Here is a 72,089-nt window from a genome sequence, read left to right as displayed (position 1 = left end):
GACAGTGGACCCTAGGCGTACTATGCTATACCAAAAAAGGAAAGACCGCGTTTTGCGAACCGTGCGGAAATTCTGATAGCTGCATGGCTACGTGCAACTCTTAGTTCAATTTAGCCCTCCTAAACAGTATTTTGGTGCGCAATGACGACTGATTACAGAAACTCGTATGTGATGGCAGCTGGAGGGTTCCTGGAATAAGGGACTCTCACATCTAGACTGTCAGTCAGCTTGCATGCTCAGACAGACTCTGTAGGGGACGTTCACTGCATTTATAAATTCAGCAGAATCGGGTGCATAAGTCATTATTCAAAAAATATTTGTATTTACGAAAAATACACCCTGCTTATATTGTTACGTGAGTAACGAGACAAAGTATTGCGAATATATTCGAAAAATATATTTGCAAGAGCGGTTGCAGCACTGGCCAGTCTGGCTCCGAGCTCGAGCAGCCAGCGAGCCTCATCTTCCTCGTCGGGCGCACACGCGCATTCGCACTATGGTTTGTGGCAGCCTACAGGTAGCATAACCCCCGTCGGCAAAGGCGCCGTCTCGGCGCATCTAGATGTCAAGATCATTGGGCGAGTGGTACTGCTTCAGGCGTGCGACGTGTACGATGTCGGTGGCCCTAGGGGTGGATGAAGACGGCGAGGCAGCAGGAGTGATTTCATAAGTGACGGGAGTCACCTCACGAAGCACTCTGTAGGGCCCTGTGTACCGAGAGAGCAGCTTGTCAGACAGGCCAACGTGCCTGGTCGGAGACCACAGCAGAACCAACGAACCGGGCGAAAAGTGCACATCGCGGTGTCGTTGGTCGTACCGACGCCGTTGGTTTGCTTGGGAGGTCAGAAGGCGAGCACGAGCGGTTTCGCGTGCGTGGGCGGCCCGGCTGATGGCGTCCAGAGCATATTGTGAAGTTGGAGCTGCTGGTAACGGAATCGTCGTATCGAGGGGTAATGTGGGTTCGCGGCCGAACAGCAAGAAAAAAGGGGAGTAATCAGCCGTGTCGTGGCGCGAAGAATTGTAGGCAAATGTCACGTATGGTAAAGCGATGTCCCAGTCAGAGTGATCTGAGGAAACGTACTTTGCAAGCATGTCAGTTAGGGTTCGGTTCAGGCGTTCTGTGAGGCCATTTGTTTGCGGATGGTACGACGTAGTGAGCTTGTGGCGTGTTGCACAAGAGCGTAGGATGTCCGCTATGACTTTCGATAGAAATGTGCGGCCTCGGTCCGTGAGCAGCTGGCGTGGAGCACCATGTTGCAAGATCACGTCGTGTAGAAGAAAATCGGCGACGTCAGTGGCGCAACTTGTTGGAAGGGCGCGTGTGATTGCGTAGCGTGTGGCGTAGTCTGTGGCCACAGCTATCCACCTGTTGCCAGCAGAAGACAGAGGAAAAGGGCCGAGTAAGTCCAAGCCGACGCGAAAGAAAGGTTCCGTAGAAATATCGAGTGGTTGAAGGCGCCCAGCCGGAAGCGTCGATGGTGTTTTGCGGCGCTGACATTCCTCACACGCCGCGACGTATCTTCTGACGGACCGTGCCAGACCTGGCCAATAGAAGCGACGGCGAATCCGGTCGTATGTGCGGGACACACCCAGGTGACCGGCAGTAGGAACGTCATGAAGTTCGTGGAGTACAGCCAAGCGGAGGTGTTTGGGTATGGCAAGCAGCAGAGATGGGCCGTCTGGATGGAAGTTATGCCGGTATAATGTGCCATTCTGGAGTACGAACGAGCGATAGGATCGGTTCGATGGGGAGGAGTCGAGGCGCTCAATGATAGCTCGTAGGGCTGCATCACGGCGTTGCTCGTCGGCTATGTGGTTCAGTTGAGAAACGGAGCACACGCAGGCGTCGTTGTCAGGTATGGTGGCCGATGGGTCAACTGGATAGCGAGAAAGGCAATCGGCGTCCTGGTGCAGGCGTCCAGACTTGTATATCACAGAAAAGGTGTATTCTTGCAGTCGCAGAGCCCAGCGACCAAGTCGACCTGTAGGATCTCTTAAGGATGAAAGCCAGCAGAGCGCGTGGTGGTCGGTGACGACGGAAAAGTGAGTGCCATATAAATATGGACGGAATTTTGAGACCGCCCAGACAAGAGCAAGGCATTCTCGCTCCGTGATCGAATAGTTACGCTCTGCAGGTGTAAGGAGGCGGCTAGCATACGCGATAACGCGGTCGTGTCCCTGTTGGCATTGGGCGAGAACGGCTCCGATACCGTGACCACTGGCATCAGTTCGGACCTCAGTTCGGGCAGATGGGTCAAAGTGGGCGAGGATAGGGGGCGTCGTCAAAAGTGTTATGAGGTGAGAGAAGGCGGCAGCTTGAGTGGACCCCCACGAAAATGGAACGCCTTTCTTCAAAAGATCGGTAAGTGGTTGGGCGATTGCCGCAAAATCTTTCACGAACCGCCTAAAGTAGGAGCAAAGTCCCACAAAGCTCCGGACATCTTTGGCGGATTGGGGTACTGGGAAACTCGTGACGGCACGAATTTTCTCAGGGTCCGGTCTCACACCAGAAGCATCGACAAGGTGGCCCAGCACGGTAATCTGTCGGCGGCCGAAGTGACACTTCGAGGAGTTCAACTGGAGGCCAGCTTTGCGGAAGACGTCGAGAATGGCCGACAGACGCTCAAGGTGGGTCTCAAACGTAGGTGCAAATACGAGGACGTCGTCTAGGTAACACAGGCATGTTGACCATTTGAACCCGTGTAGCAGAGAGTCCATCATACGTTCGAACGTGGCGGGGGCATTGCATAGACCGAAGGGCATAACCTTGAATTGGTATAGGCCATCTGGAGTGATGAAGGCGGTCTTTTCTTGGTCTTTCTCGTCTACGGCAATCTGCCAATAACCAGAACGAAGGTCGATGGATGAAAAGTAGCGTGCGCCGTGGAGACAATCGAGGGCGTCATCAATACGTGGTAAAGGATACACGTCCTTTTTGGTGATTCGATTTAGATGCCGGTAATCGATGCAAAAACGCCATGTGTTGTCCTTCTTTTTAACCAGGACGACGGGTGACGCCCATGGGCTTGATGAGGGCTCAATAATGCCTTTAGTTAACATCTTATTCACTTCAGCTTGAATAATCTGGCGCTCCGACGCGGACACGCGATACGGTCGACGGTGAATGGGAGCAGCATCACCGGTGTTGATGCGGTGCTTTACAAGAGAAGTTTGGCCGAGTGGGCGGTCGTCAAGGTCGAAGATGTCACGGTAGGAAGCTAGAAGGCGTGCGAGAGCGGCTGATTGCGCTGGGGGAAGGTCAGGGTCGATCATGGGACGTATTGACATGTCGAGGCATGTGGCATCGAGTGGGCGACAAGGAAAATTGGGGCATGCGTCGGCTGCGAAAGTGGTGACGTGATCATCGGCTAAGGACCGCAACGTGGCAATTAGGATGCCTTCAGGGAGGACTTGCTTTGTGAAGCCGAAATTTATGACGGGTAGACGGGTCCGGTTGGAGGCTACAGTTACGATGCAGTGAGGGACGGTGACGTCACGTGCCAGTAGGACATCAGGAATCGGCGTGACGATGTAATTCCCATCCAATACGGGTGAGGTCGTGGCAAATTCGGTGAATGTGAGGGCTTTAGGCGGTAAGCGGAGGAAGTCTGTGGCAGAAAGGCCGTGTTGAGGTTCAGGGTGAATATCCGGCTGAAGAGGAAGGTCTAAGCAAAGAGTACCAGCGGAACAGTCGATGAGAGCAGAATGGGTCGACAGGAAGTCCATCCCTAAGATGAGGTCATGAGGACAGTTCTGGAGCACCGTGAATAGAACAGGGATGTAACGGTCGGCGATGCGTATGCGAGCCGTACACATGCCAATGACAGGAACAGTGCCGCCATCGGCCACACGTACAGCTTCGGTAGCAGGGGGCGTGAGTACTTTTCTTAAGCGGCGACAAAGATGAACGCTGATTATGGACACATGAGCGCCAGTATCGACTAGTACCGACAGAGAAATACCGTCCACGTGTACATCGACAAGATTTTTGTTCGTATGAAGCGTCAATGGAGGGTTTGGTTCAGACAGGGATGATGCAGCACTACCTCCAGGGGCTGCACTGTCTAGTTTTCCGTCGGGTACGATGAAAAGTTAGGCGGCGAGTGATGGCGGCGTGGCTGGGGCGACGGGGAACGACGGCGTTGAGGGGACGGAGAACGAGCAGGAAGGCGGCTGTTAGACGTGTCGAAAGCAGGGGCGGTACGGCTGGACGAATACCGGCGAAGATCTTCATATGGGCTATAAGGTGCGAAAAACTGGCTCCTATGTGGCGGCGTCCAGGAGGCACGGCAGTAGCGGGAGACATGTCCAACGCGATGGCACCGGAAGCAGATCGGTTTGTCGTCAGGAGTTCGCCATTCCGCCGGGTTGCGAGATCGTGGAGCAACAAATGGGTCACGTCGAGGTGCATTAGTGGGAATTGGTCTGGAGGAGGGGCAAGAGATGGGGCAAGCATCAGGGAACCCGCGGTTGGCGAATTCTTGTCGTACGACCGCCTGAATAACGGAGATCGCGGGGGTTGTCGGTATCGTATGTTCGAAAGAAGTGGGCTGAAGCGGCGCTGGACTTGCTGCTTCAAGTTCCCGTCGAACGATACGCGTTACACTCTGCTCAAAGGGCGGTGTGACGGTAGAATCGGAGCAGGTGGACGTAGCCGCCGTGTTTGGCAACCGAGAAAAAGGAGGGCGCACCCGACGGCTTTTTGCTGTTTCGAAACGGCGGCATTCTTGAATTACACGGTCGATGGTCGAGACGTTAGTGTACACCAGCAAATTGAAGGCGTCGTCCGCGATCCCCTTCAAAACGTGTCCAACCTTTTCAGCCTCAGACATCGCCTCGTCCACTTTTCGGCAAAGAGCGAGAACTTCTTGGATGTATGACACATACGATTCAGTTGGCGACTGGACACGGGTAGCCAGCTCCTGTCGTGCAGCTGCGTGGCGACCGGTCGGGTCCCCAAAGATGTCACGTAGCTTCTCCTTGAACGTGTCCCAGCTGGTGAGTTCGGACTCATTTGTCTCGTACCAGACACGCGGGGTTCCGTCCAAGTAGAAGAGAACATTAGCGAGCATCATGGTAGGGTCCCAACGGTGAGTTTGACTGACCCGTTCATAAAGGCGAAGCCATTTGTCGACGTCGAGGCCAGGTTGCGCAGAAAATGTCCCGGGATCACGTGGTGTTTGGACGGCGACAAAGGTTGTCGGAGAAGCCGCAGATGATGAAGCGGACGCGTTGTCACTGGAAGCCATGGCGGAAAGCTGGAGGATGCGGCCACTGCGGAGCTGCGTGGTGAGGACGGGGATCGTTCCACCTCCACCAAATATGTTACGTGAGTAACGAGACAAAGTATTGCGAATATATTCGAAAAATATATTTGCAAGAGCGGTTGCAGCACTGGCCAGTCTGGCTCCGAGCTCGAGCAGCCAGCGAGCCTCATCTTCCTCGTCGGGCGCACACGCGCATTCGCACTATGGTTTGTGGCAGCCTACAGGTAGCAATATTATCAACGTTGGAGCCCTGAAACTATGTTTTGTTTACCTAATATTGGCACCCGAATCATCATTTTCTACTGCTTGTAAATCAAGCCTCTGGTGATGATCTGTCGCATAATGGCCACCTTCAAACTCAAGTAACGGTGGCGTTCTAGTATAAATTAGGAAGGGCTGTCTGAAAACCACTCAGCGAGGTTACGCTGTGAGTGTGAGGCAGGTTTTGCATACATTCGTTTACGATACGCCTGCGTGAACACAGGAACACAACATTGCATGAAAACAGAAAAAAACAAAGTAGACTGAAAGAATGCAGACTAATATGTAGGTTCATTTTTTGGAAACTTTGCATGCACCTGGCGTATTTGTGTTATAAAGCGAAGAGATTTCCAATTTCGTACACACAAGCATACGCACGCAAGTGCGCGTGAACAAAAACACAGGCTGGCAGGTACGCAAGAACACATACACACGCACACTCACACACACCCACACATGCACACACGCACGCACCATGACACGACACATACATCGCAATTTTAGTGTTTTGACAATTTTTTTCAGTATAGAGCTTTTCCAGGCCGTAGTAGGCTGTCATCGTCGCTTGACGGAAAACAGACGAAGCACCATGTACTATAACCAGCTATAGCATACTGGACGTGCGCTAGTGCCAACGAGAAGCCTTCTTCCGCCTCTTCTTCAAGCGCCTTCATGATGATATTAACGCAGGAAAAAACCACGTTTAGCATAGGTAAATACATCATACTGAGCACGCGTGAAGAAGAGTAGTCTTCTTAGTCTTGTTCTTCGAACACCTCGATGGTGATATCAAGTGCGGACATTACTACTGTGGCTAGTGAAGCAGGAAAACACAAACCGCGTATAAACAATGAAAGCCGCAGCAAGCGAAAAATGAGTAGAGAGCAAGATTGATTGATATGTTAAGTTTATTGCCGCAAAACCAAGACATGATTATAAAAATTTGACAACCTGGGGTTTTTTAACGTGCACTCAAATCTGAACACCTGGGCCTACAGTATTTTCGCCTCCACCGAAAATGCAGCCACCGCAGGAGAGACCAAGGAAAGAAAAATATAAACTAAGAAAAATAGACATAACGAGCAATGAAGAGATAAACGCAGAAAAAACTAAAAAAAACAAGAAGGGGATGTGGTAAGAAACACAATTAAAAAATGCAAAAAAAAATGCCCCGACTTTGCATGTTACTCTGCAAATGTCGTAGAAAGACAATTTTCTTGCGTCTAGAGATAGTGAACAAAACATTTATTTGGTGTTCTGCGCTAGAAAGTCGGTGAAAATTATTCTGGAGGTGCTGTGTTAGAGTGCCTCGAGCGTGTAGCGGAGGCGAACAAGTGCATCGAGGCACGTTAGACACAAGCGCCATCTGGCAGTTATCTTCGAAAACGAAGGCGTGCGTGCCCGCAGAGAAAGATGCGCGCCTGTCTCCGAGGTGATAAGGTGTAGAGCGCAAGACGACGGGCAGGTGCCACCACCGTGTCGTGGTAGCAAAGCGTTGGGAACACTTACCTTTTTGACCATCGCGTTGCGCTGTCAGCGCAGCGCGTTGAATGCTACAGGCATCATTCACTCCGTGGATATGCTGCCATTTTTTTTGTGCGCAACTATTTATCTTAGAGTTACTTGTGTGTACCTCTTATAGTGTAAAGGCACACTTAAAAAACGTCGACGTGTTGTTATGGCGCCTCAGATATGCACAATAGTTGATTTTTAATTGACAATCGCACAACTATGAACGCTGAACTTTGAGCGATATGGGTTGGCGCTGCGGATGGGGTCAGTCGTTTCGTGCTGTCTCAGGTATCGGTAAAAGCGGACAAACAGACAAAAGAACAGAGAGACAGAGTAAGATATTTCCATCGAAAGTCCCTAAAAAAGACTATCATCTTTGTGGTGTTATCGCATACGTCCTTTTTGCTTGGAGATGGGCAGTGTTCCCCACTATAGCACTCTCGAGATTCTATCCGTGGTAACAGCACACAGTGTGCGTCCAAAACTAATTTATTTGGAACTTATACGGAACATAACAGAGATGATCAAAACCTGTAGATAGTGTTCACATAATAAAAAAATATACAGAAACTGTCGAAGCGGGCTGTAGTTTGCTATGGACAGCTGCGTTTTCTTCGCTGTAAAAAATTCACCCGTCGAGAGAATAAAATTATTCGGAGCTCTTTTATTTGGTTTTGTTCTCGATTACACTGTACTAAAATCTCTTTATTACAATTATTACAGGCCACAATTATGTCTTCATAAAGCATGTGTATAATGTGACTGCTAAGCGTTTAGCATATCTGGATTTCGAACTTCTCAGCCATACTCTTCTGATTTGCACTTGCGCAATCGGAAACTCACATATTGCAGCTAAATCACAAGTTCATTGTGCACGATAATCCTGCAACACACGAGAAAGAAGTGGGGTGGCGGGTGGCGAATGCATGGTAAAGCAGCGTAGAAAAGTGTTTAAAACTCATATTTCTCGTAAATGAACCATTCTAGAGTATGTGCCGTATTCATGTCACGTGAATCACTGTTCTGGCGTCACGAAGAGTGACAAAAGAAGAAGAATCGTCAAGAGTAAATAACAAGCTCTGCAGCGCCTCTCCAGAAGCTGTTTTAAGGCCCTTACAAAGACAGCACATGTAAAAGCACGGAAACAAGACATCAGTCACGACACAACATCTGCCGCTCTCAGAAATCCTAAAGCTACAGAAAAAAAGGTGTAGTGATGTAGTTTATGTCCATATTCCCCCGCTCGGGTAAACATCAGACAAACGATGGCGTGCGGCAAATTTTTGTGAGGTGGTGGCGGCGGCATGGTCTTTCTCGAAATTTCGGCGGCGGCGCGAACGGCGTGAGGAAAAATGGGTTGCGTCGGTGGCGCACAGCTGTAGTGCGAATTGGTGCTGGTTGAACTGCGAACGCTTCAGCTTTCCATTTTGTTTAGACATCTTTGTAATTTGCGCCACAGACTGTGAGTTGTTATTGTTCACGCCTGCACTGACCGCATCGGCAGTATCAGATGCCCTCATGGGTAACCATGCATGTAACCTAAGGATCAATTCGTGACGACCTTCCTGAACAACCCAGTGCGAAAAAACAGACAATGAAGGCGTAATACTTCCTAATAAGAAAGCATGCTCTAGAAAAACCACTCAGGTTCCGTCGCGCTTCATACCTGTTACTTCAGTCTAAGTGCTTCCGACAGCCATAAACCCTGCTCCGCAAGCACAGACGATGACGTTTTTGCGTGTACCATAGTGGGTGCAGCGTTCCCTCCTTAGGAGAGCCTGCCATCGCCCTTTAATTTCAATTATCCTGCGCTCCACGGTGCAAGCGTGCGCCCGCATACCCTGTCACATTTGCTTTCCCGCATCTCCGCACAGGTTGTTTACACGACACGAGAGACACGACACGAGGCGTAACTGCCGAGCCTGTTGACAGTGTTCTGCCTGCCACACCCACGCGCAGCACCACAACTTCTCCTCGCGTAGAGCGCCTCAATCATTAGCGATGCGGCCATTTGAGACAGGGCAGCCTAATAATCCTGACAGGGAAGCTAGAGCTGGGAGCCTCGCTTGCATGAGACAAGATCAAGAATACAATTATATATGTTGCTACCTTTGACTATGGGCTCTCGGCCAAGTAAGACCACATTTTTAAAAGTCAATTTTAGTGTTATTATTTTACCTAGAAAACTGCCACTTTATGTCCTGTAAAATTCCACAAAAATAATACCCGTGCATTACCTTGCCTGTGTTCAATCAAGTAGCATTGTCTACGGTTTGTCACATCATTGTTTGGAGTCCTGATAAAATATACGTATGCCTTTTCAGTGTCGTAATACTAGCTTTGGCGTAAAGGCATCGCTTTTAAATGTGAAAGCATTTTTTGCGCAAGCAAAGAGACCCATAGTTTATAATCTATCTATCTATCTATCTATCTATCTATCTATCTATCTATCTATCTATCTATCTATCTATCTATCTATCTATCTATCTATCTATCTATCTATCTATCTATCTATCTATCTATCTATCTATCTATCTATCTATCTATCTATCTATCTATCTATCTATCTATCTATGTATCTATCTATCTATCTATTTATCTATAAACCTGCGCCGTCTTAATGCTCCTGCGGTCGCCAACTTACTAATGTGATACGTACATACACATATTTGCGTGGTGAAACACGAGTGCATGACTACAAGCATAACATGTAAATGCTTTCGTGTATGTCATAAACTTTCTTCTCTCGAGATATGTAACCCATACACGCCTTCCATACTATATGGTATGCAGATTAGCACCACGCGTGATTGACAGTTTAATGAACCCAGGAATCAGGTGAAATATTGGAAATGTTATAATTAGGGGGCACGTGAAACTTGCAATCTAAAGAACCTTCCTCAACCAAAAGGCGATAAGTTAAAGAAGAGCTCTTGAGCACGGACGAAGTACTTAAAAAAATGACGGCAGATCCACGAGGTGAATGATTATGAGATTGGGCGAAGCTTCTGGAAGTAATACCGTAAAATTTTCTTCCGTTAATTCACCTGATAAAAAACACCTGGCGTCTTTCGTTAGGCAGCTGGCGTCTTCTTTTTGTTTTGCTTTATAAACATCTGCGATCTTTTCGTTTTGCTTTTAGAAAACATCTGGGGTCTTTCGTTTGTTTATTTCATCCATCAACGGCGTCTTGAACAATATTTTTTTATTGTTTATTCATGCACAGGAGAAATCTCACCAGGCACTATCTTGGAGGTGAACAATGGCTGATACTGGGAATAAGAGACAGCAGAAGTCGGCTTTTAACACTTCTACTTCTACTAACGTATTCTACTACAACATGCCAATGGCTGCTAATGGGGAATGAGAGACAGAAGCATTTGGCTTTTAGTAAACGCGCACGCCGAGAACTTTTTATTGTTGAACAAAGTACAGGAGAAATCTCCCACCAGCGCCACCTTGCAGGTCAAAGTGTAGCACTTGTTACAGACCACGACTACAACTACGATGGATGAACGGGTGCCGCTTTAAGGAGCTTCGCTCCTAAAAACTACGGACCATCTCTAAGAAGGGGACCCTGATGGGATTAGAAGCAGCAGTGGTGCGCTCGGCGTTGACCCGGATGAAAGGGGCATCGACGCGGGTTCTGGAAGAAGGGTTTGAAGCGAAACTCGGTGTAGCGTTCACTGGAGTAAACGACCGGTTTAAACGCAAGGACACGGGAGGAGGAACGCGTTAAAGACGCATGCGCTTGGCTTTCTCGGCTCGCGTCACGTCAGTGTCAGTCAGCTCGCGTCTCGTCAGGCTCACGTCTCGTCAGCCATATACAGCTTTCGCTGTAAAACTCACAGGGTCTCGCATGATTTCGCCTTTGATGACTCCACAGAAAAAAGCCACATTCTTTGTATATGTGACCTAAGTCGACGCAATGATCGTGCCCTCTTCCTCTGAGAGCTTTTTGCACATAACGTAGTTTTGCACTGCCTGGATCGAAGGCAGTGAAAGCTTTCGGCACCTCACCTGAATCTGGCACGGCCTCCGTGAGCGGCCGACTAATCACTAAGTCACACTGCCATTTGATGACGTCCCAACACGACGTCCTATATACATCACATGGTATCGTTGTCGCCTGAGAGTTTTTTTTTTTGGCTTCACTCATGTTGACGCGGCTGAGGCGGGATACTGATGGTCCCATTCCGCACCAGATAAGGTGTAATTCAACAAAATAAGCTTTGCTTCGGCATGGGCCCAGAACCTGGGTCACCCCAAGGTACCACATTGCAGCCACATTCGTTCCCCAATTTTTTATCATCTCGTTACGCTCTCAGCAATTATCAGCGCAAACCACGCCTGCAGTGTTCGAGAAGCTTCAGGGTTGCAGTAGATGAATTTGTTGAGATCACACCCACTTCGCTAACATTACTAATTATCCTGGAACCTATGTGGTTGGTGGTGATAATGCTAGAATATTCGGCGGCGCGTGTATGAATGCTGACGCGCTTAACTGCTTGTCAATTGATTGCCGGCCGATGCTCTGTTTGCTGCTCTGAATGCCCGTTTGTTGCTGTAATGTGACCTTCAGTTTTGTGGCCACCAGTTCGGCTGAATAAACAGTTTCGTCTAAACATCAAGCGTGCTCCCTTCGTCTACGTCATGACCTCGTTACCGTATGCTTCAGTTGAGTTTGTATAGTAAAAGCATGAGCGCCTCACCTTGTGGTAGGAGAACTTGGTGCCGGACTGGCCTGGGCGTAGAACCTTGGTCACTCCGTTCCAACACCTAGTTCTGCGATCACAAAGCGAGGCACCAATGTTTTTACTCTATGAACTCAACTTATCCATACAATTTAGGTCTACTGAGGTTGTAAAAAAACTATTGGGAAGCTGTAAACAAGCTATGGGCGATTTCTTCAAATGGTTCGTGTTGGTGGAGTAAAAACGATGTACTCGACAACGCGTAAGGTTGGTTTAAAAACCGACACTTTTTTGGCAATAGAGAATGGGAAATTTGAATTCCCCACGGGAGGTTGACCATCTGATCATTCCATCGCTTGGTTGTTCCAGGGGCTGGTGAAAGCTGCACAGAACATGAGAGACACCATGTAGACTCTTCCCGGAAACAGCGTTCCAGGGGAGGCCACTAGATACAACTGAACGCTTACATAACGACAGAGCGTTGTGTAATGTCGAAAAAAGGAAACAAATGGAAAAAGAAAACGAGAAAGAGCAAAACAATAGGTCCCTCGCGTCCACCCTAAGCATTTTTCACTTTGGGAAACTACTGAATTGTTGCATTTGGAACCGCTATACATTATAAGGGCACTTCGCTGGCAATGGTGGTTAATAGTCCGTTTTACAGAGCTTGTTATCCTAGTTTATACAACGTGACAAATTATTTTTTTACATTACTTAGTTAATAAACGTCTGGTGTGTGCGCCTGTTGGTCAAGGCCTTCCTTCTTTGTATTTGAGATGCTTCGTTCAGCAGGCATGAACAACCAAGCAATACACTCAGAAACACACAATACGTTTAGGGTACAGAGGACGAGAATGTAGTATGTGGCACGAAACATCTGTTGTGTACATTATTGTAAACTATGAGACACGCACGCTGAAACAATGCTGTGTTAGCGAGTTGTTGTTGTTTTCCTCTGCACATGGCTCTTACTCAAAAGAGCGGTTTGGCCGATTAAGCAAGCTGCGGAAAAAAAGAATAAATAAAAAGCTTAAAACTCCTCGTCATCACCAGTACAAATAAAAGTTACCGGGTAAGGTCTTGTTTACCTTTGGGAAATGAGCATTAGAGGCCAAGACACGGTATTAGCTTTGATAATGCACAAGTGCTGTTGACTGGGATGTCGGTCTGTGTGTAAGGGGTGTTGCACAGTCGGCGTATCGCGAGGTGCGCCTTACTGTTGAGTCACGCTAGGCGTGAATGAACGACCAGTACACGGTCGCGAATACGCACGGCAGTTCAAAGCGGGATATCATGAAATAAGGCTTACGCAGAGGGGAGGTAAGGGGGCCAGGGGAGAAAATACGCGTGCGAGAAAGCAGGGAGCAAATTAACGCAGGCGTCTCGTTCTGAACCGCAGAGGGAGGACTACATCTGCGTGCTGAGTGCGAGGCCCCGTTGATCCCCCGATCATCATCCATCAGCATTTCGCTTGGCTCCTGTGTTTATGGCGCATAGCGACACGTGCTGCGGCTCGGGGGCGGTCGGTGGTGACTAAGACACGCGCCGCCACGTATTATCGTGTCTCCACAAGGGCACGTACGATGGAACTGTGTACGGGACCGTAAGAGACCTGACCACGCATGTACAAGTAAGCTTGCGATGACTCGTAGGCTGGGTGACTGTACTCGATGCATTCGTTTATTTTTTTGAGCAAACGAAGTTCTCCGCCTTCTGTTGAACTATGTTTTTTCTGGCGTAGAGCTCTCTGGCGCGTCCACTGCGACAGATATTCCACAGCTGTAGACGCACTTCAGGGTGGAGCTAGACAAAATTTATTAGCCTGTTGCTTTACCTGTGCCCCATTTTGAGAAAAGGGTTCAAAAGGCTCTTCTTTTAAGGTGCACAAGCTCATTATGTAGCTGCTTTCGCTGTCTATATAGCGGGTTTCAGGATTGGTTCAAATTTCATCCAATGAACAGTTCAATAGAATAATAGCGATTAGCGAAAATTGGTCCTGAAGTGGGCAAAGCAGTTTGCGTTCAAGTTTTTGCAGCCGGCCTTTTAGAGTAGGCGATGTTGAGCAGCGTGATCTCATGAGATATTATGGCGAAAGCTGTTGAGCTCGTAAGAACGCCTGAATTCAGTGATGGTGTCGGTCATCGCCGTCGCCTGCAGTTTGCCCGTCTCCGCTATTCTATGCAAATGAAAAGAAACACTGGTGGCGTAGAACCTTCACGATTTCTCAATAAGCCAAATAACCTATGCTCAAACTCATGCCAAATTCTTTCCTTTGTTGCTTAATATTATTAATTTATTAAAACCTTCAGAGCCAAAATAACTGAAGAGGGGAGTGGTTACAGTAAACGAGGTACTACAAAGAAGCAGATAATATGATTTTAATACACAGGCTTCTAATTATAGAGTTTTAACTAGTCAAAACAAGGGCATGCATAGTGTTCACAGAATAGTGATATAAAAAAGAGAGGAGAGAACTAAGGAATGAGAATCCGGCTATACAGTGGTAATCAATGCTCCTCTAAAGAAATGATGATGACGAATTGATACGATGTCATCAGCGAGGTGGTTCCATTCGATGGATGTTCGAGGAAGGAATAACTGAAAAATATGTTTTTGTGTGGCATGTTTTATGGCCAACCTCGTAACGGTGGTCGATTCTAGATGATATGTATTGTGGCTGCAAAATTAGTTCCTTCTTGTAAGATGAATGATGATATATTTTATGAACAAGAGCAAAGTGCGATTTTCTGACGATGAAATAGTGATGTTAGTGAGAGGTAGGATTTCACGGCAGTCACACTTGCGGTATGGTTGCAGTTAGACAAGGTGAAGTGACCTGAGTTATTTCGCACAGGTTCTAATGAGATAATTAGTTTTTGAGTAGTAAAATTCCAAAGAGAGCATACATATTCTAGTTTTTGACGTACAAGGGTTATATAAGAAGCATTATTAGGAATGAAGAGGCGTTCGAAAAGTTACCGCGTAGGTAACCAATATTTCGGTGTTCATTCTTAGTCATGTAGTCGCTGCGGGTGTTCCAAGATAAGTCAGAAGTTATGTGTACGCTTAGATCGCCATCAGTCAACATATTGACCAAGTTCCTGCGCCACTGTTTTGAATGACCTCGAAACAGTCTCTTAGAGCATCATTAGGAATGTGGAGTTCTGTCAGCAGCTACAGATCGCACGAACACACGATGTGTATTGCTTAACAATAGGGTCGTTTAACAGCTACCCATGCATTACAAAAGGATCGACTCAGAGAGCGTAATTAGAGCTGGGCGGAGTTACTCATAAAATTATTCCGCGACACAGGTATTGAATTCACGCGCTGGAAGAATAAAATCAAGATAATTGGACACAATCATATTTGACAAAACGTTTTTCTTTGTATGATGTGCTTTTCTGAGAAGCTTGTTTTGTTAATTGCACTCAGGCACGAGCACCTTCAAAGGCAATCGCCAGAAAAGTGTCGGTTTTACTTCAAAACAAGACTCATGAACACTCTAAAGGAGAGACTTCGAAGAAAATTTGAGGTTTATATGTTGCATTAAAAGACAAAAACTCCGTCGGCTAGGCTGACAATACTACTTCCAGGATTATACCATCAACTATGTCAAGTGCATGCGATGCTTGCGGTGAACCCTTCGCCTCTTTTGCTTTGTCACCAGCCAGTGGCATGCCTTCCTTTCTAAGCACAAAAATAGTTTTTTCTTTTTTGCAGACCACGTGTGATCATTTCCGGCAAAGAAGTGACGAGGTACAAACGTTCAGCATAGTATGCCGATAAAGTCGATACATCATAAAAACATAAAAATTATTACTCTACCAAGAAAGAACAATTAATTTTTCAATTATATATCGATAAATCATTCCAGTACTTAAACGTACCTTTAAATACGTGGACGTTGAATAGTCCCACAGGTCATACTAAAAATTAAATTAGATACATTATTTCTGCACACCCAGACCAAGAACAGGATGTGGAAGTAATTCACAATATCTGATGCAGTGACCATAGAATGGCAAGACTCAAATCCACTTAGTCTTGAGTAAGAAATGGCAGAAAATTATACGAGAGCAGCCAATTAATGAGCTAGCGCTGAGAGGAGAAGTACAGGAAGAGTTTTGCTTCAAACTATATTTGCAGCTCTAACTGATGAAACTGACTTTAACATCAACGCAGAATGATAATGGGATAAGCATTATTAGGAAGTGTCCAATAGAATCTGGCAATACAGTCGTTAGACAGGACACTGGCAGGCTATGCCATGATAAGAAAGACGTCAATCAGACACGTCAAACCTTTGAAGCCTCAAATGAAGCACAGAAAAGTTAGCTAGCGGAATTTTTGATGTTAATTAACAGGCGTAAGGTAACCTACATAAGAAGGCATAACATGGGCAGACTTCAGCATACTGCAAAGAGTGGAGAAATTCTAAAAGTTGTGAAGACAATGTGCATAGACAAAAAATCACAATTAAGACAAGGTCACAACAAATATGGTAAGGACAGCTGAGGTATCCGAAGAGTTCTTCAGAGGTCTGCACAGCCACCGAGAAAAGCAAAATGATATGGTAAGAGGAAGTAATAGCCAAAAAAAATCTAACGTCCGACAAGTAACAACAGCCTCAGTAAAGAGAGCCCTGGGGTGAACTAAAATAGGCAAAGTCACTGGTGAGGATAAGGTAACGCCATACCTGTTGAAAGCATACGGAGATATTGTGCAATAAAAAGCTGGCTATTCTGTACACGGAGTGTCTTTGAAGGGGATGGTACCAGAGTCTTGGAATAGAACCAATAACATCTCAATGTGAAAGAAAGGGGACGTTAAGACGAGAAAATTCACAGGCCGCCAAGCTTAGTTTCCACTGTCTGCGAGCTATTCGCAACAGTAATAGCTACTAGGTTGATGACGACATTATAGTTCAGGAGGATTGAAAGAGGAAGGACAAGGAGTTTAGCCAGTTCTCAGACTGGCTGGCTACCCTGTACATTACATTATATTATACATTATATACATGTACATTATAGTTCAATTTAACGAAGGGCCAAGCAGGTTTTCATTCAGCTCCAATAATACACCATAATCATGCGATTAGTTATGCGATAGAGAAGTGAGTGGAATACAGACAACCTTTGTATATAGCCTTGATAGGATACGAGAATGCGTTTGATGCTGCCGAAGTATGAGAAGTCATGCAAGCACTAAGCATTAGGCCTAAACCAAAGCCTATTCGTAACTCCACTAAAAGCTCTGCGTGTTCGAAAAACTGGTCGCAAAAACAAAAATGGGTGCCCTTAACAGGATCAACGTGGTACTTTCGCTTGGCACTGTGCCGAACATTCTTGATTTTGGCGTTTGATCGCGTTGCTTTGTCGAAGGTGAAAGAGTGCTGGCCGCGGATTACCTCACTAATTGGCAGAAAATATTTGACTGGTGAAACAGAGGAAATAGTTGCGCTCTGTGCGGAAGCATCAGGCCTCTTCGGTGAAGCACGTCATAGTTGCTCTAAGTGGAAAAAATTCGGCAGATTCCACATTCCTAGGAATCCACGTTATGCGAAGCATGCGGAGGAAAGGTGGCCGTGTTGTATTTTTTTATTGAGCGACATGTCATGAAATGACGCTAAATATATGTGCAAATGCTGCACGCACAGACATATGTTGAGTTGCAGATGTTTATACAACCAGTTGTTTGCACTTGCACAACGATGCCAACTGGAACATGCGCATTAGCACTACCAAAGACTGGTATCAATCGCTGATGCTCGCCAAGATGCTGGTCCCGGACACTACTATATAAATCAACTTCAGCGCATGGCAACTAACCATATCTAACGTTAACCCGAAATGACGGCTGTATCGAAATAGCACATATGTAATGTTTGTAAAAATTATCAGGCAAAACTGCAACCACTATTAACTTTTCACAAAGATTAGCGTCTTTTTGAAAAGCACTTCCGAGACCTGGTGTAGCTCTGCAGTAAAATGCTTCATTAGGTATAAACCAAGTGTTAATCACCTGTGGCGCATACCCGCATAACAGTGGCACATACCGGCATACCAGTGGCACATACCTGCTTGTGGGTATGTGCCACTGTCTAGCGGGAAAAGTTTGATGACCTACGCAACTTGTTTGTGACATTATTCATGCATTGACAAGCGCGTCGTATTCGTCAAATCACCTGACCCTCTCGTGCTAATTTTCGTTCGCGCCAAGTAAATGGCGTGACCACGGGAGCACCCTAACGTAAGCGGCTAGATAGATAGATACGCGCAAAGGCGCCGAAGTTCGCTAAGAAATGCTTCGCATTTAAGACCTTTCCAACGAGCCTGACGTTAAAGAAGGTAACTTATCTTGTTATCGGGCCTGTCCGAGATGTCCTACCACTTTTGCGCTGAATAGCTGCATTGCCGCACCGCGGTGGTCTAGTGGCTAAAGTACTCGGCTGCTGAACCGCAGGTCGTGGGATCGAATCCTGGCTGTGGCGGCTGCATTTCCGACGGAGGCGGAAATGTTGTAGGCCCATGTGCTCAGATTTGGGTGCACGATAAAGAACCCCAGGTGGTCAAAATTTCCAGAGCCCTCCACTACGGCGTCTCTCATAATCATACAGTGGTTTTTGGATGCTAAACCCCATAAATCCATCAATTAATTGCTACATTGCTACAGGCAAAGCCTTAAATGCTTTAAAGGTAACTATACTGCGACTCGCGCTGCCGATTGCATGCATCCCATTGAGCTTTGTTTTCTTGTCAACCTTGCTCAGTATATTGTGAGATAAGACAAATCGTAGTTTTAGTTCTCATACACGCCCTTCTTTCTTTTCGTTCAACGATACATGCTACTAGGTTTCTAAGAAATAAGGTCGCTTGTTGGTGTTTGCACTAGTTGATATGCAAGCAGATATATGCACGCACACTGCGCACGCTACGAATCAATGAACTTAATATATATACCCGGGAACATACCTACACGTACGCTACGCACTCGTGATCTTCGCGCGCGTATTTGTGTGTGTGTATTTACACGCATACCAAAAATCAAAAATGCCTGGTGGGAAGGGTTAAAGCAGCTTAATTTGGGAATCGGTAGTACAACGTCTTGCGCAGAAAACAAGCATGTGCAAAAATTATAGTCACACATGTTACGCAACAAGTTTCCTAAAGTACTTTAGTATGTAAACGACGCTATACTCGGCGCTTAGAGAAGCCCGAATATTGATAAGAATGCACACAGGCAAAACAATGGTGTACTCACAAAGGAAAATAGGACGTCCTGAGCAAATTGCATAAACACCTCACCTTCTTTGGGATGCATAAGTTTCTGGTTTGCGACGCTCTCCGTTTCGTGTCGTCTGCATCCTTTGGGAAGGGATACAACGACACGTTGCCATCTGTCAACCGCAATGCCACTTGTTTCAGCGGACTGAAAATGTCTTTAGCATCGCTTTGTTCTTTTTTTAGGGCTGGCGCGCGTGCGACATGACGAATAAGAAAGGAACCATTCGGCCACTTCTCAACGCGCCCAACCTGGTCACACATCTCATTTCAAGGTTGAACGTGCTAGTGCCGTTTCCATGCACACCCGCTATGTGGCGAGCGCTCAGTTGGAGTCGCGAATATAAAGTATAAAGTAGTAAAAATCTATAGCGAATGCGCAGTAGTCACCCATAGCAATTGCGAGCAAATTCCAATAAAGACAAGCGTAAGGCAGGGAGGCATGGCCCGTTCGATGCTATGCACCACGTGTTTACAGGAGCTTTTAGAACTGTAGGGTGCGAAAAATAAGGTTAAGTGGAGTGTATCTCAACAATTCATGATTCATTGATGTCATTGAATTGATGAATCACTGAGGAGAGAAATTACAGCTGACAATTACTAAACTTGACACGGAAGGCAAAATACTGGGCATAGAAATTAATAAGCATGAAACTGAAGCAACTTGAAAGTGTTTTGGGAGAGCCAGCGCTTTCGGATAGGTGAAGAGATACTGGAAGTTGTAAAGGAATATGCGTACTTACGTCAAGTATTAACCTCTGAGCCGAGTCGTGAGAGTGAAATAACTAGAAGAATAAGAATCGGGTGAAGCTTTTTCGGCAAGCATTCCCAAATCACGCATGGCAGTCGGCTAATATATCCCTCAAAGGGAAAGTGTATAACAGATGCATCATACGGGCGCTCACCTACGGAGCAGGAACGTGGAGGTTTACAAAGAGCGTTAGCCTAAATTGTCTACAAACCATGCAGCGATCGAACAAAAATAAATGGCAGGTGTAACATTAAGAAACAGGAATAGAGCAGAGTGGGTTAGTGAACAAACGAGAGTCAAGGGTATCTATCATAGTTGAAATGAAAAAATAAGGTACGCTTAAGCTATGCCCTTAAGAGTTGAACGTAATAGCAATAACTTATTCCTAGTGCGTGCTGAGTTCAAATTGTTCTCTTTAGTGAAGCTTTCGCACACAGCTTCATTCTGTGTAATTGGTAGCTTGTTTTAAATCACGGCAGTTTTCCTCGTGAATTCTTTTCAAGGTTTCTATGCACACTCTATACGTGGGCTTAATAGAAAAGGCGCAACAATGTGTGCGCCTTTTGTAGTTCGTGGTCTGTTTTAAATCATGAAGTCATTATAATCATATGTTCTGACGCCCGATCGCAATGTAGGTTTGTACCACAATTATACTGGGATATTACAAGTTGCATTGTGAAGCATGCATACGAGATGCGTGCGTTTGTAAAGCATGCAAGATAATTTGACTGCATTTCGAAGCAGAGAAGGTTGTTTTCACGAAATTTCCAAGCAGTTTTGTGGCTTTATGGTAGAATAGTCGCATGCCACTCAAACTACTCGGACTCTACCGTCACGCAGGCCCAGATTTTGTAAGCTTTGTTTTATCTGCATCTTTCTCAATTTTACGGTCACGCACCGGATGATTTTTCATTCATAACCAAAGACACCGCCGTCGACGCCGACACCGGACATCTGCAAAACGATCTCTTCAATGCTATCGCGATTATTGAGAACAAATGGACATGGGTTGAGCACGTAGGCTGAATAACCGCTAGTCCTTATTTGTAACCGATGGGATTTCAAGAAAAATCAAATTTGTGAGAAGTGTTGTATACCTATTTTCTTTTAAATACACTTGTTGAAAGTTACGTGTGCATTCTAGACGCTTTTTTTGGAAAGCATCAGAAGTCATCGCCTGCTGTGACTAGGGGACTGAGACCGCGCCCCACCACCACCGATATTGCCTTGACGGGGCGGCCTTTGACGGCGGCGTGGACGAAAGAGCATTGCGTTGCTCTGTATATGGTGTGCTGGAGATTGGTGTGCGGTTACGTGGACAGGAGGGGATGGACTGCGTGCCTGCATGAGGAAAGACGCTCATAAGATTTTGTGGAGAGCAGACATGTGTCCTAACGCAGAGATATTTTCTGCTCTTCCTTTCATTAGCTCTAAGAATATAAGTTCTTCGGTTTTCAACAAATTTGACTTTTCTTTTCTTAATTGTTCACAAGAGGAAGAGAAGAAAAAAAATCACAGCATATCCACGGAGTAAATGATGATGAGTGGGGCGAAACACCCGTCAAATCATTCATGCTTACGTCTGTGCGCCCGTTCGTCCATGCGTCCGTCCAACCATACGTGCACCTGTTCGTACGTTCGTTTGTGCGTGCGTCTGTTCGTCCATCTGTCTGTCCGTGTGTGTGTACATTTTTGCTGTCCGCGTTTTGTTAACACCGAGGGCATGATAACGATGCCATGCTACGCTTTTCGTACCATGTGAACATGCGGATATGTGCCTAGTAGGTGGGTATGTGCTACCGGTGGTTACAAACGGGTATGTGCCACCGTTGGTTACAAAGGATAACAGGACAAACGGGTGACGCCAAAAGGAGCTTCGCCCCTGAAAACGTGGGCTGATGAGATTAGGTATTTGCAGGTACAACAGGCAGCAGAAAACACAAGACTGGGTGGATCGGAGGAGCATGAGAGAGGTATTTGCCATGAGGTAGATGTAGCCAGGCTGCTCATGATAATGGGGATGAGGATGATGATGGAAAGCATTTGCAGGGACCACGATCACAGCCTTTTTGTTTATGCTCAAGAGCCTATCACCGTAACTACCGTTCACCACGATGGCTAGTAGTACGTTGTAATATGTGTTGTGGTACAACATTTTTAAGGCATAAGAACTGAAGCATGCATTTCTCACACAGTCATACAACGTCTTTCTGTCTCAAACGGGCATACAAGACAAACGTATTCTTGACACGATTTTTATTTACGGTGTTCTTAAAATCACTCTATTAAAATTTTGTGTAGAGTGCCTATATAGTGTACAGACACTACTTTATTACGGAAGGCCAGCCCATTTGCTGGAGCCCGGCAATCTGAAGAACGCAGGGCTGTGAATCTGTGTCGCGTTTTCTTCACTGGGCGGCACGTCTTCAACGCCTGCGCTCGCCGTCACCTCAGCCCCTTCAGGTGACCGCACCGTGATGATGTCCTCCGGAGTTGCCGCCTGCTTGTTGTTGACCTTCTGGTTCGGCATCAGGAAGTCTCCCGGTGAGGCGAGGCGGCCAGCGCGGGAGCGAGATCCAGGCAACGCGATGTGGACGTCGGCCACGACTGCTGCCAGCAGCAGGCCCAGCAATAGGCCGGTCATGACGCCCAACGTCGCAGCAAGTGCGTGCTGAGGATGACGGCACCAGTCAAGCTGAACCCACCTGGTAAATGCGGTTGTGTTGTTTACTACACATAACACTTACAGAGGCATAAACACGGGACGAGCTAGTGGCTAATAAAACAATATAGTGCTGTGTGGAGTGCAAAATACACCTAACGTCGTTAGCGCACGAAGGGTTGAGGCGTGCAAGTGCAGGTGTCAAATGCGAAACATTCCTTCGCGTACTGCAAGCGCTTTTGGCATCTATCTATCTATCTATCTATCTATCTATCTATCTATCTATCTATCTATCTATCTATCTATCTATCTATCTATCTATCTATCTATCTATCTATCTATCTATCTATCTATCTATCTATCTATCTATCTATCTATCTATCTATCTATCTATCTATCTATCTATCTATCTATCTATCTATCTATCTATCTATCTATCTATCTATCTATCTATCTATCTATCTATCTATCTATCTATCTGTCTATCTATCTATCTATCTATCTATCCATCCATCTATCTACCTATCTATCTATCTATTGATAATTTTATCTAGCCACCTTTGTCCCGATGCTCTTATGATCACCCCTTTAACCTGGGGTACACCTAACCTAGTACGGGAGGGTAAGATGTGACGAATACGACCCACTGGTCACAACATAAATATTGTCGCAATCTTGTCGTGTACGTCATCAAACACTTCCAAAAAAACAATTCACATACCCGGTGGCTAGCATGTGCCACTGCCAAGCGAGTATATGCCACAGGTTTTACACATTTTATATCGATGTTCTAACTTTTAGAGCGCACAATGTGCTCAATAAGAAAAAGGCAGATGACGCATTTTGCATGTACCCAGGATCGGTGATAAAACACATGAGTAATTGTAACACATGAGTGTTAAGGAAAAGCTGACATAGGCCACGTTGAGCAGACAAATGCAAAAAAAGTAAACGTCAGTAACCCAGCAGAAATTGTACCCAAGCGTTCAGCGTGGCAAAGAAATATTTTACCACGTAGCCAAGCCAGGTCTCGAAAATACTTTGCAAATAGACCCCAATATTCCTCAAACGTCCATTCTGGTTGCAGTACTGGCTGTCAAATTTTATAAGCGCATCATATATACTCACATGATAAAGCTGTTATGTCGGGTTAAGGTCAATTGTAATTAGGCCCCATCCGCTGAGAGTGATTTTTGTAGCAGTGTTGATGGCTACCATACCAGCAAGCACCAACGCAAACACCAGCCCCTCATATAAGCTTAACGCTTCTGATGTTGCTAATATCAGTACATGCTACTGTTGGCATCGCTACGCAGCTGCCAAACAACTGTTATTATAAAACGTATGCGGCTGTTTAACGTATGTGTGTGCGTGGATTTGTACATATATTGAGCGCTACCTAATAACGTCTCACTCAATAAATTAAAACTTTTTCACCTTGCATCCACATGTTTCGCAGAACATTGATTACCAAAGTACGAGAAATCTGCTGAATTTATCTGTCCTCTGAAGCTCGAGGTATCACACAAGTTCTCCAAACTGAAATAATTTTCTTGGCTTGTTCACTAAGAAGCGCAAAGCACTAAGCAATACATAAATGCATATAGCTGATAAATAAAGCACGTATAGCTTATATGGCACAGTCGTGGATAGCTCAGCGTGTACCTTTAAGTTCATTTAGTAGAGTAGTTGCGATGATTGTTAGTTCTATTACGCAATCTCTACGGGCATAGGCATTGTTCCAGAACGCCTTTAGGCTAAACCTTCTGTTCTAGGTGAACATCCTATCAAAGAGGTAACTTGGTGACAATGCCCTAGCCGCCTACACTTGATTGATATGTGAAGTACAACATCCCAAAACCACCATATGAATATGAGAGACGCCGTAGTGGAGGGCTCCGGAAATTTCGAGCACCTGGGGTTCTTGAACGTGCACACAAATCTGAGCACACAGGCCTACAACATTTCGGTCTCCATCAGAAACGCAGCCACTGAAGCCGGGATTCCATCCTGCGACCTGCGGGTCAGCAGCCGAGTATCTTAGCCACTAGACCACCGCGGCAGGGCAGCCGTCTACACTTACATCCCGCTGTAGAATGTCTGCCACAGCAATCGATAGTTGACGCTCCCTCAAACACGTAAAGCAAACAATTTAGCACAGCACGCATCTGGTCATTCGGTGCAGCAAGCACCCAGCACGCATCGTGTACGCATCCTATTATCAATTTCGAATTTTCGTTGAGCAACTCCAGGTTTTCATTTTATACGACGCCGAACTAAAACATATACTTTGACCGACTTCACGCATGTGCACGCCTGCCATTGTCGACGCAACCTCTTGTGAACGTTTAGATATAAAAAACACAGGACAAATACCTAGATATCTTAAAGCAAGCGAAGTGTATAGTCGTGCGCTTTACGATCTTCAGACCCAAGGCTGCAGAGTGTTATAATTCATGTACGCGAAGATGACACAAATCACAAATCAAGTTTAAAAAACATCTCAGCGCTCCGCCCCTTCTTGATGCACATGTTTTTTTTTCAGTGTCATTTCTTGTTGCTAGTGAGATGGCTAGTCAACATTCGCAGTGATGCCAATATCATTGTCCTAACTTTAGTGATGCGGTTGTTATGTGCTTCAGTAGGTCTGCCTTATTCGATGACGAAAACGTGGCTTGCAAATGAACTGACAAAGTTACGAACAACTACGTCATGTTATAACCTTTTCATATGATGTTGTCGTGACGCCCCGTATATTCGAAATCGCTACGTTCAGAATTTATGTCCTTTTTACACCACGCCGCACAATTTATTCATCACGTGATCTCTTATGGGATGCGTTACTAAGTTACCTAATAAAAGTCAACGAATTCATTGTACGCGAGAAAGAGGCAGACAAACAGATCGGCTCTTTCTTGTGTCCTGTGAATTTGGCGGCTTTTCTTCAAGTAAGGGGAACCAACTACGCGAGCTTTCAAATTTTGTGCGATACCAAGTAAGGTGCCGAGAAACATTTGAGGGGGGATAGGACGATGCATATAGTGCGAACGTCATGGTCAGTTAGTGCGTGGAAGTCACATTGTCACTGGTTGCCACACCGCAGTTTGTCTCTTGCACGTAAGAACGTCGGTTTGACAACAAATGTACTACAGTGATTGCAGAAGTTTTTTCTCTTTGAAGTGTTTGAATTGTAACAAGCTTCATTTTTGAAATGTGGTTTCTTTTTTATCAACCAGGAGACTAACCTGGACGAGCTGCTGTCGTCTATCGCCGGCAGCTCCCTCTCGAGACCGATTGCGCGCAGCGCCACGTCAGTCTTCCCGCTGCTGTCTTCCTCCTCTTGGGAGTGTCGATGGCGGAAGTAGTGCTTGATCTGCTCCGGTATCCAGTAGGGCGCCAGGCTGCTGCACTCGGACGCGTGGGTGTCCGAGCGGCCGTTCTCCTTGGCACTTATTGAGGACACGGCGCCCACAGTCAGCGACACGTTGGACGTCGTGTCTGTCTTGTGGGTACTGATCTCGGAGGCCTCGGGAACTGTAAGAACCGCAGATGGTGGCTTCTCCTTCTCCGGGCCGCCTGCTACGAGATGCAAGATCACATATCAGTTAAATTATTCTTGAGAAAAGCGAACAGCAAAAGAATGATATGTGCAACGTTTGACATGGCGATATAGTGCCGTCCAGGAAAGGAAGAACACGAAGCGCCTTCTATCACTCGTTTATTCGTTGAAGTGTAAGGAAATATTCAATGGATCTACATTGCAATCGCGAGTATCTATCGAACTGTTTCTTTTTCAGCTTCTGGGGTAACAGCTTGAGAGGAACGCCTCATTCATCTGCACAACTCTTGAAGCTCTTCCTGGACATGGTGATGTTGAAGCTACTGAATCAAAGCGCGACACTAGACGAAAGAAAAAACGGTGTTTGATTATCAAAGTTGCGGCTGCATACCAGCCTGCCCCAGGGTATTTAATATTTCACTGCACATGAGCACCAATGTATATGTGCTCCAGTATTTCGGTAAATGTAAATGATGCTCTTTCTTTTGGCGGTGACTGAGCACCCCACCGTAAATAAATAAAAAAGTAGACTAGGAGAGTCAAATCTCGTGAAGAAATATGATATTGAAAACGACTCTCGCTTTGCGATGACAAAAAAACACTAGAACGTTTGTGGTGTAGTTCTAACGACGCGTCAGGAAGGGCCTACCTTTCCAGCTAATGTGAAGTTGATACCACACCACCTATGAGAGCTGCGCCTCAAGTCAGTCCCATTTTGGCCTCTAACTTTGATTGCAAAGCTCATAAGAGAGGCTTCAAAAACGACTCGTGGTTTCAGATTGGCGAAGCAGCGCTCTGTCAATTGATGTTACTTTATGTTCTACCTTATGCCAAGTAACTAATTTAAGAAGTGCTAGTTTGGTATATAGAAAAAAAAATCTTCCTTTTTCTTAGATGTGAATGTGTTTACGTTATTTGTGCTTTTTTCAACAGCAGGTCCCCCTGACAGTTTTCACTTTGTGACCTCCATTGGTAATATTAGCATTTTTGCATTGTATTGTATTGTATTACTATATTTGAAAGTCTAAATCTTAACTTTCTAAGTTTTTGTCAGTCGGATTTGTCTTGTTGCTTCCAGAACCGACATGTGCTTCTGCATTGTATAGGAGGGTGTCGGAGCTTTTCATGGTACTGCAAATAATTTTTCAATGCAATGTTCGGGAAGATGTGCGCAAGAGCAAGGCGAACAGATCCAGTGCTTCAACGCCAAAAAGAGTCCGCTTCGCCACTAGTATGGATCGCGCACGCGCTGTTTTGTCTTCTGAAGTGATATCTGGTTACAGCTTGCTTATTTACGTGAATCCAGTTCATGATGAAGAACTAGCACAAAAAAGTGTGATGCGCTTGTTCTGTAGACTCGCTCATTTTGCACTACTATTCTTGGGCTATTTTTAATCATGAGTAAGTGACTAACTAAACAGTCTAACGCCAACTCCTGGGCATGCCCGACCACAACGGTGGCACTAAGGCATCGCTTTCACGTTTGTTGATCTTTTAACTTGAGTACCATGTAACAATACCGAATGCAGGAAATGCATCATGAAACACAGGCTCGTATTACATACATACATACATACATACATACATACATACATACATACATACATACATACATACATACATACATACATACATACATACATGCATGCATGCATGCATGCATTCATTCATTCATTCACACATACCTATATACATACATACATACATACATACATACATACATACATACATGCATGCATTCATTCATTTATTCATTCATTAATACATACATACATACATACATACATACATACATACATACATACATACATACATAAAACCACTACCTATGAAAAACTGCCAATGATGTTGTTTTATGAAGGAGATGACAGCCTACCGCCGGCAATTATATTTGCTTCCACTTCCTTCGCATTTACAGAACAATTTTTACTAATAACATCCCCTCTTCTTTTCTTGGCATCATTACTTGTTAGCACTCAATATTATTGTGCCCGTGAAAGAAAACAAGCCTCCAAGTTCAAACTTTTTTCCTTCACTCACAGTGAGAGCCTAGTTCTGACAGACGTCATTCTTTCAGGTATTATGCGAGAGATAATTGGTAATATGCCAACTTGTGCTAAGATCACGTGCAACGTGACGCAAACCTGCAAAAAAAGAGTGTTTCCCACTCCCCGAATTTGCAACTGGCTGCCCTGACTGACGCTCCCACGTTTAAATGGACATATATACATTATAAAAGCGGATGGAGTGATGACCACCCCGGTAGCTCAATGGTGCAGCATCGGGCACGCTTTTCGAAGGTATCTTGTTGGTCCTGGCCGGCGGCAAAAAAATATTTAGCGCACTTCTCTTTCTTCACAATTACTTTACAACTACTTCTTACGACATCACATACCCTAAACTCTCTTTGACACCATTGCCTGTTAAACTGTTAAACATCAATATCACCGTGTTAAACAAAGAAAAAGAGATGTTCTATCTACGCTTCTTTCTCCAAAAATAGCGATGTTTCACCTTTCTGGCCTTTGACGTTCCTCTTCAAGAAAGCGATGCGTTCCAGATTCGGCGTCTCAGCTGCAGGCGCCGACCTGAGTGGAGACAAGTCCTGTCTGAGCATGTCACTTCTGACGGGGTCAGGGTTTCCACATCGCACTTTGTTAAATCGACATACTGAATCCTCTTGGTTGGATGTGGAAGGCCGTCGTTCGCGATTTAAGAAAATAGCGCAGCCGAAAACTACGGGGCGTCTTCTCTCCGAGCGAGACGCCATAACCTATTTCTACTTCTTCCTCTTCCAGCTTATAAGTGCTGTGCCACGAGAGGCTCGTGTGCAGTAATATCTATGGCGATGCCTATGCTTTACTATAATATGCCTTGAAATATAAACGAGCAGCAGGGTCCGTACAATGCACGCACTGTAATTAAACACTAATATGAAAAACAGTAGTCGTCTTTACAATCCCATACGGAACACGAGATCGTCGCATTAGCATTCGTCATCCTCTCTGACGGGGTAAAAAATGTCAGAGAAGCAAGTTTTAGAATGTGCAATGTCTCCCCCGTGTCAAAAAAAAGTTTAGCACAGAACGAACATGCGCATAATTTTATTTGAAACGAAAGCAAGACAACAGGGCTTTCAGTTTTGGTATGCTTACCATTGTTTACCAATAGATTTGTGGACATCCTGCTCTAATCATCTCGGAAAGGCGACAGGTGCGTGTTACGAACGAGGGATGGCTGCAGTCGCAACGCAGGCATAGTCAATGCATGTCCCTTCGGTGCACGTGACTGCCACAGAAAGCTGTGATAAACTGGGGCAGCCTGAGAATGTTCACAAAGCTTTTCATACACGACTACCACGCCAACATCGGTATCAACTGTCTGCATTTTTAGGAGAGATATACAGACAAATGCAATCCTGCCATAATGCGAATTCTGCGCAGCTTTGAGTCGGAGCAAGGCTGCTTGTGTTAAAAGTTTTCACTTTCCGCAAGTTATCGACCACGTTTTAAATCATACATTTTGTGAAGCAGTACAGCACTCATTGATGATGATGATGGTGATGATGATGTTGATGACCTAAACTAATGGCTCACACCCACTCTGGGGGATTGGCCAAGAAACGAATATTGAGATAGTGGATCACATAAGACTATTAAATCTAATGAATTTTAAGATAGCTAGAAGTATTAAAAGTTTACTAACTGAGAGATGTGCAATCAAAAGCGCCTTGTTTTGACTAAGAATATTTGTACAGCAGATCAGATATTCCGCTGACCCAGAGTTATTCAATGATTGAATAACTCTGGGTGACACTGACCAGATGAGGAGGCTCCCAAGGAGATAATATTAGAAATAATTAAATCCAATCGAATTCGATTTTTGTCTTTCTTTGGATAATCGAGGTGCGCACTACATATCTGAACGATATTGTGTGCACTTTTTGATGCTCAATGTGGCTGGTGATGGTGACCACTCATGGCTGATCAGGTAGCTGTTGGTGGGACGCATTAAGCCGCCTACTCGTTGCCGAATTGGAGTTGTGTGAAACATGTTGTCTTTTTGATCTTCTACCACGCTATGTTACATAGGTTAACACGATTATTTGCGTGACATGGCCAGTGTATATGGTCATTTTGGGAAAGAATATGAAGGACCAGCGTCTCTGTGGTCAAATACTAGTCTGATAGTCGGTGAGCCCTGAGTCAATTTTCATTCATTCCAGTTTTTGTTTTCATGTATAACAGGTACGCCATATAAAGTGACGGCAACACGGACGCCGCCTAATGCAGAAACGCGCTCCTGAAAGTGGCACTATAATAATATTGGATAGGCTACAGTGCAATTCAGGTGAATATCATAGCAGACTCACAAAAAACAGACAATTGTTGACTTAAAACTGCATTTATTTGCACTTGAACAAGTCTTTTTATGCAAAAATATGTTGGCCAACTCGGCCTTCGATATTTAAAAGCGGCAATGTCATCCGCACGAATATTTCCTGTGTGTCAGCACCGAATCAGCGGTGGCTGTTGTACAAATCGCGGGTGTAAGATAAACAGAATAGCCTAATGTTTGTGAAAACACGAAACAGCTACACCCCAGCTCTTTCAAGGACATCCTTGGGCAATCAGTGGAACGATCGGCACGAGCGAGGCTAATAGCAGGGATGCGGCAATCGTGGGTCCTCTATTTGCCATTTTCTATATACGTCCACACACACTCTTTTGCTGCGGTACTGGAAGCCTTTTACTTCCTCCCTTTCTTTCTCCGCGTTAGTGGGACCTCCTTAGCGAACGAGCTACATCGTGAAACCAAGTTGTCCCGAAAATCTTAGCAGAGTTGCTGTTCTACGCAGTGACGCCTCTTCGGCACTCTGCACTCCACCTCAATGGAATTGAAATCTCCTTCTGGGAAACTTGTGTACCGGCAAGACCCGGATATCCCTCCTCGAGCACCTTCCATCCTGCCTGATCGTTTCTTGTTGATTGATATGTGGGATTTATCGTCCTAAAACCACTATATGATTATGAGAGACGCCGTAGTGGAGGGCTCCGGAAATTTTGACCACCTGGAGTTCTTTAACGTGCACCCGAATCTGAGCACACGGGCCTACAACATTTCCGCCTCCATCGGAAATGCAGCCGCCACAGCCGGGATTCGATACTGCGACCTGCGGGTCAGCAGCCGAGTACCTTAGCCACTAGACCACCGCCGCGGAGCTGCCTGACCATTTCTCCTCTATCCGATCGTATAACGCGCATACATGGTGGGCATAGATCTTCAAGCATCATCCTCCTTGAAAGTGCAAGGAAAAGAGCAGCGTAATATAAAGAGAAAGTTATTTCCGATTGTGCAAACGCAATCGCTATTGGAATGATATAACGGAATGATTGCATTGGAATGATAGCATGCACTGTAATGCTCCCACTGGAGAAGGACGAGGAGGAAGGGAAGAAATGAAAGGCAGGTGTCTTTTTCAATGAGCATTGGTCCCGTGTATATAAACCCCAAGTGCTATTTGTTCAAACACTTCTAGATGCTTTAAATGTTAATATATTCGAGATCACACCATCTGTCAAACCAATCGGCCAAGTCCAAATAGAATTTGACAATATCTTCCCCATGAACGCTAAACACTTGCCCTCTAAATATTTGATTGGTTTATTAGAACAACACCTGTCTCAATTAGGTACTAATACAGTAATTGCAACGGATGCATCTATGAGTGGCGAGAAGGCAGGTGTGGGTATTTTTTCTCTCTCATTATTCTGGTCATTTTCATTACGCCTCCCAGATTATACACCAATATTCGAAGCGGAATTAACGGTCGTTATACTAGCTATTCGTAAACTTCCTGTGACTCATTCCACAGCTGTGATAGTGACTGACTCGTATTCCGTCTGTTCATTCTTATCATCGTCGTCGACATCAGCAGTACTAGAGACTTTTAAATCATTAATCCCAGCAAACATTCGTCTAGTGCGAATGATATGGGTGCCAGGCCATCGTAGTATATTTATAAACGAGATGGCTGACAAACTTGCGCGAACATCTCTTGATCTTCCGATTGTGCCAATCATGCCTCCTACAGCTTATGTAACAGCAGCGAGGTTTAGAAAACTTTCCCTTCTTGAACACTCATCAAAAACCATGATACCGAATCCAGATTTCTCGCACCTGCACTTCACATGGAATAATAAATGGTGTCCCACGCGTAAATTGGAAGTCTTGGTAACAAAATTACGTTGACGTGTACCACCTCTTAATTTCTACTTAAACAGGTCTGGTCTGGTGCCATCCCCTCTGTGCTCAAGCTGTAGCGAACCTGAACATATCAACCATTTTCTTATCACATGTCACCGATTCAAAAATCAAAGAAAAAACTGCTTCGAAATTTTATTCAGAAAATTAGGAATATCACCTAATACTCCCAATATTTTGTCTTTTGGGGCCATTTCATTGGGACACAGCGACAAAAACATCTGCGGGGCTCTCTGCGAATTCATATATAACACAAGAAGATTACCTTGCTGAGTCAGCGATCAGCTGTCGAATTTTACTAGTCACACTACCACTTATTATTTAGCTGATACACTGCAATGATTCAACTTTCAGGAGAATTTCATATAATGATTCCACCACAGATATTCAACAAATTCTATTATTTCTCCCCCCCCCTTTTTTCTTTTTTTTTCTGACATTGCGCCAAATTAACTTCACAGTCAAAACACAGTAATCATATTCCCCTAAGCTAGAAAATCTATAGGTATTTACTTGCATTAACCGCCGGCTTCTTGGCTAATTTCCCTTAGTGGGTGAGAGCCACAAAAGAAAGGAACAAGCAAGCATGCAAGAAAGGTCAACGAGACGAGCATTTTGCTACCCTGCACTGAGGAAAAAGGGTTGAAGGGAGAAAATGAAAGAAAGGGGAGGGAAAGAGTACCGTCAGGTTACGTGGGCGCCTGTCACTTTCACGCTTGCTGGAAAGATACCGTACACTTATGGGATGGCTTTCAATTAGCTGCTGATTTCTTATTTATGTGTATTCACTTAGTTTGTTAGTCAATTTATCACTTGTAAAAGAAATATAGCAATATTCCTAGAAAAACAAAATTAGTGTAGTTGCAACACCTCTTCAAAATATTACGTCGCCGTTTCCCTGTGTGCACAACGCCGTTCGGCTAATAGCGGAGAACGACAACGTTCAACATGTTCTTTTACACGAGATGATGTGCTTTGTTGTCTAATAAGTTTAACATTGACCACAATATTTTTCCTTTAGGGAAGTGAAAGTCAATACAGTGCCCTGAACGAACATGAGGAGGCACAGTCGGATGCAATTTTGCTTTGACCGCAAGTTTCGCGACTTGACGGCAGCTTCGGTAATACTGATGTAGTGCTAAGGGGTTCAGAAATTCGTCTAAATTAACGGCCTCAAGGTAGCGACTTTTTTTGCGAGTACTTGGTCTGCCTCTTTTCTGCCCTATGAACAAGGTGAACCATGCAAACATTGCACAATAATTAACGACAAAAACGGCGGAACAAAGCCCCATGAGCTGATGAAGTTCAGCTGGAGCGCATGATCTCTCTGATGGGCAATATTTCTGAGGCAAAAGCGGTACGAGTACGGCGAAGCTTCTATGAGAGCAAAAAACATTGTGCGCTTGACGCAAGAGTTGTTCAAGAGAGAATCCATCCCCCTGAGACGTTCATGCATGAGAACGTCTGAAGCACAGAATTTCCGATGAAAACGAGACAGGGTGCTTAAATATTGATAAGCCTAGTTCACCACCCACCCGTCTATTTCGTGTTTCGCTGGGCAACGGTCACTGTGGCCCGCGTTCAACCACGCGCCGCTGTATTCACTGCGGAGTGCTGCCGTAATCAAAGGAGACCTTAGCCATCACGGCCCCTCCAGTGACCGGCCAGTTCATGCGTCAGGGAATACTTTGGTGCCAGTACGCCCACCTTGCCGTCATAATGAGAATGAAGCTGCCGAGAATTCAGCTTCTAAAAATAAAATCATTGTGCGCGCTCGCACGCACGCACGCACCCACGCACACACAAACACATACACACACAACACTCATACACACACACACACACAACACACATACACACACACGCACACACACACATACACGCACACACACACACATACACATAACACACATACACACACGCACACACACACCACACACACACCACACACACATATACACACACACAACACATACACACACACCCAACACAAACACACAAACACAGGGATTTTCTTTTGTGCGCACATATTGAAATACACCGAGAAATTCAGCATTTGGTCTCTAACATCCACGAACGCTTGATGCGTTCGAAATGCTAGCTATTTATTTGTAGTTTTTTTAGAAATATTCACGTTCCAGCTAGCGAGAATTCCTTGTTACATTTTTATGATGAGTCTTGTACTGCTCCACTGCGGAAAGTCGCGACACAGAGGTTTAACTTCAAAAGTTACAGTGAAAACGTGTGTGGCATACAGGTGAACTTATTTACAAGTAAATGAATCTGTTGTACAGGCACTCTAAATGAATATCTTGCTATCCAAACGGATGTTTTGTGAGAAAATATAGTGGATATAAAACATGAAGGACATTCGAAATTGCATGCTAACAGCATGATGCTGGAACATGTAGCAAAAACAACCGTAGGAAAAAAAATTCGGCAAATCCCATGTACCTGAAATCCACGTTATGCGAAGCATGCGGAAGGAAGGTGACCGTGTTGCAATTTTTTATAGAGTGATACGTCATGAAATTACGCTAAGTATATGTACAAATGTTGCACGCACAGACATATGTTGAAGAGTTGCAGATGTTTATATAACCAGTTGTTTGGTCTTGTGCAACGATGTCAACTGGAACATGCGTGTTAGCAACACCAGAAGCTGATATGAAGCGCTGATACTCGCGAAGATGCTGTCCCTGCAGACACTGTTCCTAAATCAGCTTCAGTGCATGACACTTACCCACAATATACGTTAACCCGACATGACGGCTGTAACAAAGGAGTACATATGTAATGTTTATAAAATTGGGTAAGGAGCACTGCAACCACTATTGACGTTTCAGGAAGACTAGAGTATATTTGAAAAGTAGTTCCGAGACCTGGGGTATAGCTCTGTTGTAGAATGCTTGACTGCCACGCAGAATACTTGGGTTCGATTCCTGTCGGGACACTGAAGATTGTTATCGGCATTCGTCGGGAGGTCAACGCTTCCAATGGCAGCTTCTCGTTACCATTGGCGTTTATTCTTTGCATTACTCCTGTTGAAGCTACCAATGTCAAGTATTTCTTAACGCTCGAGTGTTAACGTGTCCCATGTGTGCTCTCGTCGTTCCTGGGTAGATTCTAAGTGTCAATCATTCGTGGCACATACCCGCATACCAGCGGCACATACCCATTTGTGGGTATGTGCCACTACCTGACGGGAAGTGTTTGACGTCGTATCTGGCAGGATTGTGACAATATTCATGTCTTAGCCCATGCCTCAGATATCTCAAACCATCTTACCCTCCCATGCTACTTTTGATTCACATCAAGTTAATTGAGTGACCACGAGAGCACCAAACGTAAGCGGCTAGTTAGATAGATAGATAGATAGATAGATAGATAGATAGATAGATAGATAGATAGGTTCCTAGATAGATAGATAGATAGATAGATAGATAGATAGATAGATAGATAGAGAGATAGATACGCTCAAAGTCGCCGAAGTTCGCTAAGAATTGCTTCACATTTAAAACATATTTGTTAAATAGTTGTTCCTAGCAAGAATATTGCAAGTCTAGCGTTATGAGCCATATCGAATCATCGCATGTGTTGAAACAGACGTTTCCTACCTTAAACGCGTGATTTTTGGTTTTTAGCATGTCTAGCTCAGTGCCAAAAAAAGCCTATTTCGGTAAGACCTGGTGACTCAGTCTAAGCACAGCATCGCAGGCCAATCGAGGTGAAAGAAAACTCTATCAGCATAGCTTTACGAAACATCAAGTAGGGAGCACAAAAACAAACCAAAGAAAAATTGAAATCGAGAGAATACATATAGGCAAGTTACTCCTCAAGAGAAAGGAAGTAATATGGTTCAGAATGACCTCTATATTCTTTATGCGTTATTTTTCCTGCATCACCAGCCATTGCGGAAGGTCGAAGCCTGAGAAGCGGTGGACCAGGAGGGGGCATTAAAGACGGCCATTCATGTGGAGAAAGCTCCCTGTGGCGGGGTGGGGACTCACCCGCCCAGCTGAACGATGCGGAGAGGTGCATTGTTGCCGCCTCATTGAAAGGCAGCAATACACGCGATCAGCGGGTGAGCTGGGTTCACAGTGCTCTGGTCTGAGGTAGACTACGTGCTTTGTTTACGTATCTATTTTTTACCTCGCTTCGATTGTCGCGGGGCGTTAAGCAACAGGGTTTCCGCAGCAGTGGTCTTGGCCTTCTATTAATGGAGCTTTCACATTGCTATTCTATGGCAACAATGTGACGTCACCCGGCTTCATGCAACAGATGAAAGGAGAAGCCTCGCTTTCGCACTTGCAGGGCTCCTCTGACGACGAGTCTCATGAACTTATATTAGCACCCCACGCCACTCACCCAATATCTATATTATCAGCTACTGCATAGAGTTGCCTGGGTAGGTTGCTTCCTTTAAAGTTGTCGTTGCATTGCGCACCTGGTAAATTTTAATGTACACTGTGACAACTCCTTGGTGCTTCCTCAGATATCATGATGCTCTTGGTGCTTCCTCAAACTCTCTTGGTGCTTTCTCAAATATGAGTCCTCAGAAGGATAACGATTGATATTTAGAGGATAACAGTACAGCCTGTAAATACCAATAAAGTTTTTATGTGGCTTGTAATAGGTTACCGTCTAGCACTGTTGAGGACTTGACTTTTCTTGACAATATTGTCTCTTAGTTCTCCTCGATGACACTCTGCCCATGCAATGCAAGTCATCTAATTCATACACATCGTTAAATATTGCAGTCAGAAAATTTTGATTCGTTACGTTCATAAGCGCCATCCTTGTGGCATGTTAGAGCCAAATAAAGTCACGTGCAGCATGCCTAATTTAGTCAACTGGATGCCCAATTTAGCCAACGGTGCTTATATAAGCATAATATTTCAAGGCTGGCGCCACTAGTTGGCTCTGAAAAAACTTCGCACACTGAATATGAAAACAATGAAGGTGTCATCATGCGCGAATTGTTAATGTGCGGAATAAAATAAATTTCTTTGCCAACTAGATGAATAATGTGTATATTCAATATGAGGTGTTTTATATAGCGTAGAACGGAAAAAGGCTCAAATAGTTCATAATCCACTGAAGTCGAATGACATATCTTTGTGTTCATAAGGGACGAGCTCTTTGTTACAGAAGAGAAATATTTTATTAGCACACTACACAGACGCCTGTTTCTTGAGTGCGGTCAAAGTAGTTCACTGCAGTTTGCTTTTGACGTGCGCTAGGAACAATGAAGTATGTAGATGTGGTTTCCGATATGTCTAGCGAATATTCAATAGTAAATAATATCTAACACATAACAATTGATTTAGAAATGGGAAAGTAGGCAACCACTCATGTGTTGCACGAAGCCACAAGTACCTGTTCGGATTCCTTTCGTGTTACACACGAGTGGTTGGCTACTTTCCTTTTCTTAGCCCTTCCGCCACCTTGCTGGTCTCAGAAGAACTCATTTGCGCATGAAACGAATCATTGTGCGCATTTGGCTGGTACACCAGTGGTATAAGCATACTCATTTTCATAAATTGTGCCCATCTTTTAATTTCCCATCTACGTTTACGCCACCCCCTAAAATCAATGCCAAAGAGGGTAAATGTTGGTAACGTGGAAGGCATCAGCTTCTCCAGCTCAAAAATCGTTTACGAGATATGCTCTTTATGAGGGCAATCATGTCAGGCTTCCTTGAATAGTCTATTTCACTCGAATTATCACGTTCAAAGGCAACGACATTTAAGGAGCTCAGGTTTCTTGGGTCACTGGTTGGGGGAAAGGTTTGGGTTCACTCCGGGAATCGCGTAGTCGTTACTGCCGAAAGTCTGAAAAACAACCTATCTAGACGAAAAAAAAATTGTGGCAGCTATAAATAGTTTTATGACAGACAAACAAAGAGGACCGCTTCACTTCAGCAAGTTATCTTTGTGAAATAAGGAGATATGTTGCTTTACCGGGTACAAATGGATGATAAAGCAATTACTTCACTACACATTTTCCCTTACAAGATTTTCATATTAGATCAAACTAGACTTACGACGACGGCATATATGGTCACGCTTCCATCAAAATTTTTTGCGTGGAGTGTCCGAAATTTTTGCTACGTGAATATAAATAAATACAAAAGTTTTGTTTCAACTCTTATTTCACTATAACTGCTATTATGAGCAATTTATGATTCGATCACGAGAATCAATTTTGTAGAAGCGCAGAACACATTTGTACTTCTGGTTAGTTTAGTTTGTATTTCGGGAAGCACTTATGCACAATTATTATATACAGCTATAACCCTAATATGTCCCCGGGTCTTCGCTTTACAGGCAGGTTAAGCATTTGCGCAAGTCCCAGCTGACCATACGTGTTGAACTGGCAAAATATTGTGTCTGTTATGTCACAGTGCAGCCTATTTGCTTGATACTTGAAGTTCCGCTGTGTGAGGCTCTGACGAATGTGAATATTTGAAGCTAAGTAACAAAGTATCTTGCGTCATCGCCCTTGTGCCATTGTCGTTAGGGACAGCACCGTTCGTGCTTGTGACATAACTTTTTTTCCTTCGGCCGAAATCCAGGTCAATGCCCTGCTTTGACTTTGAAGCGCGGCATTGTCATTCGCAAGTCTGAAGCGTAAAGAGACAAAAAGAAAATATTCCCCTCTCCCAACGTGTCGGGCAGCAAACTGCACGTAGTCTAGTTAACATCGCCACTTTTCTTTAATTTTATCTCCATTTCTTCCCAATTGAAGCTAAGTTTAACCTAATATTTCTTCCACCTCACGTGGGACCACATAAAAAGGGGGTGTATTTGATGCTTGTGGGTATTTGATGCATTGTATGCGCAAGAGCATTTTGTACCAGTTACGCTCTTTTGATGAGCATAGTTACTAAAAGTCTGACTAGAACACAGTCGTTTATCACAATTTAGTACGATGTACTTCTTGGATATTTCATTTTCTGTACAATACGATATCATTTATTTTGACCTCAGAAGTGTACGTACCAACTCCGCATGGCTTAGCTGCGTATAATGTGCAACGTTACATTAGCTGTCTATCAATATCGTTGCGCTATAGCCCCAGCATGATATAGGCGAGTGTGAATTGACGACACAAAATTCAGCAGTTCCAGGTTATGTTTTGGAATGTACTTTAAAGGGCCACTCACCAGGCTCTCAAAATACATAACAAAAACGAGCGCCATATTCTCTGCCAATTATTCTGGACCTTCTTGATCACTTCTCTGAGGCAGACAGTAGTTCCCATAACGTCGATAGTGTACATCTCCTCGATTGATCCATATACATGAAAATTCAAATGTTACTTGTCTTCTGCACTGCTTCGTCATGCGGGCGTCCATCCGTTATTTCTTGTCTCGCATGAATATCGTCCGCAATCAACCGATCACACTTTATTTGGTGTGTTTACAACTGCGCAAGCGGCGATAACAGCGTATAGAAGTAGCGCAAAGTCATGATAGGCTCTAGTGCTTAAGGCTGACGTGGTTAATGTGTTTTGAGGAACTAAGAAACGAGGAGATTGCGAGGAGGAGTGAGATTTTTGCACACTCTGAGTGATGCATAGGCACGCGTATGCTAAGAACATCTGTCTTTAAATACCGAATCATTTCATGCCGTAAAATGAGAGCAGGCGGAAAGGAAGTTTGTAAGTCTGCGTGAATGTGCTTGTTTCATTGATATGCAACCTATAGATTCAATGAATAACCTATTTTTGCTGCTGGAAGTCCTATATACATCAGAGATGCCATTCTATTTTAGTATATACTTCAGCGAGATCCGATTGGTATGTGGGGTTTAACGTCCGAAAACTACCATGTGTATACGAGACACGCCATATTGGAGGGCTGCAGAAATTTCGAGCACCTGCGGTTCTTTAACGTGCACCCAAAGCTGAGCACACGGGCCTACAGCATTTTCGCCTCCATCCAAAATGCAGCCACTGCAGCCGGGGTTTGATCCCGCGACCTGCGGGTCAGCAGCCGAGTACCTTAGTCACTAGACCACCATGGCGAGGACATCAGCGAGCTCCCTCAAAACGCATTGAAGCAGTGTCTGTCATCATATTTCCTGAACAAAGTACCGTCTAGTACATTTATACCGACAAGAATCGGTCTGTTGTAGAAAACACACGCATGAAACGAACTTGCCTGTCTATATAGTACACACACTGCTGAAATATCTATCCCACTCTCGTGTTTCTATGATGAAATTGAGTTCGCGCCATACCAATTGTTGTACTGTATCAAACAGGTGCATTCTTAATTTTTTATCGCTTCACTACGTACGTCAAGCCCTATATCGGAGTATATAGAGTATAAATAACGTGTCACGTGTAATGTGTGGACAATAGTGCGTTATCTGTAAAGGAAGGGTAGGAACCTACACATGTGCATTCACTTGGCTTTAGTTGCAAAAATGTTCACACGAACACTGCTTATAGAATTTTTATGGTTATTGTTTTTTCTGTGTGATGCTATGTACACATAGTATAGTCATATATTGCACCAGACGTAGGTATACTACTTTCGTGTGCCATTTGGAATATTACTGTTGTTGCTCGTTTTGGACGTAATGCAGGTGTAGCGTGTAACGTGACATATACGCATATCTGTTTTTGCTGTCTTTGTGTCAGTACAAGGAACTCTACAGCTTGAGAAAGCTGCGAGATGCGATAGCATTTTCACAGATCCCCAGCGCGATGCATGAGTCGTAACATACCCGATGAATCAAAAAATAATTCTGCCTCATAACATTGAATGTATTCAAAAAGAAAGCTGTCAAATATTATTTGTAGGGCCAAATTTTAAAGCTGTCATGAAGCTAATTATAAAGGAAAAACCACATGGCAACATATGCTTGTATACAGGAAGACTCGCGCGAGTGACAGATTTTTTATCGCTTTGAATTGCAGCGCATGCATACAGCTGTTTTACAGCACGGGCAGACCTTTGTTTTCTAGTTTGCTTCATGAAAGTTAGTTGTGCAAAAGTTTGCACAGCCGTGCAATAAAAACACATCATGGACTCCTTGTACACTCTTTTTCGGGGGTGAATGCACAGGGTATTGGAACAAAAGTTCTTGAAATGAAAGAGAGAGAGAGAGTACGCCTTGCGCAATATGTTGAGTAATTATTCTCGGCCATAAGCATGCAACCGGCACATTCTTTTTATCCTAACGAATGTGACCGTTACTTACCGGCGTTGTGTTCATTACAGGTTGTATAGTTTAATGAACATAGATATCCAATCGAACAGTGCCTAAGCTTTGCAAGGAGCACAATAGCCTCACAGAGAGCTAAGGGTGCGCTAAAATTAAGGGGTGCCAAACTATGCATTGTAGGAATTTTGTGTGTGTAAAGCTAGAGTGCAGAAGTGTGGAAGGGCAAGGGGGAGGCGCGATATTGTCTGAATGTTCCCCACCATAGCATGCTCGGTGAACGCCCCGTTTTACAGCTTTGAAACGGCGTCGTAGTGGGATGCCGAAGGAAGCTCCCGTGGCAGAAGAGCGCTTTCTACAGGCATGGTTAACACTTATTTATGGCTCAGCCTGGTCGTCTAACTGCCGTCGCATTTACGGTGGCCGCGTGCGAGCGTAAAGCATCACTTTCCTACTGGGCTAGGCAAGCTGACAAAGGCTTGATGATCTTAAAGCGCAGTGTTGTTTGCGTCATAAGAAAACAATACGACGCACGAGAAGTGTCTGTATCAGGGGCTGTTACCCTCACGTAAATTGCAAAACTCAGTGGTATTCGGCGTGTTATGTTAGTTCACAAACGCAAGAAAAGTAAAAAAAGAAGAGGTGCATCATGACATTATGAACTAAGATGTTAGCCGAAGGACTTAGTTTATGTGGTCTTCTAGCGAATTAGATGCTGGAGCAACAGTCCCATAAAACTTCTCAGATGTCGTTACGTGGGGCAAAGAAAAGTGCTTTCCCGTGTACCTTAACACATCGCGTTCAGGGATTAGACTATAACAAGTCATTCTGTGTCTATATAAACAAGCAGCACAAGTAAACTTATGCCGTATTCTCAGCGCAACCGAACGGTATAAAAGTGCGAAGGGGCATATTCTATAACAAGCAGCTGTTTGTTAGTGTATTCATCGAGAAATTATTCGTTTTATAAGCCGACAATGCCCAACGGTGCAGCACGAAGGGTGTATGCCACCAGGGTTTTTTTTTCTTTCTGAATGTACGTCAATATAGAAACGAACACAACAGTTAATGACGTTAATGTTGTTGGAACGCTTTGAGGTGATTGGAATAAGCTTGTGAAGTTTTAAACCGCATAGTACATCGAAGTTAGGTTATTTAAGCTTGTATTTCTGAAGCTTTCATGTTGCAAAAGTGTTGGTTCATCTTTATGCATTTAAATTACTTATTGCAGTTCTTTCAGAACATGGACACCCCGGCTATGTGGAAAAAGAGTTGCATTTGCTTTGCCATAACTGCTCGTAATCAATAACAGTGATCAAATAAGAAACAGCTACATTAGTCCTCGTATGAAAACCCATGAAATCTTACTAAGTCTGACAGGTAATGTACGAGACCATACTTAGTCAGTTTTGATATCATAAATCTTACATTCAGCCAGATGCCTTCGGTGAAAGAAATCGATGCTCGAGATATCCGCTATTAACGCTGCAATGAAAGGCGCTTCAAGTGTAGCAATTCCTTTGGGCACACATAAAACAAGAACATTGGAGCAGGAGACACTACCGAAAAAGCTAAACCCCATCGTAGCAGATGTCATGGATCCAGCTCCTTTTGACGTTAGTTTTTTTTAACTAAAAATTGTGAACGAAGAAATACAGGAAGGTAGGGGGGTTAACTACACTACGTCCTATTTTCTACCCTACACGTAGCAACAGGGAAAATAAGGGAGCACAAGCAGAAAGAGAACTCTGCCTAAAAGTTCTGCACTTCATTTAGAGCTCAATCTTCTGCACTACGCTTTTGTTTGCTTCCAACAACATTATTCCTAAAAAAAGCCTTATCGCGCAAATAAATAACTGGAATCATAAATAATCATCGCGAGAGAGAACCTCTATAACCAGTGCAACGTCATAGTGTAAAGAAAACGAGAGACACAACGATGTATGTCGTTCTTAGAACAAACTCTGCTTGTTATTTGTAAAGCTTGCTTATGCACCAACGAGCCCATTTATTATCACATGCTGTTTTTCGATAGAGGTTTATCATCATAATCAGCCTGACTACGCCAACTACAGGGCCAAATCCTCTCCATGCACTGCCATTCAACGCGGTCCTGTGCTTGCTGTTACCACTTTATACCTGCAAGCTTCCGTATCTTATCTGCCCACCTGAATTTCAGTCTTTCCTTTACCCGCTTGCCTTCTCTTAGAACCGAGTCTGTCATCCTTATTGACCAGCGGTTATCTTGCCTCGCGCTACGTGCCCTGATCATGACCATTTCTTCTCCTTGATTTCATCTATGATATCCTAAACCCCGGTTTGTTCCTTCACCCACTCTGCTCTCTTCTTGTCTGTTCAGGTTGCACCTTTACTTCATTTTTATTGCTCGTTGCGTGGTCCTGAACTTAAGTGTAATTCTCTTTGTTATCCTCTAGGTTTCTGCTGCCTTATAAGGCAGCACTAGTTAAGGCAACTATAGTTAAGGACCAGTAAGATGCAGCTATTGTATACCTTCATATATTACCTCCATCTTACCCGGCACACTCTTTCATGATATCCGTTAAATCACCATCTACTACGTCATCGCTAAGGTCTGTTTTCTCGATAACCGCGCAGTATCTTTTCTGAAGTGAGACTAGGAACTCCTGTATATTTTCCCTCTCAGTGATCTGATTTGATTGCTTTCTTACGGATCAGTTTCTGTCGTTCCTTTTACTAATTTAGGCGAATTCGAGACCTTACTATGCTATGGTCACTACTTTGTAAGCACTTCCACTTTGTGCTCGATGCCTGAGTGTGCACTCTGAATGAAGTCGGTTTTGTTCTTACTTTCACTATCAGGACTCCTACATGTGTATTTACGGTTTAGTTGTTTTCGGTGAGAGGTTTTCAAGAACCACAGGTTATTTTGTTCTGCAGATTCTACTAATAACTCTCTTCTGCCCTTTCGATTAGCGATGTAATCTTCAGCTTACCCGGTCTCCAGCCTGTTTCTTTTCTACCTTCGCATCGAAGTTGCCAAATAGTATGACACACTGTGTTTTTACCTTACCCACCACTGATCCCACGTTTTCATAGAAGGTTTCAAATAATGCACCATCATAGCAGGATGCAGGCGCATAGGTTTGTACCACCTTTATCTCGAATCTCTGATGATGTTTAATTACTATACCTGCGACCTTCTTTAAAATGCATTAGTATTGTTTTATGTTACCAGCTATATTTTAGGGACGAAGCTCCTTAAGGCGTGGGCCTGTCCAACCCTTGTATGCATGTAGCAGTACGTAGCCACCGGTGGCACATACTCACTCTAGAGCGGGTATGTGCAACAGGGGATGCGAGGTGGGAGATGGCGGTACTTGGATTCTTCACTATATGAACACACGGACGGACGGATGGATAGACGCGCGGAAGTATGGATGAATGAACGCACGTACAGAGAGACCGACAGATGGATGGATGGACTCACGAATGGACGCATGGAAAGATGGATGGACGCATGGATGGTCGCGCGGAAGGGGCTGGTGGATGCTTCGCCCCACTCATCATCATTCACTCCGTGGATATGTTGTGATTTATTGTGGATAAAGAACTCCACCCCCAGTTCTCTTCTTGCAGCTAAGCGATGATAGCAAAGGACGTGCTCATTATATAGCAATGTGTAGGTCTCATCTGTCATACCAACCTCACTGAGCCCTATTAGATCTCACTGCACACCGTCTAGTTCCTCGAATAGCACAGTGAGATTTACCTCACTAGATAACATTCTAGCGGTAAACGCTACCAAGTTCGGGTTCCAAAGGTGGCATCTTCAGACACAGAGATTTTCAGCACCCTCTGTGGTGTCGCAAGTCTGGCCGCCGCCGTGGTAAGTTGCTTCGCAGCGGCTGGGGACTGAGGGCTGACGGTTAATTGGCACATCCATGTGGAAGGTAGTGGCCAGATACACAGCAATGCGGCCAATCCATCTCTGGTGACGGAGTGCATCACCGGCGGTCAACATCTGTGAGGCGGCAGCCCAGACCTCTTTTAATGTATTCCCACCAACACATGGATACATTTTTTAATACTGTGGTGAATCGCGTGACACTGGGCTTCTAAAGACAGATAGATTTATTGCAAGCGAAGCTTATGCTCTAACCACCACGCCATTCCTGTGTGGAAGTTCGAGCTACGATAGTTAGACGGGACACAAGAAAACTGTCCCAGAATACGAAGAACCTCATTAAAAAACCTCTAATTATGAAAGTCTCAAACACACCAAGCAAAATAGAACTGACAGAGCATTAGAAATTTATTAATAGGCGTAAGGTATCCAATGTAGTAGGTATAGGATGAGGGAAACTGAACATGCTTTAAAGAGTGGAAGAAGCATCAAAGTGGTGAAGAAAAAGCTTGGGATAAGCAAAAAGAAGAATTATGCACTAACAGACAATGAAGGCAAAGTAACGACCACTATGGATAGGATATTCAAGTATCGCAGCAGTTTTACTGAAATCTGTACAGTAGCCGCAGCACCCACGACCTTAATGTAAGACCCAGCAGGACCCCAGATGACATCGCATCAATAGTGGCAGAAAAAGTCATGAGGGCCTTGGAAGAAATGCAAAGAAACAAAGCTGCTGGTGATGATCAGGTAACATAAGATCTGCTGAAAAACGGAGGACAAACTGGGATAGAAAAACTATCCACCCTGTTTACGAAGTGTCTCCTGACGGGAATGGTAGCAGAACCTTGGATGAATGCTAACATCATCTTAAGCGAAAAGAAAGGGGACTACAAGGACTTGAAAAAGTTTATGCTGGTCAGCACGCTCTCTGTCGTATAAAAGCTATTAACAAAGGTGATAGCTAACATAATTAAGCCCACAGTAGAGTTTAATCAACCAAGGGATCAAGTGGAATTTTGTACAGGCTACTCAACAATCGACAATATTTATACTTTCTATCAGGTGATAGAGAAATGCTCAGATTACACGCAAGCACTATACGTAGTCTTCATAGATTACGACAAGGCTTTTGATTCAGTAGACATATCAGTAGTGATGTGGACACTCCGGGATCAGGGCGTAGATTAAGCAAATATAAACATCATGAATTAAATCTATCGCGGATCAATTGTCAGCATAATGCTTCATGAAGTAAGCGACAGAATACCAATAAAAAAGATCTAAGACAAGGAGATATGATCTCCCCAATGCTATTCACCGCATTCTTACTGGAGATCTTGAGCGGCCTACAATGGAAATTGTTAGGGATACGAGTTACGAAGAATATTTTTATAATCTGCACTTTCCCGATGACATTGCACTGCTGAGTAACTGAAGAGGTGAACTGCGATTCATGATTTCTGAGTTTGACAAGGAGAGCAGCATGGTAGGTCTAAAATGAATATGCAGAAAACAAAATTAGTGTAAAACGACCTCGGAAAAGAACAGTGCTTCGTCTTAGGTAGCAGTGTACTTCAAGTTGTAAAAGAGTACATCTATATATATATAGACAGGTGGTAACCACGGAGCCGCACTACAAGATTGAAGTAGCTACAAGAACGAAAATAGGGTAGATCACATTTGGCAATTATCCTCAAATCATGAATGGTAGGTTGCCACTAACCCTCAATAGGTGTTACATGGCTGTTAAGCAAAAGAATCCACGATAACCCATGCATTTTGGGATTCAATTTCATGCTAATCTGTCAACAAGTTCATTTCGTATGTCACTTTTTTTAACACAAAAGTTTTTCATTCCGGTGTTCACTACAATTTTTAGTGACGTGCTTTTGGCTCAAAAATGACGCCTAGAATAAAGCGGATCAAAAAAAGTCACAGCTTTGCCGCAAAGGCAAAGCAATGAACTCGATAGTAACGAAGTGAAAGGTCACGCGCCTAATAGAAAGCGGATCAAAACGTGCCCCACGTTTTTCACGCACAAATGACGCACGAAACGTACTCACAGATGCGGATGCACCCAAATAAGCGTCAAATTTGTTACTTTACAGTGTCTCTAAAGCGTGCGCTTTTTGCACACGGATCCTGCAGTGATTGCAGTGACCTTTGTGCACCTGGTAAGTACAGCACAATCATTTCAGGTAAACACCGAGGTCAGCCAAGACTTACAATCTTCCCCTCCTCACCGCTGTGAGATAAGGGCGCTTGAGGAAGCGTCGTTTTCCTTCTCTAAGCCGGGCAAAGTACGAGTAGGAGATTAGAACGGTCGCCACCGCGCAGCGTTGTGACGCACGCTCATTGCGCCATCTTGCTGGTGATGCTGAAAACACAATCCCCCCGAGATGATAATGCGCAGCGGTAAGTGGTACATATATATTCCTTACCGTTTGACTGGTAAATGACGCGTTTCGGGGTGGCTCAGTGGTTAACATCTCGCTTTCACGACGCGGAGGTCCCGACAGAGTGTTTTACTGTTATTTTTTTCTTTCGTGCATTCTCATATATATATATATATATATATATATATATATATATATATATATATATATATATATATATATATATATATATATATATATATATATAAATGTAAGGTGAGCGATGGCGACACCGACACCAATGCTAGCGGCAAAATTTAGCCGAGAGTGTCCATATGATTGCTACTGCAATAAAAAAGTTCGCAGATCCCACATGCAGTGAAAATCGATTATTAGAATGAATGAGAAATATTGGTAACCATGCATGAACGAGATATAGCCCGATGGCAACCGGTGCGAAATGCGACATGCTGCATTTCGTGCCGATGCCATAAAATAACATCACTCTATGCCGATCCATTACTCAGACAATACTGCGTCTCCTTTTTTAGTGACAAAAAAAACGTCGGACGCCCTGAAACGCGCATGCGTCAAAGCAATGCAGCGCGCCGTGCGCCTGCGTATTTATGGTACGACCGGCGCGTGGTGTGGCAACGCCGGCGTGATGCGTCGAAATGAACGCTGGCCAGCACGCACACCGCGTCATGTCAAAATGTAATTTCGCCTTGATTGTGGCATGTTCTCACATGACACGCATCTCGTGATTATTATGTTTGCACCTGTCACATACCTTCGTCATCTATTGGCGTCACCTAATGCCAAATTCGGCATATTTGGAGCTAGCGAAACGGGCGTGAGCGCATCATGAGTTGTGCATGTAGCCATATTGGTACATGACACGCATGTATTGATTATCACAATTGGATGTATCATTTACCTATGTCGTCCATTCGCATCGCGTAATACCGAGTTTGGTACATGTGGAGCTAGTGAAACGACCACGAGCGCATCATGAGTGTAGCATGCAGTCGTGTTATTAAAAGACTCTCATCTTATGTTTATCATGTTTGCACCAGTATCATACCTTCGTCATCCATTTACGTACCGTAATACCAAATTTTGCATATGTGAAGCTAGCGAAACGGCTGCGAGTGCATCATGAGCGTGGCATGTAGTCATGTTGTTACATGACACGCATGTCATTATTTTCATGTTAGGGTCTGTCGCTTGTGTTCGCCATGCAATCATGTCATGCCATACCATTTTTGCAGCATGCCATGTGAAGGAAACTACCGCAAGAGCTGCAGAACCATGAAAAGTTAATCATGACATGCATTACGTATATCTCATGATTTTCATGTTATGAGTAAACAAATATGTTTTTCATACAGTGACGTTATGCCATATAAAGTTTGGTATTGATACCATTGTCGAAGCGGCCAGGAGCGCTAAATGTCATAGGCGGCTAGATCAATAGATATGCTCAAATTCGCCAAGTTTGCTAAGAAATGCCTCGCATTTAAAAAAGTTACGTCAACAGGATTTGAATCCATGACCTACCGGTCGGGTACAACAGCTACTGGGCACTCTATCCAGTGCGCTACGGTTTCATACTATGGAAGCTTTAAAAACGCGCCGTTTATATCTAGCGCTGCCCACTCGCAGGGCTCTTGATAAATTGTTATAACGCATCATGACCGTAAAAGAAACAATTACATTCTTCAAATAGTCGTTTTTCTGCGTTAGTCGTGCAGTTGTGTCATCGCTTCAGCACACTGCGAGGTAGTGACATCACCCAAAGCATCGGCATGGCTCACAAAATCTATCCACACCAAAAAATTACCGCTTGGAGGGCACGGAGTGCTGATGCATATCGCACCTTCTCCACAGTTTGTGCGATTATCCGCACGATATCAAAGTTCTTGGCTGCATTTTGCACTTCAGAGGACGACGGGAGTTTTGGAAATTTTCTTGACAACAAATTTTCACAGGTGGGTCGCATATCTTTAGTGCGACAACCATGTTTTCAGGGTCGCCACAACGACGCGGCAGCGAAGCTCATTGAACTGGACGCCAATGTCTCCCTTTGTAGAAAAGGCGCAAGGAAACAAATAGAACAAGGAGCGGAACGCTCGACAAATCATCAAGGCGAGTCGGGTGCCTAATCTGCCGACAGGTTATAAGGTCATTGTGTGTCCGAGTGAAGGGCTTAACGTCTCAGAATGCAGAATGGATCGCATAGATTGCTGCCAGCGCAACGCTGCGGGGTTCAGGCGGGAGGCGGCTGTGGAAGATATTGTGTGCATCAACAACACGCAGAACATACTCGTAATTTGTACACCATTCGAGGACTGAGCCCTACAGTATGGAGCCATTTGCAAACTATGAATAGGTCAGCAGGAATTTGAGACCTGTGCGTACACGGCAGCCCCAGAGAACACGTCAAAGGGACTGATAAGGAGTGTTTCCAAGGCGGAGAGCCCAGATGACATCTTAAACAACTTGATTTCTCCACGTTATCTAGGAGTCCTTCATGCGAAAAGTATAGGAAACTCGGACAACAGTACTGTAGTGTTTGGTGGATTTCGCGTTCCGAGATTTGTGAGGTATGGGGCAATGCTCGTTAAGTGCACGCTCTACAGAAAATACTTCGATGTATTCTACGGTTGTGGGAGACTTGGATATAGAAGAGACGTCAGTGCCTTTACCATTGACAAGGTGTGCAGGAGATGTGGAAGTATTCCAGCGCAAGGTCACAGTTGTAAAGTGAAATGCAAGTTATGTGGCCAAAATCACTTCACTAGAGACAAGAGATGTAAAGGGAGGCACAAGATACCGTATCTCGTTAGGAGACGTCACTGAGAACGGACGAGGCGATATGAGGAGGAAGCATGGACAGCGTCCGCTGAAGCCTCCTACCAGCACAGGAAGTTGGCATATGCCATGACCAAGGCCACTACACAATGACCAGCCAGCAGTTGGACAAAGACACTAAAAGGCAAAACAGTGGGAATGCCTCGCACGAGACCACTCCACATCCTTCCCAAAATTTACCGGGGGAATGAGTTGGAGACAGTACAGGTCCCGGTTGAAAACCAGATCAAGATCAAGACCAAGGTGCCACTCGAGAGCCACTTGAGGGAGCGGGAGCACACAGGTGAGCTTTGCAAGTGTGGTCTCCGGCACTGCCTCTTGAGCTAGTGTTATGGGGTCCGCCTTGGAAAAGAAAATTATGCAAAATAAAAAATTGTTACAACGAATTACTAGAGAAAACCTAACGCTAAAAGAACAGATTTGGCAACTTGAATAAGAAAATGTGAAGCTTCAAGAAGTGAGGAATGCGGGTAGGACGACTAACACCCCCTCTGTTAGTAAAATGCCAATGCTTAATAGAGCTCCAACATCATTTCTCACGCGAATTAGCGTGGAGTCATCGACACTCAAAACAAGGGCGCTGGAAGAAGCCAGAAAACCGATAACTTTTCGATTAGCGAGGTTAAGGAATTGTTTAAAAAATGTTAGACAAACTAAACAACCAAATTACATATTGTACGTCGAGATAAAGCAAAAATTTGACGGACTCGAGCACAGGGTATCAGCGATAGAAAGCACGCCGAATGGCATTAGGTAATCTGGTGCGGGGCCGGTTAAATTCAAACCACATTGAATAACACCCACAATAGAAACCAGCAAGGTCACCGGGGAGAACTCCATAAACAAACATGGCGCCATGTAACCAGTACAATATTTGGCAGTGGACCAGCCGCGTGTACCATAGAAAACAAGGGGACCTGCAGCATTTCGTGTTGAACAGGGAGACGCCAGATGTCGTCACCCTGCAGGAGACCGGAGGGACGGCAATGTTATTGGGGTACAAGTCGTACAGTACTTCTAGTGAGAAGGCGACTGTCGCAACCCCGGTACAGAGAAACCGCGCGGCTGTGGAGCACGGTACCAGAATGCACAGCATAAAACACGTCCTTATAGATATAGTACTCTCTCTTAAGAGAGAGGGAAGCCTTTTTGCGCTTAACATATACAGCCCACCTCGACGGAAGTCCAAGTTTGTCCACTTTTCCGCAAAGCATTGAGCGTAACGGAGCGGCAGGCTCTCGTCATAGTTTGCGACTTCAACGCACCACACGTGGATTGGGGATTCGTTATCGAGAATATAAAGCAACTCATGGGCAGACGCTCAACACGAGGGCTTTAGACTAATAACCAATCCTGAGGCAACACAGAAGAATAGGCAACTGCGTTAATAATGACGCAAAACCGGACCTAACGTTTACGAAGAACGTAGAAGACTCGCGATGGGTAAACACGCAGCAGAATTTGGGCAGGAATCGTTATATTGTAGTTACAACGGTGCATGCAGGCCCTCAAAAAGAGAGAGGCAGAAAACCGGCACTTAATGACTGGGACTATCTCCACAAGAATTTAAAGGAGGGTGCGGAAGATACCATACTAGATGTAAAAAAATGGGTAGAGGAGCTCTATGAGAGTGTCAAGAAAGCCAACAAAATTGTTTCCGAAAAGGCGAGGATGGTGGAGATGGGCAGCAAACTGTTGCATCCGTGGGACTCAAGGACAAGCATCCAAAGGTGCTAGAAATACAAAAATTCAATCGTAAGTTAAGAAAGAAAGCAGCTGCATTAGACATGGAGATAGAGCTCCATACGATCGGCTGACCCAACAACAGTGGGAAACCACGTGTAGCTTGAGGGATAAAGAAATAGAGATGTCGAAGTCTTGAAACAGAGATGTCGAAGTCTCCTAGGCCCGCAAAGTACAAAAACTGCACAGAGGCATAAGCTGCAATATGTAATACATAACGATGCAGAAACAGAGGAGATCTTCCACAAGCTATAAAAAGTACTCTGATACACAACAAAGTAACCACTTCCCGCGTAAAAGGGACACGACAACCTTATACTCAATGCTGATATAACGGAAGCCGAGGTTACATTTGAGCTCGCTCGACTAAGCCCGAGGTCTGCTCTGGGACCCGATAAAATAACTAAAAAGACGCTCAAAAGTTTGGACGACGAATCCATTAAGGTCCCTACTGAGTACATCAATAAGTGTTAGGAGAGCGGGATCACTCCATGTCAATGGAAAACTGATCAGGTCAATATGATTCGAATGCCGGGAAAGAAACCACAGTTAGATAACCTTAGAACATTTCACTGACTTCATGTATAGGCATACTCATGGAGCAGGTCATCCTTACGCTTCTGTCTACCTACATGGAGGAGAACGAACCCTACCCACATACTATGATTGGTTTTAGGCCTAAATTATCAACGCAGAACATCATGCTACAGATTAAGCATCAAAAACTCGACGTGGGGACCCGATCTTTAAACTCTAATTTTACCCTTGACCTTCATATCACTAAGGCCTTTGGTAGCATCACACACACACAGCCATATTAGAGAATCTTGAGGGACTGGCGATAGGACAGCGCAGCTATGCATATTTGAGAGACTTTCTATCCAACCGCACTGCAAGAATTGTGATGAAGTGGCAAGGTCTGAACAGATTTAATAGGGCAGTAGGTGGACGCCAAAGGGTTAGGTCTGTCTCCCCTGTCATTTAGTGTGGCGACGATTGGCCTGCCCACAAAACTTCACCAGATGGAGGGCCTTAGACATAGTTTGTACGTGAACGGCATCACGCTTTGTGTGACTGGTGGGAATGACGGCAACATTAAAAACATATTACAAAAGGCTGTTGACACTGTAGAGAGATAGGTGAAAGGTAAAGGGCTGAATTTTCTCCAAACAGTCGGAATTGCTAATTTATAGGCCCACAAGTAGGGAACGCAAAAGCCTACAGGAAAGGCCAGACATCGCGCTTTTCGCAGGGGGTTGTAAAATATCCTTGGTAGCAAACGCACGAGTTCTCGTCCTCCGTATATCTGAGAATGGGCACGATGGAGAAATTATTAGGCTAATATAGAACAGCGTTCATCAAACAATCATACTGATCAAACGAATAGCCAACAAAAACTATGGTGTGAAGGAACACAACTTAGTTTAGTGCAGGCTTTTGTCGTTAGCCGCCTCATGAACGTCGCCCCCATATCTTATTAGACGCAGCTGAACAGAGCAAAATAGATGGCATTACTAGGAAAGCTTATGAACAAGCAATAAGTCTACCATTAAGTACGTCGAACGACAAGTTCACAACTCTAGGGCTACATAATACGCTCGCAGAGCCAATAGGGGTCCGCACGGTATGATCGGTTAACCCAGAACTCTACGGGCACGCATATTTTGGACAAAATTGGCGTCACGTACAACGTGCAACATGGGGTCAAAAAAGAAATTCCGTGCGAGGCAAAGGGGCATATCTTGGTGACCCTATTACCTAGAAATATGCATCTTGAGCATCACCGCGCTAGAAGGACAGAAAGGGCGGAAATCTTACATCAAAACTTCAGTGACGCCCGGGACGTGGTCCAGGTATATGCAACACAATACGAGTGTGGCCGAAACGTGGTATTCGTAGCTACATATATTCAAAGAGATTTTAACGTCAGCGGCAGTGTGCCTACAGATAGGGCAGAAGTGGTGGAGGAGGCTGCTATAGCACTAGCACTAGCCACCACAAAAGCCGAAGTCGTGATCAGCGATTCCTAAATCACTTTAACTCTGCCTTTCCTTGGCGTTTTCTGCTCACGCTCGCCTCGCAAAGAATTGCGGCTGGCCAACGGAGAAAACACAGAGCGCACGGCGTTCCACTGTTATTTGTACACTGTCGTTCAATAACTCTCACACTGCTTCTTTGGTTACGCTCTCACCGCTAACTACCACAGCTACCACAGGTTTTCGTCACCACAGGGGCATGTTTAACCATTATTTATTCATTATTCGTATGTATGACTAAGCGTCAACGCAGATGAACTTATGAAAAACGGTGCTTCAAGTGCCGGACACCAACACACCTTCTATAAGCTCACTTATATCAATGTACAGTAAGCACTGAACTTTTTTTGTAAGTAGACCTTGAAAGAGCAAAGCTCCTTATAGTCTGGAGCAATCCCTCGTGTCTCCGATGTACCCAGTAGCGCGTTCCTTATCATACAATAGATAGCGCCTTCCCATAGATATGCATGAGAGCTGCAGTTGGGTGACCTTATACTAGATGGTGCTGCACGCATTTTAGGTTGTCATCGCCATTTTTTCGCCAGTTTCCTAGATGGAACTTTCCCATACAGATGTGTGCAATATGGCGTTTCGGTCAATGAGCACATGATGGTAATTGGGATGCCGCTGCTCTCTGATTGGCTGCTGCGCGGGCTGTGCGGGGCTGTGCCAGTGTGCCTGCTATCTCTCATTCTCCTGAATTGTCGTCATACGTCTCGGATTGCGCTTTGTGGCTTGAAATGCTGCCGTTAAGTGAGGAAGGCGGTGGGTGGGTCCCGAGACGATGCACGCCAAGGATGTCGCTACGAAACGTGCGCAACAAGAAGCGGACCCCGAAGTGTGAAAGCGGGAAGTGGCGGTGTCGGGCGGACCCAGAGGCTGCTCGTCGAACGACTCACGGTATCACCAAAAAACCTCCGGACTTTCACCCACATCACCATATTGCCCTCCATGGAGATGCTGGAAAATTTTTAATTTTGTGTTACACCGATTCCTATGACCGAGGGATCAACTATGTTTTTCCTTCGAGCCAGGCTCATATTGGAGGACTGATGTACGAGTACATGTAAGAATTGAGTAGTCGAGCGCGTATCGTGTGCTTCCAATCACGTTGACTACATCGACACCAAGCGCTGGCACTTGCTTAACTGCGGATCCTTCAGCGCTATTACAATGAAGTGTGGGCTATGGTGCCATATCGTGCATGTTTAATAAGCTCATTATTAGATGCGAATGTTAGATGGTAAGTGCTGTATATACATAGCTCGTGCTAGTGAGATGGACAGTATGAGTGGCGTAGCCTAGTTATTTACAGGTAGGTGCTGCTGTTATTGCAGCACGCTGAGAATCGATGGAACGCTTGTTCGAATCTCGGGTGGGTGCGTTGAAATTTATTTATCTGAATTATTTTTCATCGTGCCCTCTACTAATATATACACGCATATACATAACCGAGAGTATAAAGGTGATGGGGACGGCAAATATCAGCAGAGAGTGTCCATATAGTTGATATCGCGATTAAAACCGTTAGCTAGCCCTCCACAACTGTTAATTGGCCACCCCGTATATACAGGCACCGGATCTAGACCTCCAGGTAGTGCCAGTGGGAGATTTCTCCTCCGCTTTGTTGAACAATAAAACTAAATTTGTTGCGTGCGCGTTAACTGAAAGTGTACTGCGAGTATCTGGGTCAAATCGGAGTATTTTATCTCTCATTGCCCATCATCAGCGATTTGCATGTTCCAACAGGAAACACCTTCACAGCGTGCTTTGCACCTCACGAGGTTTATCTCCGGCGCAACGCCAGGAAGAGCGCCATTGTCATCACCACCGCAGAGTAAACGTTAGGGCTCTTTGGTTCACATGTGCACATGGTTCTCTTTTACAGGAGATGTAGTCTTTTCGAAGACCTAAATTGTATTATTCCTGCCCTTATATGCCTACTGTGATAATATGTAATGCGCGGACGCCGAAAACAAAACTAAAAAATGACGGTAGTGTGCCAATAGATGGCGATCTTTTGGGGATTGTGAGCGCATGTACGTGACATTGGCAGGTCGTGAAGTGCGGCCTTGAAAAAGCGACACCCGTGCTTGCGACTGCGTGTGGCGGTCGCGTTCGAGGCTGTCGAGCAGTGTTCGTGGCAGAGCAAGACTCCGGCTGGCTAAGGGACTGGCTCAGCGAGCAAGCGATGCACGGTGGTTCCCACTGCCGTTACTGTGAGCTGTGCGATCGAAGAACGAGGCCTGAACTCCGGCTAGGTGACTGGCTCAAAGAGCAGGTGATGTGCCGCTGCGTGCTCTGCCATCCACTGCAGTTCATCGAGTCCGGCTTGAGTCACTGTTACTGCTGGGATGTGCTGCTAAAATGAAATACGGTGGCTGAGTGCTGCTGCTGAGCTACAAGCCCCGAGCGTTACTTCTGCTGTTTTTGTGGCAGAGGACCTCATCTTCGCGAGGGCCGACAACGTTGAGGACTGCAAACGAGCTAGGTGGCACACCGTCAGAAAGTCCCCGACGTCAGAGCCAATGTCAGAGACACGGCCTGAAAAGCATTCTGCTCCGAAACGCAATCAATGCGAGCATACGTGTGACGACCTATTTCCAGTCACAGGCCCAGATATGCATCTTAATCCGCTTCACCTATGTTGAGTGTCATTGCATATTTGTCCATGCGTGAAAGGAGTATGCAATGTGTGAACGTGCTTTTGTTCACTGAAATACAGTCTGGCTTTCTGGGAGGCTGTGCTGCCCCAACACCATCGAGCTGCATTTATCGTAACTATCACCAATTACTACATCTCGAATTCTAATGTCGAGTGACATTTCGAGGTTTCATGATTCGCATTTCCAAGAAAAAAGAACATAGTTTCATCAAAATTTAAATTCTATTTAGAAGTGTTGGCCGTTGTAGAACATAACATATGATTTTGAGCGGCCTTTTCAACAGCTTGCTTTGGCATATCCTTGTTAAAAAGTATATATTGATAAAATTTCTTTGAAGAAATTAAGGAGCATTTCAATGCAAACAAAATCTGTCACGAATACAACGTTTAGAGTGGAAGTCTTGGACCGCGTGAGTGCTCTACTACGTGACTTTTTATTGCTTCGCGCGTCTTTTCAACTTTGCAACAGCAGCTATTACGAAAGAGACGAGGAGCACACAGCGCGAAGCGTTGGCACTAGTCATTTCTTACATGCATGTTATAATAACAAAGAAAAGTCGCCCAGGATGCATACAAACGAAATGCATCTTTCCGCAAAGATATTCTACTTCCTGTTTATCTGGCGGAGGTGACAACAAGGAAAACTTAATAAGCGTTGCATTTAGAGAAACCAACAAAATCTGTTTGTTCACAGGGCTAAAAGGGACCCTTTATAGTCCTGTGAGCAAACAATTTTTGTTGGCCTCTCTAAATACAACGCTCAACAAAGTAGCCGGCCTGGTGGTTTATAACAGTCATTACAGGCGAACACGGACTCGCCTTGGTACTTTAGCGCTTTATAAGAGAGAAAATTATTCAAGTCTTTTCACTGGCAAATGTTATAATTTATCTTCATATAACAATTCCAGAGGCATCAAAACCAGTGTATGTTATTCACGAACTGATAACGCATTTACAAGTTGTCAATACGAAAAACATTTAAACGAAATCGCTCTCTTTTTGCACCTAGTAATAAAGTACAATAACAAAATGTTGCAAGTTTCACCATTTGGAACTGACAAGCAGACAGGCCTATACGTACGTCGGCACTTTTGTAGGAATTAAGCCTAAGTAACACTCTGTCGTAGGGCCTCATAGCTATCGTTTATTGTATTGCAACTGTTTTAAAGACGTAATTCACAAGCCTAGTAACAGTCTTGCGATAAGGCGTAAGTAATTCACAATATTAATAGAGATCAATAGACCTGGTGAGTCGCTCAGTACAATTGCGATTCAATGCAGTACGTTATTTTCCTGAGAGTTAACTAAAAACATACGGCTAAAAGAATTCAGTTTGCTTCTCCTCTGCCGCATAAAATGAATCAACGAACACACAATCACCCAAAACACTGGACAATTTGCAGATGTTTCATATTTAATGAGTTTTGTTGGCTGAAAAATACTCTTTTTTTACATATGTCAATCAAGATATCCTACGCACTGAAAGAATTTATTCTTTGCAAGAGATCAAATATACCTGACATTCTTGTGGCCAAATGACCGTAATAGTCACAAAACGTATTGTTCGGATTCTGTTGCACCACCAGGACTTCAATGGAATGTTAACGTGTCTGAGAGATGTTACGCTATTCTCAGTGGTCTCATGTGTTTCGCTAGTGTGTGTGTTGCGCGCAAAGCGGTTAATAATACTGCCAAAAAAAGGTTTTGTGTGAAGGGTTCACAGTATCTTCTTTCCGTTTATCGTGAATGGAGTTGAACAGAACGAACATTCACGCTTATGCTCACAATGTTCTAAAAAAGAGATAAATAAAGACTTCTTTATTGGCCTCCGATCGGCGACGAAAAGACAGGCAGCTAGAATTTACGATTTTGGTGTAGGAAAAGAATCTGTCCCGCTCCCACACACAGTCCAGCATCTCTGTAAAATTTAAGACAGAATTTTAGATACCGTCGACTCAATTAACAGGAAAAACTTCTGCACTGAGGAACAATATTAGGGCTCTCTCAGCAGAAACAATTACCGTTCACACTGCCTATGGGTACCCTTCTAGCGACAGACATCACCATGGGGCGATATTTGGAGCCTCTATACATTGCAGAACACCCCTTCGCTTCGATCGAGCCACAGAGCGAAGAAATAATTAAACTGAACAAAATAAAGGCTTCCCCCAATTGTGCTTCCCATCGACGGCTGAATGCGGGCCACCAGAGGCAGACGCCTCCGCAATCTCGAGCAATCACGCCCGTCCCACCTGATGCCCACAGCGATGACCCATCGCCTGGGAAACCCATTGAGTGGAGGTGATTGAGCACATGGTTTCATCGATCTTTCGTTTTTTTTTGGAGGGGGGGGGGGCACCACAGTTTACAGTGTCCTAATGAATACAGAGGACAGCCAACTTCCGGCATAGGAAACTCACCCCGTTAATTACGCTTGGCAGGTGCATATAGCAGTTTGGTCTGCCCGAGCCAAGATTGAGGCTGTTAACTATATTCGCTTGTGCTTTGACCCTCCACCCTCAGCGCCACAAATTCGATGAATTTCGTACCCTAGTCGACGTGGTTTCTTTATCTCCATTTTTTTTGCTAGCACACCATTCTTTTTTTTTTTGAACATTTTAGTTGGAAGAACTAAGGTTACTGAAATGATGGCGGAAATCCCACCTACGCTTCTAATCCCACAACGCTTCTAATCCCACCTACTTTGCGTCGGTTTGCCTCTTTCAAGATGCACAGTGTGGATGAAATAAATTTCGAGCCTCGCTTTATGTACCTGTCAATTTAGCATAGCAGCTCCAAGTAATGAGACCAGACGGATATCACGTAGACCGCTGCTGTGTGTGTGTGTGTGTTTGTGCGTGTGTGTGTGTGTGTGTGTGTGTGTGTGTGTGTGTGTGTGTGTGTGTGTGTGTGTGTGTGTGTGTGTGTGTGTGTGTGTGTGTACGCCTTCTACTTGGTATTATTGAAGCACTGGAAAGAGGGCGTAGCGATACGTCTCATTTAAAGACTACAGGTAAAGTCGCTGCAGCTACGCGAAATGTAAGAACATAATACGTCGAACTTTATTATTCAAATCCCCCTCGTCATAGCAGAGCAGAAAAAAGCAAGGCATAATAGAATGACATTCCGTACATTAGGATCTAAAAGAAGAAAAACGAAGCAATGCGTCACAAATAAAACGAAAGGGCACTGTGAATGTCGGCCACTGTATGCTTTGTTGATCCCCTTTCCTCCATCCCCATTACCAAGCTTAGCGAACATACAGAGCGATTGCACACTTGATTTACAAGCGGATTCACTGCCACAGAGGCCAAGAGATTACAGTTAAAAACACAGACCGGACTTCTAGGCAAAATGATCGCATTTTGGGCGTCAAAAATAGGCAGGCAAAACACAGTTTTAGGCACACGAAATCATAAAAGTAGGCGCAATGAATTTTTCCGAAAACACTTGTCATCCGTTCCCTTCGCAAAGCATTACATCTGTTGCCACCGAGAAAAAGCGAGTGTCAGAAAATGAGGGAGTCAGGCGCGTGATTTCACCAATTGATAGCTTAAACAATGAAATCATCGTGAAATAAACAAGAACAACTTCATATGCGGCACGATTTCTACGGTCATCGCCTATGTTTTCAACAGGTGCTGGTGAAGCCAGAAGTCTATTGCCGACTCTCAGCTTGAGCCAGTGTGACATGCTTAAAAAATGCGGCCGGTGGTTAGTTGCTTGAGCTGTTTGTGTATTTGTGGACGAATTGTTGGGGCTTTAATATCCATCTGCTCAGCTCTGCTTCTCTTTTCTTCTTTCTTCTGGCTTTTCGTATCGGTAAGAGTAGAGCCGAGTAACTGAGTGGTGCTTCTGGGCTCCCATTCAGCTTCGGGGCGTAATTTTGGCGTTGCACACGGCAGTGATCGCCAGGCAGCGTTGTTACTGATAGACTAATTTGTGAACTGTTTGGCTGCAGTTCACTCCCGTTTATTGATGCCAATTGCCATGTTGCCAAACGTGACAGGTTGTCTTCGGCCACCACTACTTATAATCTACAAAATACTCTGGTTGTAAATGACGGCTACATATTAGAGTGTACTACAAAGATTTATTAGGAGACCGATCATTCTGCCTGATTACTGCAAGCACGCTCTCCCAAACACCAGAGGAAGCTGAAATTTCACAGAGCTGCCGCCGTACAATGCATTAGGCGATAGCTTTAAGTGTCTCATCAAAAGCAAAAATTGATCGCCGGCCTCAGCCGATGTCTGCTCGCGTCGGCGGCATGAACACGAGTGATGCAAGAAATTATCATTACGTGAGATCGTTATCATATGACGTCACATATCATAAATGTTCGTGACGTATGGGAAGGTCACATAACTTGTCGGCATCATTTAATGTCTTCGATTAGTTGAAATGGCCGATCGTGAGGGCAGTGCATAACCTGCTGAGGGGCAGAAAGCTAGCTTGGCCTCCAATCCTTGAGGCAGTAAAAAAACCATGTTGAGCGCAGAAATATCCCGGAGGGAAGCCGGAAACATTCAATGCATTGAATCGAAAGAAAACGAGGATAGCGTTTGCCTTTCAGTCGTCTCAAGTGAATCCTTAAGGTAACCGGCGAGTTTTTTTTTGTACATAATAAAAAGTGAAAAAAACACAATCTTATTTTTTCCCATCAGATATGCACAGTGGTATTCAGCAGTATCATACACTGAGGTATGCGAACAATGAGGTTGCAATAGCTTGAAAGAAAACATTAAAAGTGAATGCTATAAAACTCGAACGCATATATCGAACCGGTAGCACGGCCTGACAGAGCCAGGTGAAAACAGCGCGCCGCTAGTTTCGTGTTACTTTTCACGCTCCGTGCATCCGTGAAAGCCATCAAGAAGCATGGGTGCAAATTAACTCGCATAAAAACACGAACTCGCGAGCTTCCTAATACGCATGGCCATTCTGCGCCATCATCCCGTAGTCTACTCGCGGAGGGCCATCATGCGGCATCCACCAGCGGATGCGGAGCACGCACTCGACGGCCTGAAGGGAGCGTTCCTCCGGGCATCGAAAAAAAATAGAGGAGGCGCTGGCATGATGTGACGATGCAGCTGCGTCGTGGGATCATCCTTATCCGAGTTATTTTCATACCGAAGAACGGCAGGGAAAAGATTTCGGCTTGAGCAGTTTCCACAAAGCGATTGGTAACGGTTTCAAGTTCACCTCCTTGAATCAAGCTTTCGCGGGTTGTAGTGAACCAATTAAAAAAATTCTTGTCATACAGTGCTCAGCATTTTATAAGCGGCAACTTCCATTTTCAAATAAAGTTTCCCGCGTGACCGGGGTGAAGATTTACCAGAAGTAAATTAGAAAGAAAACAAAAGCCAAATGCACAATTTATTTTTTTTCTACTTTTCTACTTTCTACATTCTACTTTTCTGAGACGGCACTTGGTGGTTTCGCAATTGTTCTGCACGTTCCTGCAGCTGCACAGAGCGACGTCATTTTTTCTGCACCTCCCCCACCACACCCCGGTCTTCAAAGAGGTGCTTCAATATCTCGAATACTCTGGACTGCATTTCCAAGAACATCATGGCCGAAAATGAACTTAAGGGCTACTGAAGTGCCTGAACTCAAGAATTCTCAGCGACCACCTGTAGACTGCAAGTGCTGCCCAAAGTGTGCTTGTGACTCTGTGAATCTTTCTTCCATCTCTTATATCTCTTTTGTCCCCTTTATTTCTTTCGCCAGTGCAGGGTAGCAAATCAGGTGTGGGTCTGGTTAACCTCCTTGTCTTTATTTGCATCAATATCTTTCCTTGGCTTGGAAAACCGGTAGTAAATACCATCCGCCATATCCTCGGCCATGTAAGCCACTCTCCTGTTCTTCCCTTCTCCTCTCTCAGTTTAATGTTTCCCCATTCCACTTGTACGGTGGGACGTGCTAATATTAAGGGTTGCAGAAATACCGTATTTTAGCCTCCTCATCCTTCCCCTCTTGCAGACTATATCCCATTCCAGTGCGGTGGCACAAGGTGGCCGGTGCGTTTCCTTTTACTTGCGGAAGGGGTTCCTTTTCGGAAGTTTGTTGAACTAAAATACTAGGTTTCACCCCATAGAGTCCCGTATTGCCAGTTCTTCCCGATAACGTTAATAGCAGTCTAAAAATACACTCGGGAGCGAAATAGGAGATTAAATCGTGCTCGTATAGGTATTAACTTTGAAAATAGGCTTTTAGAGGCAATAATAGGACTTTAGGCACAACAGACATTACGCAAGTAAAACGCTCTAAATACACTCTAAAAGCGATCCTCAACCACTAATTCATGCTCATATATAACGAATGCATGATAGGTCTGCTACGAACTAAGCAGGAATTAGCCTAAAATCCAGTGTCTAGTGACGAAACAAGCTTACGTAATTTTAGTTGGCTTATTAACGTCTTCTACTGAGGTGGCTATCGTGCATATCCTGCATATTAAGCATATCTTGCTAATAAATTTGAATGCGCTCGCTTAGCGAGCAACTAAAAACTAAAAACATTAAAGTGTGGGTCCGGCGGCACGATTGCGATGACACCAACTCACCACACGCCTCTATCCTTTGTGCAGCTATTAGTCATGGCCTGCTGCTCCTGCGGTGCTATCACCAATGCTTCCGCGGCAATGACTGCTACCCGAGCTCACCGCTTCGGCAACACCATGGCTGGTCCATCGTCGTCCTTCTGGAAGGCTTCGTCGGCACGTCTTGTCGGCGATTCCATGCGTGTTCGTCCTTGGAACCCTCCATCCGGCCCCCGGCCTCTGCTCGACGACTATGCTGGTGAGCGGCTATGCCACCCAATGACCACGTCCGCAGGGCACAGCCTTGCATCTGACGCCGTGCATCAACAATGGTGCCTGGCTCCCGCTGCCTTGCCTGTGCGGCCCCCCACGGTGCTGCGCATGCTTCGTCCGGGACCACGCGCTCTCACCATTCCCACACGTGACTGCACCTATATAAATCGCCGTGACATCATCGCTGCTTTCAGTGGGTCCGGCGGCACGATTGCGATGACACCAACTCACCACACGCCTCTATCCTTTGTGCAGGTAACAAACCGCTTTTCCTTATTCACTAAACCCACGCGTTACCGTGGTCTTTTAGTGCTGCCGGGCCCACATGCAGCGTTTGCCATTCTTTGCGACTGTGTGAATATTATCATGAATCTCCTGCAACTGTCTGGCGATGTCGAACTAAACCCAGGGCCTGCCACTCGTGCCTCTGCCGGTGACGACCATTCAGATGTGTTAGCAGCCTTGCGCGAACTAAAAACAGGCCAATCAGCACTACTTAGCGAAATCAAAGGTATCCGAGATAAACAGGCTGATAACGATAAAATGCTGAAAGACATAAAAGAGAGACTTACGAAAATTGAAGGGGAGTGCCAATCGCTGACGGCGATCAAAGCTGACGTGAAGAGTGTGCATGCACTCGCAGAGGCAAACGCGCATCAGATTGAGCAGCTGACTGCACGCACTGATGACGCCGAAGATAGAGCGCGGCGAAATAACTTAGTGTTCTACGGGATAGATGATGAGTCTAACGAAAGTTGGACAAAATCTGAGGAAAAGATTATCAGGTTTTCAAGCGAGCACCTCAAATTAACTATTTCTCCGAAAGACATAGAACGCGCACACAGACTCGGTACCTTTTCGCCGAATAAAACTAGACCAGTTCTAGTAAAATTCACCCATTTCAAAGATAAGGAAAAGGTACTAACTGCTAGTAGAGATCACAAGCATCCCAATGTTAACATTGTGCAAGATTTTTCACCAGCCACACGCCTAGCCCGTAAAAAACTGGTCGAGTTCAAAAAAACTCGAACTTTTCCCAGCAGCCTTCGTCATAACAAACTGGTAGCAGGGAAGAACACCTACGTGTATGACCCGGTTAATCAACAAGTCGTTCTTCGCACGCCGTAGCAGTTAGCTAGTGGTTGCCCTTACGGTCCCAAGGACTATTTATCGTTTCTTTTTACTAATATCAGGAGCGTACTACCAAAGCGGGATATCTTGTCCTGTTTAATTGACTCTTCAGATTCCAACGTTATAGTGCTAACCGAAACGTGGTTAAACTCGTCTGTCATCAGCGGTGAAATATTCCCTTCTTATCCAGATTTCAATATTTTTCGTACCGACCGAGATGGCAGGCGTGGTGGTGGCGTGCTCATTGCTACTCACCGTGACCTTGGCTGCTATCGTATCAATATACCAACCTCACTCGAAATGGTGTTTGTCTGCTGTAAAGCCATTCAACCCCACGTAGTCTTAGGTGCATGCTATCGCCCACCTGATTCCGACAGTACATTTATACCAATGTTTCATGACGCGCTACAATCACTAAAGATTCATTTCCCTAATGCACCAGTTGTCCTATTCGGCGACTTTAATTTTCCGAACATAGATTGGTCTGACCACGTCCTTATCACATCGAAACAAAACATTGAAAGCAACTTCGTCGATACATGTTTAACATTCGCTTTAACTCAAATTGTTAATGCAGCAACGAGGCAATCTAAACACTCAGCCAATATACTTGATCTAGTACTAACAACCCATCCTGATAGAATCACTTCGCTTTCGTACCTCGACGAAATCAGCGACCATAAGGTCATTCATGGCACATTCCAATGTAGGCTGAAGCGCCCAGACAAAACAAGGAAAAAGCTTACCTTATACGATAAGGGTGATTATAATAATTTCAATAAAGAACTAACAAAATTCTGTCAGTTTGTAGTTAAAGATTTTAACAAACGATCTGTCACTGAAAATTGGTTAATGTTTAAATCTAAAATGCATGAGCTTATTAGTACTTACATTCCAACAATTACGATTGGTGAACGTAGCACATCCCGCTGGTTTAATCCTGAACTCAAGAGGCTCAAAAACAAAAAGAAACGACAATTTCGCGCCGCAAAAAACAGCAACAATCCTGTGGCGTGGCAAAAATACCAGACTACCACGAAACTATTCTGCTCTGCCATCGATAAAGCGAAGCGGCTGTTTAATAATACCACCTTGCCCAACTTACTCCGCACTAACCCAAAACAATTTTGGAGAGTGATTAACCCGCGAAACGAAAACAAATGCATATCAATAATGGATCCAACTGGACAGCCTATCGCGAATAATGCAGTAGCAGAAAAACTAAACCATACCTTTTCTTCCGTTTTCACCAGAGAACCGATTGAAAACCTCCCTGATGTCTCCCCCCACAACTACCCTACCATGCCGGACGTCATTTTTTCACCTCAGGGCATCCAGAAAATTATCGAGTCATTAAAACTTACATCATCCTGCGGCATCGATGGTATAAATGCTAAGGTGCTCAAAAACACCAAAGAAATCACCAGTGTCATTCTTTCCTATATTTTTCAGCAATCACTCTCATCCGGCATCGTTCCTCACGACTGGAAAGTGGGTAAGATCGTTCCGGTTCCTAAGCCTGCTTCATCTAGTTACCGGCCAATTTCCTTAACCAGCGTCTGTTCAAAAATAATGGAACATATAATTCATTCACAAATCGCTAACTTCCTTACCTCAGTTAAATTTTTTCACCCTAACCAACATGGATTCCAAAGGGGACTCTCATGCGATACTCAGCTTGCACTATTCATCCATGACTTAAGCGCTAGTGTAGACCTTAACATACCAGTTGACGCCCTTTTTATTGACTTTGAGAAAGCCTTTGACAAAGTTCCCCACAACCGCCTACTACTAAAACTCTCCCAATTAAGCCTTAACCAACTTGTCTACAATTGGATTCAGGACTTCCTCACTAACCGTCAGCAATTTGTTGAAGCTAACGATACGCCCTCTTCCCTTTCCAACGTAATCTCCGGTGTGCCACAAGGTACAGTTCTAGGACCCCTCCTCTTCTTAATTTACATCAATGATTTACCCGATAACATTTCATCTAACATCCGCCTCTTTGCCGACGACTGTGTAATCTACCGACCTATTACTAACGTTTCAGATACAATTACTCTCCAGCAGGACCTACTAAAGCTGGACGAGTGGTGTCGCAAATGGCTCATGGTATTAAATACTAATAAAACTGCACTTATTTCATTTCACAGACGCCAAAACTTACCCACCACTAACTATAATATTAATGGCTCCATAGTTTCTTCCCTAAGTTCCATTAAATATCTCGGTGTTAACATTTCACAGAATCTAAACTGGTCTTTTCACGTAAGTAAAATAGTTAACAATGCTAACAGAGCTCTCGGTTACCTTCGTCGTAACTTGCATCTTGCCCCTCCATCAGTCAAATTACTAGCCTACAAAACACTAATTCGCCCAAAACTAGAGTACGCATCCGCCATTTGGGACCCATTCCAAATTAACCTAAGTAAGTCCATCGAACTAATTCAAAACCGAGCAGTTAGATTCATCTACTCAGATTACTCGTGTCATACCAGTGTTACCACCCTTAAAAGAATAGCAGATCTACCCAACCTTGACCTACGCCGTAAGGTTTCCAGACTATCCTTGTATCACAAAATGTATCATACGTTTCATTACAACTGTCCCATTCAATCAGCTCATCGTACTTCAGCCCGCACAAGCCACCACAAGGCCGTGTACCCACCTCCTGCATGTACCACAGCCCACCATCACTCCTTCTTCGCTCAAGCAGCCAGGGACTGGAACGATCTTCCTCCAAGTGTCATCCATCATAGCAACACGAATAGATTTAAAAATGCCATAGAATCATTGTTTTATTAACCCTATATTGTTTGCCCACACCCTCATGTAAAGCCCCCTGTTGGGTGGCCTTTGAGGTATATTAAATAAATAAATAAATAAATAAATAAATAAATAAATAAATAAACTAGTCACTGAAGAGATATTTTAAGACTGAAGTAAATACTAGAAGCAACTTGTAGTGTGCGTAAGTATTTTAAGAAAAAAAATTACAAACAGGAGCAATTATTTGAGAACAACTAACTCTACAGCAAAATCATGGCAATCTCCGAAACGAACATGAATATAGATATGCAACAAATTTTTGGTAATGTAGAACTTTTTTGGTGCGTCCTAAAAAACACGACGCATTATTACCAATAAAGTAGGAAAAATAAATAATAAGTACAAATACTTCTGTTGAATGAAAGAAATATTTCCAGAAGAGCAGCTGTTACATCTGTTTTGAAACTGATACATTTCGTTGATGTTTTCGGGTGGACGTTCTCTTCACATCCGACAGGTTCACGCTGTTCGGTTCAATCTCAAATGCTCCCAACAAAGAGAGGCTCGAACACGCATTATCGAGCTGAATGTGATGAATGAAAGATAGCAAAATAAATAGTATCTAAAATACTAAAGAAAAGAAGCCATGGGGGTAGAACTTTCATGCTACTTGTTGAGTTTCATTCTGGAAGAATGGAATAATACATAACAAAACAGACGAAAACGATGAAACATATATTGTTTGTTGTCTGGCTTTTATATTTAAAGAACGTTTTGCTTTTGGAGGCCTCTGTATATATAAATCAAGCGATGCGTGTGTGTTCGCGTTTTTTTGAACTACTCTATTTTTTGATGTTTTCAAAAGCGACACGTCACACAACTCAGCTCAATATTACTCTGCACCTTTTTATTGTATTTTGCAGGAGCTATCACCCTTTTTGTAGCTGTTTTTTTTTCTTTCAAGTGTCGATGTACGCTCGCTGTAAAAACGACGCAGCAGATGCGTCGAGTATTCAAAATATTTATCTGAGCTGTCAGCATTTCAAAGCAGCAGGCTTTCAACGAAATGAACGCTCGCGCAGGCAACTCTTGCCATGAAAAGGGTCTGACTGCACACTTGAAAAAAAAAAGTCTCCCGTTCTCCGCAACAATTTCCGCGATTCGCAGTTGCCACATTTCTGAACCACTGGACCACAGCATTAAAAATAAACCCGACTCTAATAATGCCGGAAATAGAAGTACGCGGTTCCATAAGATGCGTATACTTCATATTAGCGGAATGTTTGAAGGGCCGGCTTCATACGCTATCTTAGGAAACATTTTTATTTGGCTATGCATAGAAGGTAGCTTGCCGAGTGAACACCCTCCTTCGAAGCAAGCAACTTTCGGTATGGCACCGTTTCAGTTCACCGCAACTTTTCCCTCAGAATTCCTGATTGATTGATTGATTTGTGGAGTTTAACGTCCCAAAACCAACATATGATTATGAGAGACGCCGTAGTGGAGGGCTCCGGAAATTTCGACCCTCAGAATTCCTGGCATGGAGCTACTTTCGAATGCAACATCACCAAGGTAGTCAAGTTAAACAGTCGATATGTTTTCAGGGCAACGAAATAGATTGTTACAGATACCCAAGCACACAGCTTCGTCAGGAATACCACCCAACAGCTCTACTTTCGACATCAGTTTGCAGCTACTTTTATGAGTAGATATATGAATCAGGCCAACAAAGCCAGAATTTTTTCACATCCACTCTCTTCATATCGCTCTCCCTTTGATTCAAAGCACAAGTGCAGGTGCCGTCTCAAGCAACTCTAGACTGGTGCTCAGTATTTACTCTCGGAAGCAACAACTTCTGATCTCTAAAGTAGCATCCCACCTACTGTATTGCTGTTTCCCGCTTCCAGTTCGTCTATATCAACATCAGCCTCACTGCTTACACTTTATGGCAAAGACCTCTCCGGTGTTCCGCCAACCAAAGATGTGCATTGCTTTTTGCGACCACGTTGTATTTCGCAAGCTTCTTGGTATCATCTCTCCCCCTAACTTTCTACTTCCCCTTCGTATGAATGTCTCCTCTTGGAATCTAGCCTGTAACTCTAAATGTCCAGTGGTTATATTGACTACGTTTACATGCCCTTGGCAGGCTCATTTCTTTGTGATTTCGGATGTGATTCCCATTACCAACTTCTTCCCTGACCAAGTTTGCTTTCTTCCTTCTCTTTGAGGTCCCACCTATTATTTTTTTTTCTAGTACTCTCTGCATAGTTCTCAATTTAGGACGCAAACGTTGAATACTTTCATCTTGAGTGTCAAATTTGTGCCACATCATTTTCATTCTCATCCTAGCTTGTTCATTCTCCTAGTTCAGCTTTGCGGTAATCACCTGTGCTAATTACACGTGTTCCTTCACCACCTCCAGTGCCTCACTACCTATCGTCAAGCGCGATTCTCTTCCGAGACTTTGGTACATTACCCAAGTTTTTTTATATTACTTTTCAGACCTACCGTTTTGCATTTACTCAACAATTCAGTAATCATAGGCTACAATTTTACGCCATAGATACTCGTTCGAAGCAGGGAGACAAGAGGACATGTCTCGCGCTGTTTAGTGGAATTTCGACGTTTCTTTATAGATGACTATGGTGGCTGGGGAGAATGCGAAGATTACTTACAGCATTTATATATATATATATATATATATATATATATATATATATATATATATATATATATATATATATATATATATATATATATATATATATATATATATATATATATATATATATGTTTCGTGAGCGCTAAGGTTCCGCAGTGCCTGCATGACTATTGAGTAGTTTTCCAAATCAAACGCCGCCTCGTAATTTATAAAGGCTACCCATAGGATTTGGTTATACAACACACATCTCTGACTCACCTGATTGACAAAAGGAATATTGTCCATTTTAAATTAGTCTTTATGAAAACATGCTTAGCTTTTAGTGTTTTGAATGCTATGGTGGGCTTTATTCGGTCGGCTATATTCTTTGTAAATACAATGGGTTTATTGAGAAGTTGCCATGCGTCATCAAGTTGAACAAATCAGCAGTACGTTCAACAGGACGTTAACAGAATCTCCAACGAAGCTCTCTCCTTCGCATTCTTAGAAAGTTCCAAATACGCCCTTATTTCTACATGTTTACTTACATAAACGATGCAAAGGCGAAGCTTGCGCAGCAGATCAAGCAAACGCGCCACTCTCTGCCTCACAATAGTTCGTTTCTGGAGCTTTAACTCAGATACAGAATGCCCGCATTGTGAGAAGACATCAAACGTGTTTCAGTGCTCATAGTTAACGCTTGAAAGAATTATTGCACTATCGTCCTTATCTGAGTACGCTAGCACTTGTAGAGACTGGCCATGCGAAGCCAGTGCCTTGAAGAAAAGTATTTTGCGCAAACATCAGACGCCATACGTATGTGTGCCTAATCTTTTTCTTTGTGCCTAATGTTTCCCGGAGTGTAGTACTGGGATATGTAGTAAACATCCCAGTACTACACTCCGGAGCGGCGATGTTACGCGAAACAAAGTAAAAGAAAAGCCTCTGCCTTTCCTATACCTGACTGTGCAGCACCAGCTGTTGGCCGCACAGGCACCCGAGAAGCGGCAACTCGCTTGAGTCTGCAGATGATAACGAAACCAACGCGCTCACAAAAAAGTTCGCGGCCCTGCCGTCATTGCATGCCGTTCACATCGACCGTTGAAAACGTTTGCGTACGTGTGGACACACACTGCCTATAAAGCTGAGCAATTAGGAACTTCGATGACCACGCAACAGAAAAAAAATGGGCAAGATGGTGAGTGGTGATGGCTGTACATTTTTTCCAATTTTTCCCCAATCGCAATGCATCGGGAAGCTCTGTTACTATGCTTCTATCAGGTGGCGGAAACTTCCTGTACCTCTCATGTACGTGGACTCGCATGCCGATGCGCTCTGGCAGCGCCACTTTTATCACTGGTGACTGCTGGGCATCCAACTAGAAATGAATCGTGAAAAGAACCACAGTTAACATGAAAAGAACATTTCTCTCATAACGTAACTGGTGAGGTCACGAAATTGAGAGAAAGGACGAAAAATCGAGAAAGAGGGTCAGCGTGGAAACTCTTCTTTCCCACTTCGCATGCAAGTGGAATGTCTTCGTGCACGCTTGTTTCAGGTCCGCTGGCCGCATGTACGAGGCGGCTATTCTTAAAATTTTGTTACCCACTTTTTATTTTTTTGTGTGTTCTGAAGTGGCCACAGTTAACCTTACCGATTTCTCAGTAAGAAAAAACACGATCGACAAAATAAATTAACTTTTTATTGCCCATTTTCTATA

General features: G+C 44.4%; 1 protein-coding gene across 4 annotated transcripts; it reads right to left on the bottom strand.

Moving 5' to 3' along the window:
- Positions 1-22,007: 22,007 nt before the first annotated feature.
- Positions 22,008-64,857, bottom strand: LOC142786693 (uncharacterized). Of its 4 annotated transcripts, none has more exons than XM_075884329.1 (4): positions 63,580-64,856; positions 28,504-28,577; positions 25,676-26,009; positions 22,008-22,473 (listed from the first exon to the last, which is right to left on the bottom strand). In XM_075884329.1, exons 1-4 carry the CDS (start codon positions 63,612-63,614, stop codon positions 22,101-22,103), a joined length of 816 nt encoding a protein of 271 aa, XP_075740444.1. In that variant the 5' UTR covers positions 63,615-64,856; the 3' UTR covers positions 22,008-22,100. The 4 variants fall into 4 exon arrangements, with proteins under 4 accessions (XP_075740444.1, XP_075740443.1, XP_075740442.1 ...); XM_075884328.1 differs by having other exon boundaries at positions 63,679-64,855; XM_075884327.1 differs by lacking the exon at positions 28,504-28,577 and having other exon boundaries at positions 25,676-26,006; positions 63,679-64,857.
- Positions 64,858-72,089: the final 7,232 nt, after the last annotated feature.

The sequence above is a fragment of the Rhipicephalus microplus genome, unplaced genomic scaffold, assembly GCF_043290135.1.
Source record: "Rhipicephalus microplus isolate Deutch F79 unplaced genomic scaffold, USDA_Rmic scaffold_28, whole genome shotgun sequence".
Lineage (NCBI taxonomy): Eukaryota > Metazoa > Arthropoda > Arachnida > Ixodida > Ixodidae > Rhipicephalus > Rhipicephalus microplus.
Note: the sequence above shows the minus strand (reverse complement) of the source record. Positions and strands in the feature narration are given on the sequence as shown.

Coding starts and splice junctions, on each gene's coding strand:
- LOC142786693 (XM_075884326.1), bottom strand. CDS start 63,865: ATGCAAGGCTGTGCCCTGCGGACGTGGTCATTGGGTGGCATAGCCGCT. Junction 26,010..63,678: donor GCCATGGTGTTGCCGAAGCG/GTGAGCTCGGGT, acceptor TGCATCTCGTAG/CAGGCGGCCCGGAGAAGGAG. Junction 22,474..25,675: donor GACGACAGCAGCTCGTCCAG/GTTAGTCTCCTG, acceptor CGCATTTACCAG/GTGGGTTCAGCTTGACTGGT.